This window comes from Meleagris gallopavo, chromosome 1 (assembly GCF_000146605.3).
Source record: "Meleagris gallopavo isolate NT-WF06-2002-E0010 breed Aviagen turkey brand Nicholas breeding stock chromosome 1, Turkey_5.1, whole genome shotgun sequence".
NCBI lineage: Eukaryota > Metazoa > Chordata > Aves > Galliformes > Phasianidae > Meleagris > Meleagris gallopavo.
In genome coordinates, this window is record NC_015011.2 from 108,076,387 (window position 1) to 108,135,016 (window position 58,630).

At 41.2% G+C, this 58,630-nt stretch overlaps 1 protein-coding gene across 1 annotated transcript; it reads left to right on the forward strand.

Moving 5' to 3' along the window:
• Positions 1-9,915: 9,915 nt before the first annotated feature.
• Positions 9,916-39,072, forward strand: AGPAT3 (1-acylglycerol-3-phosphate O-acyltransferase 3). The gene is made up of 9 exons (XM_010724191.3): positions 9,916-10,057; positions 21,542-21,768; positions 26,642-26,811; positions 26,982-27,143; positions 29,548-29,701; positions 30,427-30,529; positions 32,705-32,780; positions 34,693-34,891; positions 35,387-39,072. The coding sequence occupies exons 2-9, from the start codon at positions 21,591-21,593 to the stop codon at positions 35,473-35,475; spliced, it is 1,131 nt and encodes a 376-aa protein (XP_010722493.1). The 5' UTR covers positions 9,916-10,057; positions 21,542-21,590; the 3' UTR covers positions 35,476-39,072.
• The last annotated feature ends 19,558 nt before the right edge of the window (positions 39,073-58,630 follow it).

The following is a 58,630-nucleotide window of genomic DNA, read 5'->3' on the forward strand; positions in this document are numbered from 1 at the left end:
AAAAAAAAAACCAAAACTGTTTCTATTGTAGGTGTGTATGTTAAAAATTATAGTTTTTATTAATTCTCCATGTCTTGACTTAATACTGGAGTGTAGTATGTATCTGTCTGATATCAGTTACGCTTTTGTACCAATAAAAATATAAAATTGTGTGCATAGGATACATAGGCAGAGCGTACACATCTGTCATGTAATATTTTTTTTTTTCCTCTATTGTTAACTCACAAATTCTTGACTTGAATCCAGGTCAGATCTGATTTGCAGAACAGATTACAATTTTGCACAGTGGGAATTAACTGGTATTAGATCAGATCCTCTTCCTCAACAACCTTAAGGTTCAAGAGAAAATTAATGACATCATCTATTTGTTTGTGAAAAAGGTTTGATGATAGCTGCTTTCTCGTTAGTTATGGATGAGACCTTAACAAGAATACTTCAGTGCTTCTCTGGCTTTGTTGAATTAGTTTGTTTAGCTTTTTAATTTGTTGCTGCTTCATATATTGTTTCTTACCATGAACTGACTTGGGTAAACATTTTTTATTAGAAATTTTTAACACGTCTGCTATATAGAAAATACCTAGAAAGAATTTCTGTTTGTTTGTTATTTACTTTGGCTGTGCAATTCTCTTTCAATATCCTCGGACAGAGCAGGAGTGATTAGGATCAGAGATCACCAGTTCAGCGGGGAATCGACTTTGCATATTGAGAGATTAACCCGGTTTTTCTGTAATTCCATCTGTGATCTTTTGCTTCGCCTAGATTGGAGCACCCTTATTAGCTTGCTGGATAGGAGCCATTTTATTCACCTTCTGGGCTGAATGTAGTTCAAACTCTCAAGGAATTCATCTAAGGATGCAGAGGGGATCTGTTCCTTCACCTGGAACTGGCTCCCTTGCTGTCTACCTGTTGCTTGTTCTGATACTGGTGTGAACATCTCACAAAATGTACTGCAGCAATCCATTGTATATACAAGTTGTATAACCTACAGTCCAAAATGAGAGTTTGCAAATATTGTAAGTACACAAGGCATCAGTTTTTCATCTTTGCTCAGTCGTTACTTTCTCAAGGAATTTATTTGGTTAAAGTCTTCCCGCATGAAACCATGAAAGAATTGTCATTCTTTACCAATCAACAAATTGCTTAGCACAAAAATAATGGATTTATCATTCCATATGTGCTTGTGATCACTTAACATATAAAATAAACTCGTAATCATCAACTCTAACTTTTTTATGTTTTTTTTTTTCTTCTTTTTTAATTGAACCATTCCAAGGTGCAAAATGAAGCTCATGCCTTTATTTTATTATGGCAACTGCTGCAAGATATGCCTTCAAACCTCCAGCTTTCAGCCAGCAAAGGAACTGAAATACTAATATGTGTTATAACATCAGACCTCACACCAGATTGAAGCCCATGGAGCACACTGCCAATCTTGGCTGGACTGTCCTGCCACACCGACACTCTGGTCTAGATTTTGCACCTTCTGCCTTCTATCTGTTCAGGCCCATAAAAGATGGACTGCATAGGCAACATTTTCCTAGCAATGACACTGCCAAAGTCACTGTGAAACAGTGGGTCACCTCTGCTGGTGCAGATTTTTACAAGTGCGGCATGAGGGTTCATTGCTGGTGGAAATACATTGTTAGTGGTGGTGGCCATGTTGAAAAACAGTGTTGTGTAGCTGAGAATCTGCTCTTTCAAATAGTGTTATTGTGTTCTTTGTATCTGTTGTAGTTTCCTTGGAAGTAAATAGGAGTCATTACTTTTGGTGAAACCTACATATATTTGAGGTGTTTTAATGAGCTATTTAATTTCATTGGCCATTTGTTTTATTTGCTTTATTGATCATAATTGTGGTTTGCTCTCTTGATCTCAGGTGTTTGAAACAGTAGCTTAGCACACAGTCTTTCATAGTGTCCTCAGTTTCACTCAGGTTTTATTAGTATTTACCATTATTGTATGTTTGGATTGAATATTTACATTGTATACTGATTTTGTTGTTGTTGATGCCATCAGTCTGGTGTCTTAGGAGGAATAATCTGGAGATTTCTACTTTTACTTATTAGAGCAATGATTTACACACTATGGGGAGAGGCAGTTCCTGTGTCAGTGCAGAGTCTGGTGCAACTGGACTTCGGGATGGTGAACACTGGGAATTACTGCAATGTAAATGTTACGCTAATAGAATATGAACTTAAAGTTCTGCTTCTATCAAGTTGGTATTTGATTTATGTTTTTCTGAAGAGAATAGCTCAGTGGAGAACTTCTATAGTGACTGCCTATTAAAATACTGTTTTAAAGAAAGATTAACTTCTGGGGGAATTAAATAGCCAAAATGGAATAGACAGATTTGCTCCTACTGTTTGTGCACCAGTTGGCAAGCTGTTAGGGGAGCAGCACAGCTGATGAGAGAGCCCTACTTCTCTTCTGAGCCCCCATCTTTCCTGCCTGGTTGAAAAGGAGAGAGTGCCATTTTCAGGGTGATGAACTTTTAGGATGGAGATTTTAACAACAGAAGTCTCATCTATGCAAAGTATATTATTCACATATGTAAATACAAGTCTACCTCATCCGCTCTTCTGAGGACTTAAAATTGGATTGGTCCTATGGACATCAAGGACTTCAGCACTTAGGCTTGCATTACCCTGCCAACAAACTGGTAGTGTGGAGTGGGGAGGAATACCTAGTAACCCCCAGATCCCTCTGCCCTTGCTCTGCATGTGGAGATGGAGCAGAGCACCTGGGCCCAAAGCAGTTGCAGCTTGCAGTCTTGTGAAGCTAGTGACATTGCTGAGAACTTGGCATTTTTCTCAAAACAAAATAGTGGGGAGAAGAATTAAGATTTGCTTGGCGAGTTCTCTGTCTTCTAGCTTAAAGTGATGAGAGAAAATAAAATTGTTCAGTTGGAAGGGAATGGGTAGCAGTAGCCTAGCACTTCCCTCTTTCCTTCCATAAGAGGTTGTAGAGAGGAATGAGGTCATCTCTTGGCCTCTTCTTCAATCTGGAAAACTCAAGTGTTTTCAATCTCTCCTTTCAGGACATGGCAGAGGAAGAATGCATCTAAACGTGGTATGGAAGCTCATTTTTTCTGAGTGCATCTGTAGACTTTCATGATACATAAAGTGCAACATTACAGATTTCTATAACTTTTGTTATTTCTGGATAATGTGCCTGTAGGCTGCAGGCTGCTGTGCTTTAAACATCGCCGCATTTGTATAAAACTACTGGATGTTCCGCTGCTTTATTTAGGCAGCTTAAACTATAAAGTACTGAGAAGATAGGTGTCCTCCATTGACTCGGTAATTGTCTATGAGATGAGTGCCTGGAGATTAAGCTGCCAGTGTCTTCCTAACACACACACAGCACCAAAGCACTCTATTTTAAGAATGTAGACTATACAGATAAATCACAAGTTTACGGAGAAGTTTAAGCTTTTTGTGGGATGTGATAAGACTCTGTAGTTCAGGTTGGCAGCTGGACTCGATCATCTGGAAGATCTTTAGCAACCTAGGTGCTTTTATGATTCTATGACAGTTATTCTTAATGTAGATTTCAGGGGGTTGTTTATGGTTGCTGTTCATGGATCTGCAAACGTGGAAATCTTGAATATCTAAAAACTCATTATTTGGAGAATTTTGTGATTCCTCTCATCTGCACCGAAGAGTTCATCCAGTCTAACGTTGCACTGCTGTGCATTTAAATTTAATGACCTGAAGGGATTGAACTTGGCAGATTTTCATCCTGCTTTGCTGTGGAAATAGCACAGCCAAACAGCATAAGTTTTAATACGTTTATCTCTGTCCATCTTTTTTGAAGCCACTGAGAACTCTCTAGACATGCTTGGCTGGAAAGTGGAGGCAGAGCAAGACATCTCCAAAGTATGGATTCCTATGAGATTCATGAAGGTGACCAGGGAGAGGAGGAAGGTGTGAAGAGTCTTGCCCTAGAGAAATGTTATGACATAAATTTGTATGTTCTTTGGTATCCATAGATCTACACATATATGAGATTGTAAAAGTGACAGTCAACATTAAAATACAAATTTGTAGGGAACCATGCTTTTGGAACTACTTGTTAAATTCCCATTAGAAAGCAGGTTGTTTTCTAATGATTAATGTCTGGTTACTCTAGCTCTTCTCTGCAGCAAGAGCAATCATTATGCATGAACAAAATGATGATCCTGACATATCTGTTGGAGCTAAGGAAAAACATGAGATATTAACGGCTGGAGGAAAGAGTGCAAAAGCAGTTGACTACAGAGCACAGCCTGTTCTTACTCTTGAACACAAACCAAGTTGACCTCAGGGACTTTGCTGATTGTGCCCATTGCATTGGCTGCTCTGCAACAGACCTCTATTATGGAGAGGCTGGCACTGTTTCCATTTCACTTGGGATATGCAGCAGTACAGGTCCCCAGGCATTTGGTCCCCAGCAGTAGATTTGGGTGCCCTTTGCAAACAAATCATGTCAAACTGTGACATGCGACTTAATGCTGAAGTTTGGAAGATACAATGAGAGAGACCCATCTTCTTAATGCTTCTGAAAAAATTAAGAGTAACAAAAGAAATGCTCTAAGTAATAATTAATTTACATCTGCCTTGAGAAAGAAAACGGATGAACTTGCTTTAAATCAAATGTTAGATTTCAGAGCTGGTAGAGTTAAAAATGAATCTGTGGCTGATTGGGTATGCATATACTGAAACTGTGAAATGATTAGTTTTAAAGGAAGGGTGAAATGCTTCTAGGAGTAGCCATGGCAACATAAAGCTCACTGCAGGCTGTGAAAACCACCTGGGAAGTGGTGAAAACTCAGGCAGCTTGGACTTAATTATTATTGCTCAAAGTGTGTTGCCTGCCTTCCTGTAGAATGCACTTGATGACATTTCAAGGAGGGAAGGGATCCAAGAATGGTTTCCCGTGGTCAAATATGAGGTCTTAACATCCTTTTTTTTTTTTTCCTATTAAAATGTAACAGAAGGCTCATAATTTTACAAGCATTCATTTATTTATTTTTAATAACATTTTAAACACAGCAATTCTAATACCTTAAGGAGGTAAAATAAATCAGATAGAATACAAGAGGAACATGAAACTCTTAGAGAGCATCCAAAAGAGGGCTGCAAAGATAGTGAAGGCTCTGAGGGCAAGGTGTGTGAGGAGCGGCTGAAGCCCCTCGCTGTGCTCAGCCCAGAGAAGAGAAGCTGAGGGGAGGCCTGATGGCGGCTGCAGCTCCTCACAGGGAGCGGAGGGGCAGCGCTGAGCTCTGCTCTGTGTGACAGCGACAGGGCCCGAGGGAACGGCATGGAGCTGTGTCAGGGGAGGGGCAGCTGGGGCTCAGGGAAAGGGGCTGCACCACAGGGCGGTGGGCATGGAACGGGCTGCCCAGCCCTGTGGGCACGGCCCTGAGTGCTGGAGTTCTGGGGAGCGTCTGGACAGTGCTCTCAGACATTAGGGTTTGGATTTTGAATGGTCCTGTGTGGAGCCAGGAGTTGGACTCTGTGGTCCTTATGGATTGCTTCCAACTCAGGGTATACTCTGTGATCTATGATGTGTAGTGCTGAAGCACTATTTGCGTATTGTTAAAGCTGTTAGTAATAGTATGAATCAGTGTCATCAGTTATGTCTGAAAAATGAGAAGGGAGATCTTGGCAGGGAGTACCCTTGTCTGTTTGCATCTTTCAAATAAAGTCCTTTCAGATAAAGGAACATGAAGGAATGTCAGTGGTGGGAAGTTTTTGATCCCCCGTTTGTGTTTGGGCCTGTATACACCCAGTGTGGCTGAGATGGGGCAGTTTGCTGCTGTCTGTCACTGTTCTGCTACTGCCCAGGTGTGCAGTAAGCCAGAGGGTGATAGGGCACGAGAAGCTGTGTTAGTGGTTGTAAATTGTATTGTTAAATCCCAAGATGACTCCATACTAGGACCAATAACTGTTTCCAAAATTTCATGAACTGATACGCTTTCTTATTAACGTCCAAAAGTGAGCAATAGGAAGGTGGCTTCATCACAGGATAGATATGTTCAAAATGTAAAGCAAACATCTGCAGCTTGGCATTCTTAAAACTGAAGAATATCTGGAAGCAACCCATGGGTTTTTGTTGCTGGCAGCCTTTTTGTCTGGAAAGGAAAGAACCAGGTATTGGGTGGGTGTCCACAGTTTGGCCTTGTCTATATGAAGACCTGCTCTCATCCTGCATTAGGAATCCATCAGGGAAAAGATGCTGTCAGAAGCTGGAGTCTTTCTCCCACTCATCCCATGGTCTGATGTACGCGTTCGTCTGTAACTGTTCTAGAATAATTTCCCTCATGTCACTGTCATGCATATATTCTGCTCATCTTTGTACAGTCCAATTTATGTATAAAGCTAGAAATTGAAAATAATTTTTGAGTTGCGTAGCAGAGATCATCAGGTGCTCACAGGAGCTGTCACACAGGGCAAGATTTAGGAGGCTAATTAGCTGTATATATGGGAATAAGAAAGGGGACAAAAATGCCATTGGTGTACATATCAAGAATGTATTAACACAGAGGAGAGGAAGAATCTTTACAGAGAGAACTAAATAGAAATGGCAGTATGAAAAGAAATGTCAGGAAAAAAATGTTGTTCTCGAAATATAATAACCCATGTTCAGAAATTTTTTAGCTGGAAACACGGCTAAGAAAATGACTTGTAGTGACAGAAAATTGATGGGAACTTGAGTTCTTGGGAACTTATTTTAAAAATAAGACTCACAAAGCATTAAGGTACTATTTTGTATCTTGTGTTCAGGAATAACATCGAATGCACTTCACTAAATTGACTTTTTCCACTTAGTACACGTATCGCTATGATGAGGGGAGAATTAAAAACCTTTGTTTTTCTCTGGAGGCTAGTATTAGAAGCTGCACTCCTGAAAATAAAAGTTTGCGTGGTGAGAAGATGAGAAAAGATAGAGATATTTTAGGTTTACTATCCTCTTGATGTGACTGAGAAATTTTTGGATTGACCAGTGATTGCTTTGCTAGTCCACGGGGAGCGAGTGTAGCTGAAGGAAGCTGATGCATGGACAGAGCTGAAGAGGGCTGCCACAATGTGAAATGTGCACGAGTGTATGCGGCTTCCTTTCCTGTGCCCGCAGTTAGGAAATGACAAATATAGATTTTTTTTTCCCCTGCCAATTATTAAGTAACTCCTGCCTGATTAAATCAAAGTGTTGTGGTGGTGACATTAATGATGTCTCTGTGACATGATAGTAGCAATCAGACTGATGTCAGAATGCCAGATTGTCATTTTACTCCACAGATTCAACAAATAGGGAGAAAAAAATAAAGTGATGAGGATTTCTTCTGACATATAAATAACCAAATGTAGTGAGGGGAGAGAAATAACGTGCTGAATATATTGGCTTGGAGGTGAAAATTGATGGACAGAAGACGTGTTCATACTGCAAATTCAAATCACAGAGGGATGCATGGTCTGATGGATGGGTGTTCTGCTTCTCTGTCCTGCTCTGTGCCTTTATTCCTCTTTAGTCTTCTCTGCTTTCAGCTCTAGGCTTGTCTGCATTTCAAGACTGCTCTTTTCCCATTCTTAATAACCTGAGCTGCACTTGTGGCAGAAGGCTCAACAATAATGCTTGTGCGTCCTCCCTGCCTTGGTTCTGAAGGAATCCAGGGAAGCTGCAGTTTTGAAGGTTTGTTCTCTCCATATGCAGTTCTCAGACTGAACTGACTGCTGACCTCAGCAATAGCACATATCAGGTTTTCGTTTTGCAGTTGTATGGCTCACATTGGAAAACATCTGCCCATGCTGGGAGTGATTCCAAAGGACAGCTGGGAGCCATGTATTTTTGACATGGGGGAGACAGTGCATAGATCTAAAAACAGGCCATTTATCCAAATGATGCATTTTTATACAGTATTTCACTTGTAGTTCCATAAATCCTTGGTCTGTGAGGAGTGCTAACTTACTGGCATTACACTTTTTGTTGTTGTTGTTGTTGTTTTTGTTTGTTTTTTTTTTTTGGTTTTTAAGTCTATGGAAAAAAATATCTAAAACATTTTAAGAAATCACCTACTGTAGCTAATTACTCTGTTGTCAGCTCAACCAACTAGCAGATCATCAGCGCTCCAGCCACATGCTGGCAGTGTAAATCACAGCAGGCACTTTGGGAAAGGGTGCTCTAAGCTAATCTGTCCGATTGAAAATTCCTGCTCTGAAATGGAGAAGAACTAAATGGTTTTATTTTTAACCTGCTTGTCGAAAAACTTGTTTGAACTTCCAATTTTAGGACATAAGGAGAGACTTGATACAAAGTGGAAGTTGAGATTAGCGTAAGTTAGAAAGTATGGCAGAAGTCAAGGGAGGCACAAACGTATTTAAGTGTGTTGTTCTTTGAATATTTGTCAGCATTTTCCCCATAGCATTCATTTAATGCTTAAAAAGGGCTATTACTGGCACACAGACATCAAATTCTGATTTTATTATACCAATTATAATTATTGTACTATTTTTTGCACTCATAACTATGCATTTTTACCTGTAAAGGCAAACTATTTATAACTTCAGAAAGAATGAGAGGCTTTGGAATGGCATTAAATTATGTTGAAAATCCACTCTGGACTTTTTCTACAAAGGAAAAGGATAGCCACAGCTAGAACATGTTCACTTGAAGAGCAGAACTCTACTGAAACAACAAAAACCAAGTCTTAGGTACCATGGAAAGTCTCTCCCCATTTAAAACTGAGGCCTCATTTCTCCCAACCATTTTTTATTTTATTTTTTATTTTATTCAGATTGTGAGAGGCTCTTTGCATTTTCAGCTCCCAGTTGGGTTTTCAACTTTGAATGAACGAGTCAAAATGGAGAAAATAGTCTCTCTACACCTGCTAGCTCTATCAAAATCAGAAATAATTAAGGCAAAAGGTCTTTTACACAAAAGGAATTGAAAGTGATTGCGTTTGAGAGGAAAATGTAAGTATCAGCATTTTTTCCATAGGAAAAGCTGAAAATAATAGAGATGCTAAAAGCAGAATGTGATTTCCTTGTGCTTAAATCTTGACTTGACCTCCAGTTACATGGGGCAAAAGTCCTGAGTTCTTCAAAATAATAGGAATGCTGGTTTTCAGCTGTGCTGAGAAGAGCTTACAGAGGCAACTTGCAGCCTGAGTTTATTTTTGTGGTTAATTAAATGTTTGTAATACGTATACATAGTAAGTTTTGGTCTCAGTCCTCTTTCATCATTTTCAGCAACTGGAGTGTGCTTAATCATTTTGGAAATCAGGCTAAAAGCCCGAGTTTTATTTCTGACTCACAATATGTGAGTGTGTATGTGGTGCTGCTTTTGCCCACCTTCTCATGAAGCAGAGCTGGAGTTTGCAGCAAGGAGGTTGGAGCTGACAAGGGTACAAGTGCTGTGCTTCCGCACCATTGCTGCTGGTCAGCCCAACAGTGCTCTCCAGTATTTGAGGTATTTATGGCACAACAACAAGTGAGTACAGAGAACAAAAATTCATTGCATACGCATTTCTTTTAACATTTGTGAAGTTAAATGTTAAGCAATAGGATTAGTTCCAAGCCACTTAAAAGTTAGAAAGAACTGCTCCTTTTTGTCAGTCCTATTAGAAAAGAGAATATGTAAAATGAATTCTAACTTTCGTATCACTTTGTTTGATCATCTGTGCCTTGACTGTGCAGGAAAAATTCAAATGGAATCAATTACTTTTGTGGAGAGGGAAGAGATTTGATATTCTGTCTGCATTGCTGCTTCTGTCAAAATGCGAGTTTTATCACAGATACCCTGTAGCATTCACATAGGCGTGTAAACTGCACTGTGACAGAATAGATCATGTGCTGACTTCATAAGAACGTTTGTTATGGCCAGCCTTGCCTTGCAACATTACTTGTTAATTGTTGAGTCTGTGCTCTCCTGAGTTCCCTCTCTGTGCCTGATTACAGTGCTAATTACGTATGGACCATTTCCTTCCAAATACAAGCATAACTCCAGGGCTGAGGTGAAATTCTATGAGGCCTACAATTGCGCTCCTGGAAGTTGCTGAAACAAGCTCTGCATGTTAAATGTATGTCATAGCCAAGTGATTTTTAAAACCCTGCTCGTCATATGCCTTGCCCTCAGACCCTTTCCCATCTCTGTAGCCCTCCTTTGGACACTTTCTAGTAGCTTGATGGCCTTTTTGCCCCATGGTACTCCAAACTGCACCCAGTGTTTGAGGTGAGGCCACACCAGTGCCTGAGGAGGAGGTGATAAGGGGCTGTCAGAGCAGGTTTATATGGATAATTGTTGTCCTTCTCTATCCATCTCCCACTTTGGCCGGCTGACACCCTGCAATCTCAAAGCCCCATTGCTGTGGCACTATGCACAAACTGGGAGCCACAGCTTGGGCACCCGGTTCACCTGGCAGCAGCAGGAAATGTGAGCAATGCAAGCAAGTGGGCAATCCAAGGTGCCTCTGGGGACATGCTCTACATCTACAGCATCCTACAAATGTTAATTGGCATAAAGGAAAAGATTTCCTATGGTGTAACTGGAAGCAAATCAGAAACATGCAGATACAGTGGGTTTTAGAGGCTTGCTAACTTGTTTTTCATGGCAAGCATTCAGAACTGCTGGAATGTTTTGTAATGTTGGTGGCTGTTTTGCTTATCACAAGAGCAGTGGTTAGATGTGTGAGCTGCTGCCGAGCTATGCAGTAAGCTCCATCTAGCTATTGGCTCTCACAAGTATCTGCTGCCTCATGTGCAGGGGGTAAAGAGATGAGAAATGTTTGCAGAAGATGCCACAGAAGCCCTTTCTGGGATCTCACTGAGGAATGAAATACTGTTTGGCAGGTATTGCATCATGGTGCTGCAATTTTAACCATCTACAATGTTAACACCCTAGTGCTGCATGTCATGTGCACGTGAAGCTGGGCAGAGCACCTTGCTGCTGCACTGGGAATGAAATTGCAGAGAGCCTTTAGCAGGATGGAAAATATTTGGCCGTCTGTCAGAGACCTGAAGTGGAACCGTGAGACCTGCTGGGGTGTGCTAAGTTGTCCAAGAGCTTCTCCCTGCCTGCTTTTACTCTCAGAGCCAGTGCAACCTGGAAATTTGACAGCATTGTTCAGCATTTGGGGTTGATGTACCAGCTGAATACCAGATGGGCAGGTAGAGCCTGCAGCGCTGGGCACTGTGGTTGAATGGCATAAATCTGCTATGGCACACAGCGGGACTCTTTCACAGACCCAGGAAGCTGCTGGGACGTGTAACAAAAAGGGGAGTACAGCATGAGAGAAGGAAGAGGAAAGCAGGGAGCGAGCAAGGGTTAGCACCTCGCATCTCCCTTAGTGGGAACAGGAATTGTTGGGCTTTTGCTGAAGTGGCAAGGGGGAGGAATAGTTGCTCACAGACAGGGGGAGACCTACAAGTTGCTAAGAGGAGTAAGTCTGGCAGGAGGTGTTTGGCAGCCATTTCTGACAGTGATGTGCGACTGCCTGTCCGGAGCCACGAGGAATATGGAACACTGCTTATAGTTCCTGTTTCTGTCTTACAGTCCACGGAATGCACAGTGCTCTAGCTCAAACATTTCAGCATCAAATGTCTTGCTCTGTGCTTTCTTTCTCTTACATTGCAGCACTGCTTTTCTTCCTCTCCCTGTGCAAGAGCCGGAAACATCCCTTCCTGCTGTGCCCTGCCATGCCAAAGGCTGCTGAGAACATGAGCCCCCCTTACCTTGGGCTGATTTTTACATCTCTTTCTCTGTAGTAGAGCCTGCCTGCTCATTTCTTCTAGAGAGGCACTATTTGAGAGGCCGACTTCTGTAATGCTGCAAAGAAAGACCGACCCCATGTAGCCCACACTAATAGTTGTCAGCATGGAGGGGAGGTGTGGGACCTCTTGCACCCTTTAATGGGGAAGCTGGTGCCTTAAAACATGCATGTGTATGTGCAGTTTAGCTTCGTGCTGCTGCAGTAAGGCTTACTCAAATACAATTCCTTTTTGGTTCGGGCAACTGGAATTGAATAGCTTTTATTTTTTATCCCTAACTGTTGATTTTTCCCCTTCCGTTAAAGATAAAACTAGGAGGTCTTGTATGGTTTTCAAAATCAGACTGGTTGTAGGACGCAGTTATGGCTTTAGGTTTTTTGGTGTGTTTTGTTTTTCTCTTGATAGAAAGCATGTCACAGAAAGAACTTGAGCTCAAAGCTTGCAGTCCGGTAGCCCTACAAGGGTTTTTGCAGGTATGTCTAAATGAGAATATACTCACGAAAACCACATGTATCTGTGAGAAATGAAGCAAACTAGCAGAATTTGCAAATTATTATCTAACTAAATTTAGTATGCAGTTAAGACTTTTGTAATAGCATAGTTTTAGGGAAAAGTGATTGATGACGAACAACACTGTGGCACTGAGGGACCCAGAGAGAATGGCCTCAAGTTGCGCCAGGGGAGATTCAGGTTGGACGTTAGGAATTACTTCTCTTAAAGAGTGGTCAGGTGCTGGAATGGGCTGCCCAAGGAGGTGGTGGAGCACCAACCCTGGAGGTGTTCAAGAAACGTTTAGATGTTGTCTTGAGGGACATAGTTTAGTGAGAACTATTGGTGATAGGCAGATAGTTGGACTGGATGATCTTGGAAGTCTTTCCCAACCTTGGTGATTTTATGATTCTATGGTTAGTGTGCATGGTCGTGATAGGTCAGTGATTGGACTAGATGAGCTTAGTTTTCTTTTCCAGTTTTAATGGTTCTATAATTCTGTGAACAAAACTTTCAGTACTGTTTATATGGAAGTCAAAGCACCAAACTGCAGACTGAAAGGTGACAAATGGTGTTGCACGTACAGAGGAGAGTACTAAGAGATAAACACCTGCTTTGAACGACATGTTGTAGTTGAAACCATCCTAAGTTGGCTAAACTTACAAATGTTGGTCTTCCTGAAATAAAGCTAAGGTTCATAGATGCGCATCCAGCCTTTGAACTGGTGGAAACAAGAATCCTGTAGAATCAAATCCATGCTATGGAAATAATGATGTCACCACCAGTGATATTCAGTCCAAATAGAGAAGTTGCCTGGGCTTTTTCCACCCACTGAACTTAAAACACCATTGTTCCCATTTTCATGTCATGAGCAGAAACTGCTTATGAAAATATCCATTTTCTTTGTAGGTAGAGATGCCTGCAAGAAGAGATTCCTAGAGCAGTTCTTCCTTGTGGTGACTGTTCTGCAGTTTGTGCATTTCTAAGCAAACCAGGACTCATTTCAGTTATCTGATCCATTTGTTTAAATAGAGACTAAGCTAACTGAGTACAATGTTAGTAGAAATTAAATTTGGACATACTTGCTCTCTTTATTTTTTTGTATGTGAAGAGAATGAAAGGAAGTGGTTGAAATTAAATTTGGAAAATAGCCGTTTTAATCCTTCTCATCTTTTCAGCTGCAACAAGTTAGAAAAATACAATTGCACCTCCAGCAGAGGCAGAAGCAACACTCTCTGCAGCTAGGGAGGAGGTTTAATCGTGTCAGTTCCATTTCATTTAGGGCAGGAAAGGCAGGGCAGTCTGCCCCTCCACTGCAGAGATAAGTATTATCAAGAGCTGTTTTATTCCCTCCTGATTCCATCAAGTCATTGGAATGCTTTTCTTTGCTTTGTTCACATATTCTGTGGTCTTCTATCTCATAAATACGAGTTAAACAACTGGTAATCTTGGTGGGTTATTTATTTGTTATTCCTGAGCAACTTGATACAAAGCTGCTCCACTTTCAAAAGCAGGCAGAAGTGCTGGGGCTGACATCCCAGCATGGTATGGACCCTTCTGGACATTTCTTCTAGGACAGTTTGGGTAGCACAGTGCTCCACAGGTGGTATCCAGACTGCCCCTCACTGTGGCCATCTCCTGGTGTGGGGTTTGTGGGATGGAAAGATGGCCTTCTGTGGAAGTAAACACTGCTACATGATAGTTTGTACCCTACTCTCTCCTAAATCTTATCAGTAAACTCAGTTTGGTAGTAACATTAAAGAGTGGTGGAGAATGGAGGAGTCAGGAGCAGGGACTGGTTCTTCTGCTGAGGGTGTGTGCTTCTCACATGGCTTGCTTTCTATTTCTTATGTTTACAGACAGCTTTGATGCGGTGATTGTCATTGTTCTGACTGACCATTGCATTAGCTGCTACACTTTACTTTGTGTTCTTCTGCTGTGCGTAATTTCTCCAGGTAATTTGTTCAGTCAGTGCACTTATTAAGTGATCATGAATGTCAGAGCAATATGCACAGCTTATTATTATTTTGACCTTGAAGTACCATCATCTCATTAGGATGGTGAGTCAAGCAAAATCTTCCTATTCAGGGGAAATAGACTCATCAAAAATCTCTAAACATACTGAGCCAAACCTATGGACAATAGTGGAAGTTTCTATGGTTTAATGGGCTGGAGAACCAGACCAATGTAGCAAACATATTTATCACCAGATCATGGTGATGATCTTTTGCTCCTGACCTTTTCTAGAAACTGGTGCTGTCAAGATTGAAAATAATTCAAGGAATAAATTCTAATGATGGTAACTCTGCATTTTTTTTTCCCTTATTTGAGATTGTGTTTTTAATTCTAACAACTAGGAAACAAATTTTCATCTTTGTGTGTTGAATTTGGCTTAATGTTCTCTTCCATACACCTTAATTTTGGAAATTCATGACATGCAGGATTTTTTTTAATGAACTCTGAATCAGTTTTGCATTTGGCTGAAGAATGTGCAGAGAAATTAGATCTCTATTGTATTAGAAACTAAGATAATTTTCCTGTCATGCTCAGGTTTAAAAGGCTCGGTCTGTAGTAGACAATCTGTAATGCTGTGTGGGATGTGATTGAGTAGTTGACTATTATTTTACAGCGTATCTGGAGAATCCTTGGTACAGACTGTTCAAATGGATACCAGAACTCTTTTTTACACCTTATTTCCTTTCATATGCATTTCTCTGACTCACTGCTGTTGATCTAAGCTGTGTTTTCTAGCTACTTACACAGCTCTTGTTGCCAGTGGTATACCTGTGCTTCTGAAATAAATGAGTCCTGGGGGGTCACTGCTTTTCCTCACAACTCTGCCTGGACTGATGGATAGATGGTTAGTGCTCTTGGGCTTTCTAATACTATAAAGGGAGATGAGGGCAAAGATGCTTACAGTACTGATTTTCATAGCTGGTTTTAAAAGCGAAGTGCATCAGTTCATTAGAGGAAACACCAATACAAGAAAGACAGGGAGCTGTTGGAGGAGTTCCAGAGAAGGATCACTGAGATGATCAGGGGACTGGAGCACCTCCCCTATGAAGACAGGCTGAGGGAGCTGGGCTTGTTCAGCCTGGAGAAAAGAAGGCTGTGGGGTGACCTCATTGCAGCCTTTCAGTGCCTAAAGAGAGCCTACAAACAGGAGGGGAATCAACTCTTTGAAAGGGTAGATAACAGCAGGACAAGGGGAAATGGTTTGAAGTTGAGGGAGGGGAGATTTAGGCTGGATGTCAGAGGGAAGTTCTTTACTATGAGAGTGAGGTACTGGATCAGGCTGCCCAGAGAGGCTGTGGATGCCCCGTCCTTGGAGGTGTTCAAGGCCAGATTGGATGAGGCGCTGGGCAGCCTGGTCTAGTATTAAATGGGGAGGTTGGTGGCCCTGCCTGTGGTGAAGGAGCTGGAACTTGGTGATCCTTGAGGTCCCTTCCAACCCAGGCCATTCTGCAATTCTTGATTCTGTGAAACTGGAAGGCGGAAAGTGTACTGAGAGAAGTTTTCATCAGCTCCAGGTGCTGCTGTTCATGCTAGTCCCACTCACACTCACAGAGCAGGTCACGGAACAAATAGTCCTCTCTTTGAAAATAAAAGAGTTTTGGTTTATCCTTTATGTGTTTCTGATAAACAGAGTTTATAGAGCTCTGAAGAACGGTGGGGAAACTCTTGATGAGACGTGACCACCAAAGTGGTTTTTTGTACTGCTTTTGACTTGCAGCGTTACTGGCTTTTTTTCATAGGATTGCCAAGTTTTTACAGACAGCAGTGAGGCTCACAAAGCTCAGTTTGAAAAGTACAGTATTTTAAAATACAAGAGCAAATGGCAGAATTCAGTCTCATAAGGGTTTTGCTTAATTTTTCAACCAGCAAAAATATGGGGGTAGGCAAAATACTTGAAATCAGAGTGGGGGCAACAGGTTCGGAGCAAAAGATATTAATAATTAGCTTCATAAATAGAGATTAACATTGTCTGGTGGAGCAGAAGCAACTGGAAAACTGAAACAGGGCATGCTCAAAAACCTGAAGACAAAAGGTTAACAATGTCAGTACTGCTGCAGCAGCTTTGGTTGTTGTAAGCATGTTAATTCTCACTGGGTTGGACTATTAGAACCAGAAGACCAATTTCTAATTCTGTGCTCTTACTCATACATACCTTACGAACATCAAAGGATTGTATGTATGTAGCAGCAGTAAGTGAATTAAAACCTGCAGTTAAAACTGGAAATACTGTGCGCATAGAATGATTAGTGGCTTCATTTTTAGTTCAGAGCTCACAAATAAATATAAATTTCACAAAATGACAGTAATGTGCTCAGGGCTTGTGCTGCATCTGTTTCATTTTTAAGCTGATTTCTTAATGAAATGAAAGAGTTGCAGTATTGCTCTCTGCCATTCTGCTTTTTAATGGCTTTTGAGCTTGGTAGCAGATTTGAGCCACATTTAAAAGAGATGTAGATGTCTCAAAGCAGGTTAATCTTTATGACTGTGATGAATGCAGAAAGATGGCTAATAGAGAATGATGGTGTAACTGAGAACCACGTATCTCTGGTTGTGAATCTGTGTGAATGTGGAGCCTTAGCGTTCAGCTCTTGCCCTTTAGTTGAGAATGAGGTAAACATGGTGGGAGCTCAGAAGGGTATAAAGTATTTAAGAATCATAGAGTCACTCAGGTTGGAAAAAACCTTAAAGATCATTGAGTCCAACCACAACCTAACCATACTACCCTAACTCTAACAATCCTCCACTAAATCACGTGCCTGAGCACCACATCCAAATGGTTTTTAAACACATCCAGGGATGGTGACTCAACCATCCCCTTGGGGAGCCTATTCCACTACTTTTCTGTAAGTGCATTTCTGTAAAGAAGTTCTTCCTGATATCCAACCTAAGCTTACCCTGGCACAATTTGAGGCCATTTCCCCTCATCCTGTCACCAGTGAGAAGAGGCCAAGCCTGCTATTGGTGCTGTAAGCACCTTCCAGGTATTGGAAGAGAGCAATAAGGTCTTTCCCAGACAAAACAGCCCCAGTTCCTTCAGTCTCTCCTCATAGGGCATATTCTCCAAGCCCTTTACAAGCCTTGCTGCCCTTCTTTGGACCTGCTTCAGCACCTCAATGTCCTTTCTGTAGTGAGGTGCCCAAAACTGAACACAGTACTCGAGGTGAGGCCTCACCAATGCCGAGTACAGGGGCAGGATGTCTTCCCTAGTCCTGCTCACCACACTATTCCTGATACAAGTCAGGATGCCATTGGCCTTCGTGGCCACTGGGTACACTGCTGGCTCACATTCAGCCATCTGTCCATCAGTACATCAGTACACTCCCTTTCCATCAGGCAGCTTTCCAGCCACTCCTCCCAAAGCCTGTAGGGTTGCCTGGGGGTGTTGTGACCAAAATGCAGGACCCAACACTTGTCCCTATTGAAACTCATACAGTTAACCTTGGCCCATAGATCGATCCAGTCTATCCAGGTCCCTCTGTAGTGCCTTTCTCCCCTCTGGCAGATCAACTTGCTGTCATCTGCAAAGTTACTGAGGGTACACTCAATCCCCTCATCAAGATCGTTAATAAAGATGTTAAATAGAACCAGTACCAAGCCCTGGGGGACACCACTTATGACCAGTCGCTAACTGGATTTATCTCCACTGACCACAGCTCTTTGGGCCCGGCCATCCAGCCAGTGTTTCACTCAGAGGAGCACTCACCCATACGAACCATAGGCAGCCAGCTTCTCCATGAGGATGTTGTGGGGGACAATGTCAAAGGCTTTACTGAAGTCCAAGTAGACCATATCAACAGCCTTACGTTCATCCCCTAAGCGGGGCACCTTGTCATAAAATGAAATCAGGTTTGTCAGACATGATCTACCATTTGTAAACCCATGCTGACTGAGCCTAATGCCCTGGTTGACCTTTAATTGGTCCATGATGGCTCCTGAGATTATCCATTCCATAACCTTTCCGGGCACTGAGGTGAGACTGATAGGTCTGTAGCTGCCAGGATCATCCTTCTGGCCCTTTTTGAAGATGGGCATCACATCTGCCAGTTTCCAGTCTGCTGGGAGATCCCTGGTTAGTCAGGACTGCTGAAGAATTTTCTTGTTGGAGAAGATTAATATTATGGGGAGTGGTCTCTGTTAGTCAATTGATCCTGTGAGATAAGGCACTTAAAGGCATTGGAAGTATGCCACTTGCTTTGAGCTGGGTTTTACATTAGTGCTGCCCTGTGGCATGAGTGTGAGAAGTAAGACCTTTTTGAGGCTGTGAAAAGTTATCTGTGGTTCTCTTTGCGGCTGAACAGTTAGAAATAGAGGTTTTGTGGTTATGGGTCAGTGTTGTGGAGATACAAGTTGCTTTGGGAAAGGAGGGAGTAAAATTGAGAGATTTTACTAGCATGTCAGTGAACATGCTTACGTATTCGAAAGAAGTGAACCGTGCTGAGACTTGCTGTCTAAGCTGAAGCAGATGCTCAGTTCCTAAGCACTTCACTTAGCTGGTCTTCATATATGTCAATGAGATGTAGAAGTTCTGCTTTTCCTCTTTCCATCAAAATTTCTCTGTCTTCTTCCCAGCCTGTCTCTGTGATTCAGTAGCTGCTGACCATCCTTTGCCTGTCGGTATGTCCTGAATTGCATGACTGTCTTACGTGGGCAGGAGAATAAAGAAATCCTATGTTAAGGTGAACTTAATAAATACCTTAAAAAATCAAGAGCAATTAAGTGAGGGACTGGCAAAATGGACACCAGCTCTTCTTTACTTGCTCTTTACCTTTCTCGTGATCCACAAAGAGATGATGCCAGAGTGCAAGGTAGGGCACTGGAGCAAGGGTGATAGATGCTATTTCCACACACAACAAAGCTGGAGAGGGAACTTGCCATGTTGTCTCCAGCTTTCCACTGAACACATGACATGTTCTTTGGTGCCTAATATGGTAATGTCCTTAGTTTATAGGGCAAATACCAAGTGCTCCAGAGTCTGTTTGAAGCAAAGAGACTATGGAAGTGCAGCCCAATCATTTTATTTGAGGATAATACTTGAAATTTCATTTTTCTTCATGCTTTTTGTATGTGCTTTATTAATAATCCTTTTCTGCAGTGGGCTAAACTGTGACTTGGGAGGTAGTAAGCACTAGTCTGATGACTGTGAGGGATACAGTCATCAGGAAAGCTGCCTGCATGTGTCTGTGCAGAAGGCAAGTCACAATCTGAGAAATAATTACTGGGAATCAGAGGAGGTTTAGTATGGATGTTAGGAAGAATATCTTCACATCAACCATTGGAGCAGGGATCCCCATCCCTGGAAGTATTTAAAAGATGAGTGGACCTGGAACGATGGGACTTGGTAGGTCAGGTTGCTGATTGGACCTGGTGATCTTGAAGGTCATTTCCAACCCAAATGATTCTGTGAGAAGAAGGACGTGTTAGCTGAAAAGATAAATGAACCCATTGCTGATTTAGGGCACTAGACATTGAGTACTATGGTGATACTCCTGAATGGAATGGTACCTGTCAACAATGATGCAGGGTTTGGGTTTCTGGGAGATAACTACATCCTGCAGCTCTTCAATGAGGGAGGAGAGAGGAAGGAGGGCATCACTTGCTTCTTTTTAAACATGAGTTTCTGCTTCCGAGCAGCTGTTCCTGAAATAATTTATTATTGGAAGAAATATTTCTTTCATTCTTACTGGGAAAATTTAGATTATTCATCAGGAGCTTCAATATCAGCTTATTCAACTCGCTCTGCTTTCTGTGGTAGGCACAATAGTGCCTTTCCCCTCTGTAATGTACTTCAGAAGTAACTAGATTATTAATCATGCAAAGAGATTTTAATTGTGAAAAAGCTGGACACTGTGTAGCTTCAAAGGCAGTAACTCAGATGTAGAAAAGACATTAAGAGAATAAGCTTTGCCAAGTAAAACTACTGTTGAGTTTTATAAATAGCACCATAATGTAAGCAGGTGGCATTTGATTCCTCACAGCTGGAAGGTGCTTTGTTTTCAGGCATTAGGAACTTCAGCATCACCTTTGGATGCTCATCTTGTCAAATGTACTTGTTACCATCTACTGGTGGCTCCAGTCATTTGCAACACTTGCAGAGAGAAAACATAAATACTTGCAGCAAACTTTGGCAGAAATTTAGGAGTGTGCTTTTATTTTTGGGGTGAAGCACTGAATCTGTGGTTTGATAACCTGGTTGGCTTCATTGAAGATCTTCTAGTACACAGCCGATCAGAAAGGCCAGTTTTGGAATAAACTCAATCAGGTTTCTTGTTTGAAATGTTTTGTTCAGTTATGTTCACACTGGCAGGATTTGTGTTGGATTAGACTTGTCAAAGCTTCTATGACTTTATGCTGGTTCACACATTACCCAGCTTCCTGCACGAGGGATAAACGTGGCCCATGCCCAGGTTAAGTATTCTGGCTAATTCAGAAGTGGACATGTTCTGTGCCAAGACCTTTCCCAGATCAAGTTTGTACTGCTACATAGCCTAAGGATTTTTTATTATTTTACTTTTTTCCCCCTACTAACTGGTTTATGGCTTGACAAAGTGAGAAGTTATTACACTTGCTCCGGCATGGTCTTTGCATGTTTAGGAAATACCTAATTTTCCTTTCCATGCCTTAGTTTGTCAGGCTGATGCTCTTGATGACCAGCTGTGCTCTTTCTATCATGAAATCTGCTGCAGGGTGAACAACTTGCCCTGCAGATGGACTGCTGTACTGTTGTGGTAGTAGCAAACATGTAGCAAAGCCTGTGTAACACCTGCCTGCCCTCGGTCTGTGCTTGTTCAGAAGAGCTGTGTGCTGAGCTTTGAGGGCAGGCTAGGAAGGCATCAGTTCATTTGCACAGTCTTGGAGGCTCAGCATGCTGTTTTTGGGGGCAGGGAAGATGAGACTCCTGTTGCAGTTTAGGGACAGCAACCCCAGAAGGCACAGCAATTGCAGCCCAGCTTATTTACTAGTGAGGGCTTGACTGGTTTGCGTGGGTCTGCGTTCCTCCCAGTGTTGTCTGATTATATGATCTTTGTCTGAAGAGAGAACTGTGAGGTTCATCTTCAGATCTTCTTGGTGAGCTGTAAATTGCAAATGAATGTTCCTTTCTGTTTTTGGAAGTGATTTGTACCATCGATGATTTATTCTATGAAAACCTGAATGAGGCAAACTGGGAGAGCAAAGAGTTTATATGGTTGGATTACAGTTGCTGAAGTTGCATGAACTGTTTCAGCGCTCCTGCTTTGCCCTTTCTCAGGACTTGTGAATCCAAACTCAATTAGATGCTTTTCTTTCTCTTGCAGGACAGTTATTCTGAGTGACGGCCCTTGCACACGCTTCTGAGTGGTTATCATGGGCTTCATTGCCTTTCTGAAGACCCAGTTCATTGTTCACCTCCTTATTGGGTTCGTCTTTGTTGTGAGTGGACTGATCATTAACTTCATTCAACTATGCACACTAATCCTCTGGCCCATAAACAAGCAGTTTTATCGCCGAGTAAACTGTCGCCTTGCCTATTCACTTTGGAGCCGTGAGTATGCTTGAAGGAGACATGAGGTCTGGGGGTGGGGAGGGGAGTGTTTTTTGTTTCTTTTTGTTAATTGAAGAAAAAAAATATCTACAAATATACGCACACACTAAAGAGAGCTGCTACGTTGGAAGTAGACTCTTTCTGAGTAGTTCAGAGCCACTGTATTTTCTGAAATACTGGGCAAATGTATAGAAGTCAAGTCACTGAGACATACTGTCCCTCTGTTCTGTAAAAGAAGTGGGAAGTAAAGCTCCTTTACAACCCTATATACCCCTCCTTGCTGGGTAGGAAACTGCTGATCAGTAACATCTTCACCCTGCATTGGAGCCTCTGCTAAGCAGTGTGAGCAAGTGGAATTCACAGAGACTGCTTCAGGTGTTTAGAACAGGCACCATGTTGACCTCTTATTTAGGAGCTCAAGTTTTCTGTGTAGTCTGCAAAGACAGATGTCTGTCTGAAAGTATCTAGAATAGATGCCTTTATAGCTGGACTATGTGACAGCTTCAGAATTCTCTCACACCCCACGGTATCTGTCGATGACGCCCGTGTCTCTTGTGAACAGTTTCCTTCTTCTGCATCTGGGAGAGCTTTACACAGTGAGTTCAGCTGCTTCGCTTTCCTCTTTTGAGACTTTGCAAAACTTCCCCATCTTGAATGGTTTCATTTGCCATCATACAGTTTAACAGGAAATTAGATTTCTAAAATGAACATTCTGAAGGCTCCTTAGTTCAAATGTCACCTCCTATTTCAGTAGTGAATCATCTATTTTATTTCTGTTCTCCGTCTTCACCCAGTATGTGCAACCACTTACCTTAGTGCTCAGCATCCCGCTTTGGGTAAATGAATCACCTGAACAAGTACTAAATTACCACTGAACAGTCCACTGACAGGCACCCACATTTCTTAAGTCATCGGTGTGAAGTACTACCAACAAAAATTCTCCGAAGTTTGGTTGTGTTTTAAGATTATTGTCCTTTTCCTGTGCTTTTTGTCCCACCTACTCAGACTACTGTCTCAGAGGCACAGGAGAAAGGAAATTATTGTCCAAAATGATTCAGAGAAGACAGATAAATGTATTGTACCTGTTATAAATTTAATGAGTGAGAAATTAAGCTGTGAAAATGAATGTAAATGTTACATGGGATTCACAGTGCTGATGGCCTGTAGTGGAAAAGCCAGAGAATATGCACTATGGTTGTGATTTATAATAATTAAGCTGTGGAAATGTAGCAGTTCAAATGCTGTCCTTCATAACAAAATGTGTTCTATTATGAGGAAACCTTTGGCAGTGAACCTACAGTTTGGTATTATATTCTAGATGCTTCATTTTGGTCATTTTCTTGAAACTGTTTCATTTGAGACTGAGAATTTTGCAGGTAGGATCTCTCCGTAGCAGTAATGACCTTCAATAAAAGGTTCTCTGCCAGTCTGGCAGAAGAATGGTGTGTAAGGGTAGATATGCAGTGGTTGGTGTGTATGCCTATATTATAGTCCACTGAAAATGAGGCTGTATTACTATAGCTCTTCTTAAGTATATAAAGCATGGCTTCAAAAGGGAAAGGAGACAGACTCTATCTAGTGTCCACGGCAAACATTTTTGGACAAGGAAAAAGTAAAGGTAGAATAGAGAGGTGGGTTAAGCATGAAAGCTTTCTTATGGTAAGTACTAGTGAATTCAAATAATCTGGCGGAACTGTGAATCAGATATTTAAGGACAAGTCAGACCAGTGGGCTCAATCTTCTTTGTCTTCTCCTCACTGTGATAGCTGAGCTCTCTCTCTATGCCACGCACAAAGCACTTTATCCCCACTCAGTGCTACTCCAGCAGTAGGGCTAAGCCATACCCCACAGACCCCACTGGAGTGCAGCCCTGCAGATCCTATCCCCTCCTGCAAAGAGTCTTCATACCACAAACTCCAGTAAGCCTGGCCTTGCCTTTTTTTCAGCACCTCTCCATCATCTCCCCTTCCAGCTTTAACCTGGACATGGTGCAGAGATGAGGAGCAGCAAGAGTCAGCTGTCCTAAAGCACTGCTTTTCCTCATCTGTATGTAACTGTATGCTGGGGTGGATTGCCAGTGTTCAGAGAGCTACTGTTTGTAATCAGGGATGGCTCAGAAATGCATTCATCTATGGTATGGTTCAGATTACCCCTTCATTAGTGAGGATGGCATCTCCTCCTCCCTGTCCTTCCTGCCAGCACCTTCCTGGAGTAACTTGCTGCTGGAGATGTCTGTCTGACTGGGCTGAAAGTAAACACGTCACTGCATATTTAATTCATGAGGGGTAGTCTGTATTCCAAGTTTCACTGTGTCAACTCTTTTCTGATGATTTATGCTCTTGGATAGCAGTGTGTTTAGTTTAGTCCAGTTCCAAAACCAGACTCGAGTTTTAGTACTTTATGCTGCCTCTTGTTTATTTTCTTTTCTGAATTGTTTGGGAGGTCAGAAAACCACTTGCTTTGGTGTTTTGGATTCCACACCATAAGAAGGATTTTTGTTGTAGTAAAATAGTATTAGTTTTCAGTGGCAGCTGCATGGAGTATCCCAGACATTGCAAGTTGTACATTCTTTTGGTTTAGAAATACGAGCTTGCTGGAGCACTGACAGGATCGGTACACACAAAATAGCTGTAACCCACACACCAAAAGAAAAAGGAAATGAACCCACTCCTTGTTATAATTGCTTCATTTATCAGTACTCTTGTAAAGGACAATCTGTTTCCTCATACGAATTCTCTGGCTCATCAGCCCTCCTCTTTCAGTGTGAAATCTGGCAAATCTAAGCAAAGCTTCCTCCACTATTTTGGAATCCACAGTACAAGGAATGCTTTGCAGAAAATCATCCACACCTGCCTCTGCAGACTTTTACCAGATGTTGAGAAAGAAATAGTCCATTTTATTTTTGTTAAGAAAATGCAGTGAATATAGCAGTTACTAGAGTTGTTCAAAAGGGAATATTGCTTGGAGCATTACACTGTGTTTGGTACCACAACTCCATTCTCCCAAACACCAACGTGGGAGAACATGGCTCTAAGCTGAGGACATTCTGGTTGCATGTAGCAGGCAGGGAAATGGTTTTAAACTGGAAGAGGGTAGAATTAGACTACATATTAAGAAGAAATTCTTGTGGTGAGAGGAACAGGTTGCTCAGTGAGGTTGTGGATGCCCCCTCCTTGGAGGCACTCAAGGCCAGGCTGGATGGGGCTTTGAGCAGCCTGATCTCAAGGGAGGTTTGCCTGCCTATAGCAGGGGGTTGGAACCAGATGATCTTAAAGGTCCCTTCCAACCCAAACATTCTATGATTCTTGCACTGAGCCAGTGTAATCAGAACAAGAAAGCAAAAAAACATCTTTCCCAAAGGAGATAAAGCTGTAAAGAAATGATGAAAATCTCTAGTTGGTATAAAGTTTTCTTTTCACTGTTGCAATTCCAATCAGCCAGGGTTGCATTCTCTCAGTCAGCAAATTGCATACATTTGTCAGGCCTCCAAATAAGTGAGTCTTGAAAATCATACAGGAGAACAACCTGGCAGATAAGCTACAGAAGCTATGTGTCTTCAGCAGATTAGGATCATTTTCCCTTACTATTCACCTGAGTACTATGTTTGACTTCTCTCTCATGCAAAATTAAACTTACTCTTATTTGGCAGCAAAGACAGAATAGTGTGAATTGTGATCCCACTAATCAGAAGCCCTTATGCAGGAAGGCATTTTGTTCCATTTTGCAAAACCAAGGCTTCCTGGCCGAAGGTTGAAATGTGATGTGTCAGAATCTGATACAGAGAACTGAAAGGACTAGTTTTAATTCTGCATATTTGTAATAGTAGCATCAGAAGAGCTGGAATTTTTAACGGCCATAGTTGTGCAAACAAATTTTGATTGCATCTATAACTTATTGAAATGAGAGAATACCAATGACTACAGTTTGCATGAAAGCAAATCTTCCTACTGGGAAAATGAACTATTCTCATACTTTTTATAGTTGTCCCATGATACCAGCAATGCTTTCCATCTGCTTCGTTGTACTGAAAGGAGATAAATAGGCAAACCATAGCAACTATGCTAAATGTGTGCTGAATTTAAATGGGAGGTCTTTCTAAGATGAAAAGGATGGAAGCTGAAAATAAGAGGAGTGGATAATGAAGGAAAGGTACAGAGTGGAGGAAGAGATACATTGGTATACTGAAAATTGGAGAAGATGAAGGGGAGAGGGCTCGTTCATTCTTTAGCTGTACACAAAAGAAGCAGTTTACCATTCCTGGCTTTGTGCAAGTATTTTGATAAACTAGCTTGAATCTCTGTTGCTTCTGACTCTGTAGGTGACCATAATATAGAATGTTAAGAATCCTGTGTTCTAATATTAAAATATCTTGCAAAAGATCTGTGCACCACATCCCTTTAAAAGCCTTTCATGGGTCTGTTTACCTCCATAAAACTTGTTTCATGTTAAGTAAAAGCATTAGGCTGCATCTATGCATAATTTGTGTTCCACCTGGGAGAATATGTACTCATTTAGTGGAGCAATCAACAGCTCAGCTGTCTGTTTTCAGGCATGAATTTTTTGATATTCTTTCTGGTTATCACAAAATTTCACATTCGTAGTACAACGTCTAAACTTGCCACTGTTAAAAACTTATTAAAGTATCCCTAATCCATATATGTAATTACCTAAATTCTGCTTAAGGATAGCATTGTAATTTGATCTATAGATTTACAAGCTCTCATTTAATCTTGGCTGGGTTGAATTGAGAAGATGACAAGTCTTGTCAGGAGTCAGAAGAGACCAGGCACTGCACGGGGCTGCTGTTGAAACACTGAATGTTTTTTGTAAGTAAGCATCACCCCTAACTCATCTCTCTCTTCATGTTTCTCAGAGTTAGTAATGCTGCTGGAATGGTGGTCGGGCACAGAGTGCACCTTGTTCTCTGACGAGGCCACGGTGAATACCTTTGGGAAAGAGCATGTCATCATCATCTTGAATCACAACTTTGAAATTGACTTCTTGTGTGGCTGGACTATGACGGAGCGCTTTGGAGTGCTGGGGGTATGTGCCATAAGCTTTCCCTTCATCTGGAGGACTAGAGGTCTGACTTAAACCCATGCAGACTCTCAGATAAAACCCCACCAGCTTTTTATCACCTTAACCTTAATGCTTTTGTTACGTACACATCAGCCGATGACATTTTTGGATTGTTGCTTTTGTCTTTCTCCAAGAGTTCCAAAGTTCTTGCTAAGAAAGAGCTACTGTACGTGCCCCTAATTGGCTGGACATGGTACTTCCTTGAGATTGTTTTCTGCAAAAGGAAATGGGAAGAAGACAGAGATACAGTTATTGAGGGATTAAAACGTTTGGCTGACTATCCTGAATACATGTGGGTAAGTGTCAGCTTCCTCCTCTAGTACTGACTGCTGGAAGTGAAACAGTGAGGTTGTGCTCTTGTAGTGAGATATCTTATATATCAGGAGAAGGTTTGCTCCCTACTTTCTTTGCATGCTATCATGGAAAACATGCTCTGTTTCAGGGTATCTTTCAGTATGTGCATGTAAAGTGTTGCTCTGTTTGCCCGTTCTTAATGATAGGTATTTGGAAAGCACTTCAGAAGCTTGTGTAGATGATTTACAGGCTTAAATTTCATTTATAAAATCAAACTTGTGCAATGCTTAAAATAAGTTCATTTATACTTTCTTATCCTTCTAATTAACGGCCAATATTTGACAACTAAATCTGTATACTATTAAGTTACATTTTCTGTGGTAGAATAAAAGAACATAAACAAAAGTCTCTTCTGGAAAAGGAGGTGGGATGGAGGGATGCATACACCATGGATTTTAATAGGAAGTTCATGTGTTGATATGTTCTTTGGTCTGTAAAATTATATGCTCCCTTAAAGTCTATATGAGAAAATACACAATTTCAAAAGCAATTGTAAGCTTACCGTATTTCCTTTTTATTTTGATATTAATATTAATATCAAAATATTGACATTAAGCCAAGGGTAAACATGTATGTTTCATTACATGCGATGTTGTTAGACTTTGCTATGGAATAGTCAACCTAGTAAACTTCTTTTAGCTTTGAATGAAAATATTGAGATAAATTTACTGTTTTGATTTTCTAGCAGTACATTAAATGTATGGTTATTTGGCTCATAAAACATTTTAAGAAGTTTTTATGCACAGTTTAACTGAATTTTGATGCCATTCAACACAGCTTGTTAAAATGAATAGTGAAATAGTAGGCTTACCTTGTTCACACTGAGTGCATCATTCAGGATTATCTATCATTGCAAAACTACAAGATTTAGAAAAAGAGGATTCTGGCCAATGTATTTTCAAGTATTGAATAACTAGAATATGTGAGTATGAACAAAATTTGATATATCCTTCTGATTAGTGTTTAAAAATAAAAGAAGAAAAAACATATCCATTAATATTCATCAAGACTGCATGATAGTTGTAAATCCATATATTGTAATGATTCTGTATTGAGATCCAAGGACTGGTCTCTGGAGAAAACAACTTAAAAAATATAAATGCAAAATATAGATAGCATTGATTACTTAAATCAAGACTTCCTGCGTGGTAATTTAAATCATGATTAAAATTGACTTGAACAAATCAATTCCCTATTTTTTTGCATTCCAAGTGTTGTAATTAGCACTGCCTGTACAACCTTTCTTCATTAGGTCTTTTTCACAGTGCAGTCTGTGCCTTGCTCATGTACTTGATTCAAAAGGGCTGCTTCTCCACTGAGTTACAAGAAGATGAGAGTTTGGTTTAGGGGAAAGAGAACTTGAATTCAAGACCAGAAGCTCAGTGTGCAGTATCAGCCTCTATACCTCCAACTGTCCTCAGCACCTGCCTGTGGTTGGTCTTGTTTTCATAAGGGGTATTCTCTCAAAGGCCAAATAAAGATTGCAGGGCCAGCTCCATGCTCTCACACACTCAGGCACTTCCAACAACTGTGTGCATGGCTTTGTAGTTTTAACACTCGTTTAACTTACCTTTTGTGATGGACATTATTTATATACAGTACCAAGGAAAAGTTGAGCATCTGCAGCCCTAACAAATTGCAGGTATATAGTGACTCATTCAACAGGTCCTCTGTTTGAATTGCAATGTTACAGCACTGCATGGTACTGCTGTGAGAAAGAGGAGTAGCAATCTTTGCTTTTCCCCTGTGCCTGTTGCACCTGTGGTGCAGAGATTTGTGTGTTTCAGTCCTGCAGTGTTTCCAAGGTAAAATCAAAGCGTGATGGGAATGATGTCCACCTTTCAAAATGACCAGGGCTAAACAGATCTTCACCCCAAAGTGCTCAGATGGGCTTTGTTTGTTGGTTCTTGGCATGGCTTTGCTTTGCTTCTGGTCTCTCTCTCAAGTAGAGCAGTGGTAACATAGAGGCTGGAAAAGGACAGATAGATAGTTTTGTGCTGCCTGAAGTCTGTATGGGAGGTTTTTCCTGTCAGATTGATGCTTTACATGATGAACAAGGTAAAGGTTTTGGGAAAACACATCACTGCTTATGAACACAACTGATACAAATAATAATAAAAAACAATTGGAAAAGCTTTCAGAAAACAGGTCTGTCCTCAGATGAGTAATTCTGCTTGTACAGTACAAATTGTAAATGAGCAAGGTAATGATTAATACTCTTTTTCCTGAAGTGTTTATGTACACATGCACAGATATATGCTTACGTTACAAAAAATGTTGGCGTTCTGCTTGGTTTCTTGTGATCACAAGATATCCTTGTTCTTGCCTTTTGTCTTGCTGTGCTAGTTTCTCCTGTATTGTGAAGGAACTCGTTTTACAGAGACCAAGCATCGTATCAGTATGGAGGTAGCGGAATCCAAGGGGCTGCCCAAATTGAAGTACCACCTGTTACCCAGAACTAAAGGTTTTACCACTGCTGTCCAGTGTCTCAGGGGAACAGGTACTGGCAAGCTGTTTTTAATTCATGTTAACTGTAATGTGTAGCACAGTGTAGTATGCTCTGTTCATTACGTTAATTACAATTAGTGAGTTGGCAGTAATAAACATTCACTGTGTGGAGTGTTATTTCACAGAATCACAGAGTGGCCAGGGTTGGAAGGGACCTCAGGGATCATGAATCTCCAACCCCCTGCCACATGCTGGGCCACCAACCTCCCCATTTAATACTAGACCAGGCTGCCCAGGGCCCCATCCAACCTGGCCTTGAACACCTCCAGGGATGGGGCATTCACAACCTTTCTGGGCAGCCTGTGCCAGCACCTCACCACCCTCTGAGTAAAGACCTTTCCCCTGACATCCAACCTAAATCTTCCCTCCCTCAACTTCAAACCATTTCCCCTTGTCCTGCTGTTATCTACCTTTTCAAAGAGTTGAATTTTATTTGTGCCATGTAACTCTATTACCACTTCAAAAAAATAGTCTTCTCATCTATGCCATTGTTGCCTAGTTCACCAAGTCACCTTGTGTTTTGGTAACGTAGTTGGGAACGTCAGGTGGCTGAAATAGATAAATACAGCATGTAAGCACAAAGAGATGAAGGACTGCCACCTCACATCATTAATGTAAGGCTTGCACAGGGCCCTGGTGCTGTTTTATGCAAGGATGCTGGCAACATGGTTGCTAGAATCACTGATGTAACAGCCATTTTTTTCTTCTTTACAACAGTTTCAGCAGTGTATGATGTAACACTAAATTTCAGAGGAAACAAGAACCCGTCTTTATTAGGAATTCTTTATGGAAAGAAATACGAAGCAGATATGTGTGTAAGGTGAGCATCTCATGATGGAGGTCAGCCTTAAGATGCATGCTTTGTCATGTTGAAGTGTATGCAGATGTTGGAGGGAAATGTCTTTTGCTGTAGTTTTTTTTCTCTGCAGGCCATTGAACCCTCCTTGTTTCTCCCCTGCTTCAGTTTGCTTTCATGTTTGAAAATCATGCCCTGATTTTGCCTAGCAAGTCACAGCACATTGGATAGGCTTTTTAAGGCTGGATTTGACAGCACCATCAGTCCATCTGGGATTTCCCCAAGCTTTGTGCAGTGAGGGCACTTACATACCACCTTCTTTTCTCTGCTGGGAACAGGAAGCCAACTAACTCTTCTGTCCCCTTTCCAGTCTCTTGTATAGCACACACATAGTATGAATAGCCTGTCCAAAACTAGTAGTTTCTTATAGTGAGTGGTGTAAAGCTCTTTGTTGTGCCAGTTTCTCTCCTTCTGTCACATGGTTTGCCTAGCAGATTAGAAGTTGAACAATGCCGAATTTCAAACATCATATGAATGAGGTGATGTATTCCTCACATTCTTCATTACTTTTTTGCCTGAAGGAGTGACTGTTAACACTTAACACTATAGCGTGTACTTCACCCCTGCACTCACACACATGCTTTCTCTTTCTTGCTTTCTTCTGGTCTCCTTCTTCTAAGGCCTCCTTGTGATCATAGAAGCTAATGGCACTTTCCTGTTGATTTTCTTCCTTTCCCTTTTATGTTTGGGCATGACACACCATCTGATTGTTCTTTCCACTGTTCTTCTGACAGCTCACTTCAGCTATTTGAGGTAGCAGGTAGTCTTGCTACTTCTCTCACTCCTTTCACCTCTGCCCTTGGGTTTGTGCATGGCAGATGCATGCCAGCAGCTTCCAAGGGTGAAAGGCTCTGTAGGAATCACAGTGGTCATCCATTGTGTCGAGGTACAGCAGGGGTTTTGTGGAAGAAATACTATCTCGGGGAAGGCTGCCAGGTGAAATTACTAATGGCACTCTGCTATAGAAACTAGTAATTATCTTGTTCAGTAATTTTGATCTATAATATGATCGAGGAGTGAATCAACATTGTCTCCATGCTTTTCTATTGTTGAACCTATTATTCCGTATCGGGGAGGAGATCATTTTTAAAATCTTCAGCTGTCCTTGATGTGCCAGCAGACATGGCTTAGATAGAGAAAGGAAGTATGTAAGCTCTTGTTCTTCATATATGCATATGCAGATACCTGTGCAGAGCTGCAGATGATCCAATCTTTGTCCTGATGGACCCCAGAGCTAAACTGGTAAATGTTATTGCTGTGAGTACCCTCTAGTGGCGGTATCAACACAGCAACAATTGTAGCAAAGAGCTTTCAGCAAATGACTTTTTACTGAGCTTTTATTGAGCATTACTTATATTAATTGAGCATCTCCTCCTGTTAGAGCTATTAAAAAGAAACCCGTAAACCCTAGTTTTCCATTTGTTTATGGGATGCAGAAATTATTAGAAATGTGTTAGAGTGTCTTCCCTCTGCTGCTGCAGGCTCAAGAGCTTCACTTTGAGCTGTGGAAACACATTCCCTGGTTGAACAACAGCAAATAAATTTTATGTGCTATCACTGAATCTGGAGCTCTCCCAGAAATAACACTTCTGTTCTTAATGCCCTGCTGTAAGAGGAACCTCATACTGTTGGAGCGTTGCCGAAATATGCTTGAGCTGAGGTTAGGAGATGTGTGTCCCTCACCTCTACAAATCATGCATCTTCTTTCTGAATTGATCAATGACATCAAGATGTGTGCCACTGGGAAAGGAGACAATGCATTTGTGAATGTGCTAACAGCGTATCTCAGAAAACAGAAGAATGCAGGAAATGGGTTGGCTCTTCACTGCTAGGAAGAGGAGTGTAAAAGGCAGCTGTTCTCAGTGAGGTGAAGTAAGTGCCCAGAGCTGGGCATAACTTGCATATGCACCAGAGCTGCGTGTTTTTATTTGTATGGCCAGAGAGGCAGAGAGCAAGAAGGCAGTCTGTAGGAGCTGTTTTCCATGGAGTGGGTACAAAGTGAATTTTTGCATCTTTATTGCATCTAGTCTGTGTCTTTTATTCAATGGGAGATCTTCTCTAATAGAGGTCTAAAGTCAAACACCTGTATTTTTCTCTTAATTCTTTTTTGTTTATTCCTTCATCTCTCTACTAAACCAGGAGATTTCCTTTGGAAGATATCCCTCAAGATGAAAAGGAAGCTGCAAACTGGCTTCATAAGCTTTACCAAGAAAAGGTAAATAGATTTTCTTTCTTTTCTTTCTTTCAGAATTTTCAGAGGTAGTACACTAAAGAATTGAGAAATGCACATCATTCCACTAGAGGGAGAGAAGAGATGGAAATATATATAATTTGGTAGCTATTCCTCAAACTATTGAATGGAGCAGTATAGGTGTGCTGTTAAGGGAGCCCTTTAGCCACCCCTCTGCAGCCATTGAGTACGTCTCAAATTGTTGGGAAGCACAGTGGGCTTCAAGGCTTCAGAAACTGTTGCAGAAGACTAATAGCAGTCAACCATCTTTTTATGTTCTTCAGCTCTTGGGTCTGTCACACATTTCTAAAAGCCCCGTGTTCCCCGTGGATGCTTTTATGAACTCAAGAAGAATGATAACTGTGCCGGGGGCAGCCAGTCCAGGCTCTTAGCAACACTGGTCCTTTGCTTTTATATTTCTTCCACACTCACTTTTCTTCTCTGTCTTCTTGTAATACCTCTTGAAACAGTATGTGGCATGGTACAGATAGTCCCTGGGATCTGCTGCCAGGGACAGATGTTGCAAATGGCTAGAGTGTCTTCAGAGGTCTCGAAGCTTTTTCTCATTTCTTATCTTTTTTCCCATTAGATAGTTTATTTCATGACCACAGATTGAACGGGAGAGAGGAAAGAACTGTAATTTACATTGCCCAGCCCTAATTGGTGGATTGTTGAACTTGAAATGTGTATTTTGATTGTTGTACTCCTCCTCTCTGGGGGGTGTGTGGGGAACAGGGAGCACAGAAATATTGTCTTTGCTTTTCTTCTGCTATGTTAGCCTACACAGCAACATTTCCAAGCTTACACCTAGACTGTAGGTCTGTAGGACGGCAGCAAATTTTAAGGGTCTGGAATACTCATAGGTATGAAAATTCCTGCTGAAATTGCCTGGTTTGAGGAGCAAACTTCATGAGGTATTTTACAGGGCCTTTCTTTGTATCTTTGTAAAACAACCAATGGCAGGGCTAAGCAGATGCAGCACAGAATTTCATTCTGCTTGGCTCCGTTCTTTGTACAGAATGCTCTGCTTTGCTTGCAAATTGAGGGCTTGGTGTTCCTTGCTGATGTTTGCTGTTCCTCCATTAAACTTGAGAGATGTGAGAGATGTTGTCAGGGGAGGTATTATTTATATATGTGGGTATTTCATATATTGATCTTATGATTGTAGCAATATGTTGTAACTGGAATGCTTAAAATGCTCTTCCTGTACAATGGATATGGCCTCAAAAGGCTTTGTTATTGGCAAAGAACAACTTGAACATCTCAGCCCTTCATAAGGGAAGCTAAAAGAAAAACAACTTAAGCAGGGGAAAAAAAAAAAGAAATAGCCTAACTTGAACCATCCTTGGTAGTGGCTCGGATGTCTTATAGAGCATTCTTACACACCAAGAGAAGAATAAGTCTTGCATTTATGGTTAGTACAGTGCTGTCTCTACTGGTCAGTTTGTGATTTGTCTTCCTCTTTTTTGCTGTATATATAGCATTTTTGTGCTGTGATTTACTCAAATCACTCTGACCTTTCTGGAAGTAAAAATGGGAAGAAAAAGCATCCAGCAAAGAGGCAAGTACTGTCTGAACTGTGGCTTATACTACCCTAAATTCCTAAGAGATTAAGAAAGCAGACAAAGTTATTTGGTGGTGGGAAGGCCAATACTGTTTCAGTTTCTGATCATAACCAACACAGCCTTCAAAGGGCTCAGCTGGTAATAGCTCTGGCAGTCAACTGAACTGCCCAAACAGCAAAAAAGCTGCAACAGCAGATGGAGATGGATGCCACCTACTCTTGACAAGTATTTACTGCAGAGGATGTCCTCGATGTTGTCCTAGAGTTAACTAGTTTTGGATTGCTTAGTGAAAACATATGATTATGTTTTCATCCATCTTCTCTTTCTTCCAGGATGCTTTGCAAGAGATGTATAATCAAGAAGGCACATTTCCTGGCCAGCAGTTTAAACCACCTAGGAGACCATGGACTCTCCTAAACTTTCTTTTCTGGGCCACAGTTCTTCTCTCCCCTCTCTTCACATTTGGCTTTGGAGTTTTTGCAAGTGGATCACCTCTCCTTATCCTTGCATTCCTGGGATTTGTCGGAGCAGGTAATAAAAGCAGAGAAGATGCTAAGCCCAGTGACATGTAATAGGATCCATTAGCTCAAATAAGTTCTGTGCATTATGGATATGAATGGGACTTGCAGAAGAGCTCATTATGTAGTCTTTTACCTTGTATAGTATTTTTATTATCTGAAAAGCTTTTAATCCAGGCAGATTTGCCTTCATATCTTAAGCAGTATCTATAGCAATCAATAGCAAGTGAGTCTTGTAGTCCATGTCTGAAGGAGAAAATACTCAGACTGCACATCTTGTCTATGATCTTGGAGAGAAAAAAAAAAAAAAGAAAACACACAAAAACAGGTGGTCTACATGCAACTTCATACAGTGTGCAGTTGGAAAGCAGCATTCTGTAGTATCTACTGACATTAGGCTTGGAATAACTCATATTTGTATGTTTGTTCTGCTTCTGTGTTTAATGTAATCTCCTGAATCCTTGAACTGGCTTTAATATACATCCCATTTCTTTGTTATGTTTTAAAGCTTCCTTTGGAGTTCGTAGACTGATAGGAGTAACTGAAATAGAAAAAGGCTCCAGCTATGGCAACCAAGAATTCAAGAAAAAGGAATAACTGACAGCTACAGTTCAGCACATATAACCAGACTATGGTATCCAATTAACTTCAGTTAAAAAAAACAAAAACAATAAACATTTAGAAACTATCTTTTTCTTAATAACTGATGACTAATATTAATGAATAAAACTTGAGCCAAGAATGAAGAATTTGGAGGAATCACCTGAAGAGAATGCATCGACTTTCTGCCTGTTTAAGGATTACTGTAGTTAAACTATGGGAGAAAATCAGGGTGGAGGGAGGATGAATCTAAATTTTCTTGCTTTGTTGGGGATTTGGGGGTAGGGGGAGAAAAGATGTCATTGAATATAGGCTGTGTGCATCTTCAGATGACTGAGTACACTGGTTTCTGTCAAGAGCACTACATTCACTTTTACAAGAGGAGCCGCAGAACGTTTCCTCTTGCTAAAGCCAACAGCATTTGTTGATTTTCAACTTTTTTAATTAATGATCCAGGAAAAAAATCAACCATTTTTGAGTTAATTGACATGTTCACTGGGTTAGTCATTTTGGAAAGATTGTGTTGTCATGGCTACAGATTAAATCCTATTTGTATGTTACACTGATACTTTTTATTTTCAGGCAACTTCTTAAAACTTCTGTAACTTTAGAGAATGGATAGCAGAATTTGGGAAGCATTGTGTTACTGATTGGTACATACCATAGAACACATCCACTAGTATTTATCCTGTATAGATTTCTCACCATATCTCCTGCCAACTGCTCAAGGCTGTTTAATCACAAAATAGTACTTCAGTCTTGAGTGTTATTTGCCCTGTTTCACAACATACACATATGTAATTTTGAATTTGCTCGACTTTGGTTTGTTTTCTGAATTTTGATCATGGGATTTGGAGTTGTGCAAAGAAGGAAATTTGTTCAGTTGTCCTGATGTTTTCTCCTATTTCTGTTGATGTCTGTCATCGCCTACGTCCAGTTCAATCAATGTCTCTTAGTAAAAAGGGAGATAATAGCAGAAATGAGCACAATAGTTTTCATAATGTTGTCCTTTACAAGAATTCTGAAAGGAAAGGTCTGTAGCAATCAGATTCCAAATGCTGGCATCTCTTGAACTTCTAATGGAGTTTTGGTGTCGATACAGATGAAAGCAGGATCATACCCTGTGTAACAGTAGAGTGTGCTGCACTTTCTACTTGGTTGTGCTGTAGATATTAATGTGAAGAATATTACAAGGTGACTCGTTGCTGTTAAGCATTAGAATGAGTATGGGGTCTCTTCAGGGATATTAAATACCTTTAATTTTACTTGTAGACCTTTAGATTTTTCCACTGAAAATAGAGATCAGAATCATGGCTGTACCTGTCTGTTTTGTTTTTTTTTTCCCCCTCTAAATGCACACTCTAAGATTTTTGCAGATTGCTGCTGTATGCACAACTACAGAACGATACAGATAGATGGGAGTTACCTACGTGTTTAATTCTGATGGTCAAAATCTGCATTTAGCTACAATTGGAAATGGGTTGCAGATCCATAGCTGAGGGCAGAAGCTGACCCTCCAGGTCTGTCAGTTTAACCCAGCTGCCACTAGAATATTTATCTCACTTCTGTAAACAGCGGATCTTATCAGTGCACTGATAGTTATTTTTCATCTTTGCCCTAGTAACAAAGATAAAAAAGTAATAATTTACCTTCTTTTCATATTTGTTTTGTTGGATTGTAACCTCTTCTACATGTTTTTTCTGTTTTCAAAGACTGGAAGAGGAATTTTGTAATTTGGAAGAATATTTTACTGAGGGTCATCAATCGCTGTTGTCATGCACTCGATTTTTACTAGTGATTTTTCCAACGAAAGGATTTGAAGGATGACCTATGTTGTCTTTCTTTGCTTAGACTTATCCTCACCGAATCACTGTACCCATAGCCTCAGCGTTACTACATTATCTTTCTACCCCAAAAAATCTTCCCTAAGATAGAGGATAAGCAACTGTTAGTGAAATTTGAAATACTCTTTAGGAATTGAGAACAGATCCTAGCCATAACTCTGTTTTCCTTACTGAATGCTTTTGTACTTAAAGATGGTTAGGATTCCAAGTGCTGATAAAGCTAACTCTGATTTTTCACTTTTTTAACCAGAAGGCTAAAACCAGTGGGCTTTTCTTTCTTTTCTTTCCCCTTCCCTTTTCTTTTCCCATAAGTAATTCATTAATGGACATATTGGGTATAATTCTTGTTTCTTAGAAAGGTGTTATAAATGCTGTATACTTGCTTCCTGAAGATGATATTGAGTATAAGTAAACTGTACTGGCAAAGTGAGGCTTGCAAAGCAGGCTGATCACTATGTTTTATACTTACATTTTGAGCAGTATATTAATGGGGCATGACAAGATTTTCACAAAATAAATCCCTTCTTAATGTTGAGAAGAGGGGAAGTATTTAAAGGAGAAAGGAATTAATAGCCTTTCTCTTTATGGGATACTCTTCTCCTCTCAGTGCATGCAACTTCCTACTAGGAATCATGGGACTAATGCATGTACATCAAGGGGAGAATAACCCACGTTTCTTATTTTCTTATAACTTATTGGTCATGCTTTCTTTTTGAAAATATGATACATGCATCATCATTTAATTAATTTGCTCTTCTAAGCAAACATATCAGTAACCATTTGGGAAACTGAAATATACAGCAGTGCACAAAACAGTACAAAACCAACACAAAGCTCTTTATTTTGAATTTTGCCTCTTAAAATAGGGGTTTTTATGTACACACGCACGCACACATACACAGTATGTATAAATTAAAATAACTTGAAATAGCTAAAGTTAATGTCACTGACGAAGATTAGCAGGTGGCTTGGGTTGGAAAAGTGAGCGTAGATTTTATATCTTACACAATTTTCTTCTGGTTTAATAGAACGTAGCTTGTATATTTGACTACCAAGCCCTTTGAGAGCAATAATAAATAAAAATATATCATGTTTTTTGTCTTTTGCTTTTCAACATGCTGTATAAGTTTAATAAACATAAAGCTAGAGGAGCATTTTCTCTCTCCACCTTTCAAAACATTCATTTATTGCTTGATTAGATTAAATACCATGTCTTTCAGTATGGACTTGCAAGCTGACTTGTGGAGTTCAGCACTGGCTCTGAAGATGACTGAAATGGGCCATGGCAGCACTGAGCATTGTAATGAAGAACGATGATATTGCTCTCAAAGTTGGATTTGCAATTCCAAGGTGGCATCGTGTTGACCTACATCCGAGAAGCTAAGGGAGAGCTCTGAGACTGCTGGTGTGGTGGTGTCTTTCAGTGAGGAAGGCACAAAAAGCTGATGCTGAAGAAGGACCGGTTGTGATATGTTTGGATAACCGGTATCCAGATGTCTTGGCTCAACAGGGATTACAGTTCTCTGTTGCTCATTGTGGGCTGAATGTGCTCTTGCAATTGACTTAGTGTTACTGAGCAAAATATTTGTCTCTGGCACAAACAGCACTGGCAACGTTCCTTTGTTCTGCTTTAACATATCTCGAAGGGCTCTGTACTTAATTGCTGACCAATGAATATGATACTACCTTTGTCCTAATTGCCTAGTATTCACATAAAAAAAAGTGAACATCTCTGCTCAATTCCACGTGATACCTACCACTTGTCACCACCTACTGATGTCTGTATATTTGCTTGTCTGTATTTTCCACAGATGGTTCATTTACAACCTGGCTGGAACTTGGAGTTTTCCAGTTTGAACAGTCCTCTTGTAATCACCTCGCATAGCTGGGGCTTTGTCTTCCTGCATTTTGTCACTGGTTGATGTGCCCAGTAGGTCTGAAGGTTGTGTTTAAGTCTACTGAAAATGCAACTTTGCTGGTTCTGAGCAAAACGTTGTTAGGGAGTGTAAGTCCTTCCCAGGCCTGCCACAAACAGGCACTCATTACCTCAACAGATCTCTTCTGGCATTGATGAAACCAGTAAAAGGGAAGCTGGCACAAGCTCTTCAATAATGGAACAATAAGCGAGTGGGGGTCAATGTACAGCTGATAATTGCTAAAAGTAATACTTCTTCCTAGGGCTACCCCCAAAATCTGTATTTGCTTCGTGTGCATTTTGATCACAGAAATGTGAGGATGGAAGCTTTTTGTAATGCTGAATTCACACTGTGTGGAGTGTTTCAGATTGAAGATGGACAATAATTTATTTTGACATCTTGGCGAAGTGTATGTAGGTGAGCGTAAGGCCAACATTGGACAGACTTTGCCCAATTGTGTTTCATTGGGATGCCACAGATAAACACAGATGCAAGTGAAAACTCCATTTCCAGTTTCCTTTTTGAACACTGGATGCATGGGAGTAGCTCATATCGTCTCCTGGATGTCCACGCACTTATGTCACTTGGTATGAAGTTTGTTGTGCACAGCAGTCCCAGCTGCACAATCTTGATTTAAATCTGTGAAGAGAAATCCATCCATCCCTGGTAAGGCTGGATTTGTACTTTAGCACAGTTCATCACAGCTGCTCAGTTCCCTATTTCTGAACGTTCTCATCCATAATGGGCTGCTCCAGAGCTGCCAGTTCTGAATGAGTGTGACGCAGGGATGTGTAGCAGCTAACAGTAGAGCTGAGCCGCAGCAGCTGAACAGAGAAGCATGCACAGATACAGCTAAATTCCTGCCCCCAAGAAACAGAGATGAGCATATATATGTGGGCAGCAAATTCTGATCCCTAACACAAAAGTGAAACCTCTCTCTGACGACTTACACGGCAACCCTCACTTATTCCCATGTGACTGAAGTCAGAATTGGTCTTTAAGGGACTATCTCCTCATTACAGATGGCAACTTCTGTTTTGCCACCCCATTTATTTTGGAGAATAGTTTATCTGTTCATCTCAGCAATTTCTGCACCAAGATACTTGCAGATTTTTTTTAACTGCTATGATTTTGAGGGAAAGCTCTGGAAACTAGCTTTACCAGTTCTGCCTCAAATTGCTCCCACCAGAAAATGGCATGGAAATACTTCACGCTTTGGAGTTGGGAAGACATTGGGTTGGCATCCATACGCCAAACGTGTCATGTTTCCTTTCATCCTTGACCTCTCCAGGTTTTCGGAGAACTACCTGGATTTCTTCAAATGTACCCCCGAGGTTAGAAGATACTCTGCAGTTTCTGAAACTCAGAAAAAGGTTAATTTTTTCATTTTCACTTTTGAGAGTACTTGAGTGTAGCTGATTATCTATTTCTTCAACACTTTACGAACTCCATTAGCAAGAGAAGCATTCTATCTTTTTTAACAGGAAATGTATTTTAAAAATAGAAACTTTAACAGAAACTGGAACATAATGGTAGTTTTCAAATCTAAATTGAAAGTATTCTTTAGTGTGGGGACTGCTAGCACCAATTTTCAGTCTTATATGAGGTTTTGGGTTATATTTTTGTTTTTAGTCAAGGTATATTTTCAAGGAGAACATATTTAGCTTCATCACCATCTAATTTGGAAAGAGTGGCAGAGTGGGCAGCACAAGCTAATCAGGAATGCAAATTTTTCCCAAGGCATCAGATAGATCTCCTTTATTATGTGCATTTGCATCTGTGCACAGAGACAAGCTGTACCTATTTGCATTATGTTGCTTCAGCTTTGTCAGAAATGTACGCTGTGACAATGGAATGCTGCTTGCCTGAAAGCCAGCAAGCTGTGTAAATTGACATGTTACTCACTTCTCAAGATCACCAGCAAGTACTTGAGCTTTAATGAAAATCTCTTTGAGGAAACTAACCCTCCTGAGCCTCGATTGATTGTTACAAACTCATAGTTGGGAGGGAAGTGTAAGTACCGGATGATCATTATCAACCAAATCTAACGAGTAATAAAACCGTATACAGGGTACACATTTACTGTGCATGTGTATATATTTTTGTACATTTCTACAGTTATTTCCTACACTTGATTTTTTTTTTTTTTGGTTGTTCAGAAGCGTCAGAATCTGCTTGAAAAATAAACAAACAAACAGCCCTCACTCTGTCACCCGCTGTAGGTTTGAAAAAGAACTGTGCCCAAACAAATACACAGATTTACAGTGCTATGCAAATTTCATTTTGTAAGTTGTCTCTTAAATCTTGTTTAAGGGGTTCATTTTACTGTTTTTACTGAGCTTTCAGGAAAAAAAAGAAAAAGGATTAATGCAAAAGATTCATCTTGTAAAATAAAATAGCTTTGGCTGTGTGAAAGTACTGTATAGTAGAATGTCATTCATGCTTTCAGTTGCTCAACTCCTTGTAAGTGACTTTGTACATAATATGCTGGCATCCTTTTTTTTTTTAATTGTATTCAAGTGAAAAAGGTTGGCTGCCCAACATGTGCTTTTCTTCAATGTTACTGAATAAGTAGCCAATATATAAACTGAAGATCTGCATTCCTTCCCTATTTGCCACACTGATTTTCATAACTAAATATGCACTAAGGGCTATTTTCCTTCTGTTTTGTTTGGGTTTATTTCCATTTTATGCTTTGGGGTTTTTTTGTTTGGTTGGTTGGTTTTGTTTTGTTTATTTGTTTTTAATCTCTGTCCTGCAAACCTATCCATGTGAGGGCCACGTGTCTGCAGCAATAATCTGGGTGGATCATTTTGGTCAGGGCTGGGACCCTGGGAGTAAGTAACAAGCTTAACACAACTTCCATTGCTGCGCTAAGCCTGTCGTTAAGAACTGTGGAGGGACTGTGCATTACTGCGGCGTTATGTAAGTGGTATACTGGAGTTTCACACGGTTCCTTCACTTTACCAGGATGGGAAAGGATGGGATGCGTCTTCCCAAGTAAGCACAAAGCTGTATGATGTTAGGAGTGAATCCAGCAGGTAAAGCTGGCTGTACAGACAGATGCTGTAGATTAAACTAATTTTTCAAATCTGCGATCTTTCAAGTTTCTATTTTTCACCGGAAGATAAAGGCCATCCCCATCCCAAACATGTAAATCACATCCTACGCTTCTGCCTGAAGACAATTGAAGATCCACTGGAAGATGACTTAGCTTCCCTCTTCTTATTTCTCTCAGAGGGCTGCCCAGCAGAAGCAGATCTCTGCAGTTTCTACTTCAGACGTATTCCTGACCTGCTTCTGTACCTGCAAGGTGTTAATATTGTCACCTAAGGCATTAGTTCTTCTTTATGATATCTGTGCCTGTAACAGATCATCATGCAATAATATCCCTTCCCTCTTGTCATCTTTTAGCTGAACTGCCATCTCTGAGTTCTTGGCTTCTATTGTAAGTTTTCCCTTCCCTGATCCCTTGCTCTTTGCAAATACCAGGTTACGCTGAGCTGCCTTAAGATGTCAGCTCAGTTGCATCGTGTTTCACTGTACAGAGGCAGACTTCTAAGGCAGAGGATGGGTTCTGATTTTACAAGTATGCAAGCAGAAACTTGTTTTTGTTGCTTCACTAGCTTGCACAAAAACAGCTTTTCATAGTTCCTTGCCAACACTGAATCTCCTCAGATCCATAATTCATTTTTAAAAGCCAGTTATTTTGATGTGGAATCTTGAATGCTCTTTTAAGACTATTTTTTTCAGCTTAAAAATGAAAAATCTGGGTTGAGATTTCTCTCAGTGCAGTGTAATGAAGAATTCATTTGACTAAGATGGCATTATCTTTAATACATGCAAAAGCCAAGCCATGAAATCAAAGCTTCGGTTGAAGGCAGAGCTTGGTTCCTCCATGTGTGCTGTCTTATTGTGAGTTGCAGAAGAGACACGGCTCTTTGCTAATTCTTGTCCTTAGTGGTGCCTGCCTTACCTCATTGCCTCTTAACCTGCTCTTCTGCAAATTCTTTTTACTGAGCTGCTTGCTTTCTTTTCAGCCAGCATCAGGAACACAACTGCATGGACTACAGAAGCAGAAACAAGGAATAATGAGGTGTGTGGACAAGGGTAGGCCAACACCACTGTGATTGTAGTGCTCTCTGTAGGATAGCTGCAGAAATAGAAGAAATTATTTGCTGCATGGATGAACATGGGGGATGTTAGGTGGCTTCTTTCTCTATGAAGCAGCCCAGTTACATCACAGCTGTGGGAGCTTCTTATACGTCCTGAAGCTTGTTGGTGGTGGCCCTTTTTGGGCTTGGCTCTATCTAGGTTAACATAATTCTCATTTATTCCAGTATTTCTTTTCCAATACCACATTAACACATTTGGGAAAATAACCTGGAATTCCATAAAATCAGTGCAGTATCCTCAACACCAAATGCGAACAGCTGCTGCACTATTTATGTTTCAGATATGCCATGCTCCTGGCTGCAGGTAAGTTCATCAAAGGTCTTTTTGTAGGGAGAAGAGAAATGGGTTCAAAGGTGAATTTTTATGTTTTTCTGAAACTTGAATCTGTTCCCAAGAGGCTGACAGCCTGTGAATCAAAGCCTTATGCAAGTATAGCAGACATCTGTAGGTAGATGTAGCTTAACTACTCTGGTATGGGTTAATGAAATGATTCTCTCGATTTTGCCACCTTACAGATTCACACTCATAAACCTTTAATGTTTCTCTATATATCTTATAACGCCAACATCATGCTCCTGCTGAAGTGAAGTTAAATGCCAGGGGGCAGCATTATGGTGGGCTGTTTGGTGAACCTGCTGGGAGTGGAACTACTGCTGTCCTACTGCTGTTTGGGATACGCTGGAAGCTTGTTCACTGGTGGTGAGTTCCTCTCACCTGAAAGGTGATGAGCAAGGAGGTTATCGATGTTGTTTGTCCAGCTTCATGGCTCAGGTGTTCTCTGATACCCAATGAATGCTTAAGTCTTGGCAGGGTGCTCATGATGACATCCTCTCTGCCACGGTGTGCTGGGAACACGAGCTTCCTAGCCACAGTGTAGGACCTGGCATCTCTTCCGGAGGGCAGCAATTGCCCGGACAGGGAAAGCAGCATAGAAAAGAGATCTAACAAACAGGCTGAGCAAGCTGTGTTGGGATCCTTTTCAGCCAGCAATATAACGCTACTCAGGTACATGAGGCTGTGGGGTACTGTGCTCAGCTGAAGAGCTTCAACACGTTATCCCATGTTGTAGGTCAGATTTTAATGGTATGGTTCCAATACATAACACTGTACATGGCTGCACCTTCGTGCAAGGCAGTAATGGTAAACTGAGTACGTGCAGTATGTCTGGGTATCTCCATTCTCACCACTGAGAGAAAAATTGGTATCTCGGTTGTTAGTTGGCAACAAGGGCAGCTGAATTCCTATTATAAAATAAACTAATTTTAAATGTCTTTAATTCTAATGTCTTTAAACAGAGAGGACATCAGTAATGTCCTGAAGCAGTTCACAGCTGGTGGCTGACTGATGGTATGTGCACATAGCTCTTGTTCCAGGTGTCAGAGTATCCACAAGGGTCATCCACATCTCCTCCTGCAACCCCAGGTTAATATCATGGCTGTTGCAGGAGGGTCAGACACATATAGACTGTGAGCTCTGGGACCAGCTGGCCAGAGTGGCCATAGAGCTGTCTTTTCATAAAGAACTGATTTCTGTAAATTAACCCTTCTGGGAAACTGCAGAATGCATACTGCTGGGTGCCTGCATGGATAGTGGTCTTCCACCCCAAGCTGTCCGACTGACACCTTGAAAGACAGATCAAAGGGCCACAGAGGAGACAGGTTTTTGGACTATTGATACATTCTTTCAGGATTCTTTCAGTATCCTGCATTGGATCTAGTCCAGGTACGATTTGCCCCAACCTGCCTTTTGCATACAGACACTCTCATGCGTGGATGTGAGGCTGAAGCAGCAGGCACCTCCACTCATCACTGGAAAAACAAAGCATGTGGTTTCCCAAGGTATTTGGTAGAAAGCAGACCATCAAAAGCACACCTCTGCTTTTCACTGTCACCATCTGTGTTAAATGTCTTGCATAGATGCAAGCCTGTAATGAATAGGATGTAAGAGCAAGGCTTCCAGAGGACTGAGAGCAAAGAGCACAGCAAAGAGCACAGTTCACTCTGAATACAGGTTGCTTTGCTTTTCCTCACTGTGGCTTGTGATGTGAACTGCCTTTGGTTCTCATCTTGCTGATATAGAGCAACATTTGCATAAGCAGGTTTCAGTTGTAGCCTACTTGTCTTGTGACACCTTTTATTTACTTGTCCAATGAGGTTACAAACACCTATGTGTTAGGATCTGATCCATTTTTATAAGGAAAGTCAGTAGGAGAGAGAAACTAGGCAGGATTTAAGAAAATGTGTAAATCACCTCCTTGACCTTGGCAATAAAGTAGAAGCTCTACAAATATTTTCAGGAAAATGCTATTTCTTGTATGCTTCCCATCCTGCTTGGACCACTGCAGTGACTGGAGTGTGTAATCATCCCATAGGAATCAGCAGCCGGAAAAGAGCCCCACACAGCTGGCAGGGCTGTGGTTACTCCAGTGCATAAGAAAGAGAGGACTGCAGACCAAGGGCTGCAAGCCTGGCAGCTGCTCAGTTTGCAGATTGCAGAAGTGGGGTCCTGTGGGCCGTGTGTGCTGCAGAGCTCAGCTGGCTCTCCGGGAGCTTCTCAGGAGAAAATCTCTCCATTGTGGTGACTCCTCTCTTCACACAAGCTCTCCAAGTGTAATGTCTGAGCAAACAACACCAAGTCATTTTATGCACATGCGGGTAAGGCTGCAAGGCATTACTTGAAGCAATTGCAGAAAAATGAGGCATGGGGAAAACGCAATCAGTGCTAAAGAGGTGGACTAAAGTCTCGCTTTGTTAGGTCCTGCTTTGCTACTTTGTTCTCGTGCTATGACTACCATGTAATCATGTAACTTCCCTTGCTTACAAAGCTTTATTCCAAATGTCCAATATTGTAAAGGTCTATATTCTTTTCCCTTTCCCCTTCCTTTTTTTAAATACAATGAAGATTTTCAGTATACTCATTGGAATCATAATGGCATGACCTGTTTGTTATGCAGTACAGAAGGTGGGGAAGCACTTCTGTCTCTGCCAGCTGTTAGGTTTGGAGCCAGGCACAATGGCCACAGTAAATGACTTTGCTTAGCAAATCCCATATTTCTAATCTGATGAATTTAGTATTAACGGCTCACTCAGACCACTAGGAGATGCCAACATGAAAGGGCTTTTGAATACCCTGAAGCTGTGAGGTGTGGACAAAATAGCATTTATACGCTAGAGAGTGTAACCCTGTCATTTGAGGAAAGAAATTTGCTCAGACAGGGTAGGTCCATGTCCAACTAGAATAATCACACTGCCACCACCCTGAGCCCAGCAAGATGAGAAACCTGCAAACTGATAATTTCCTGAGGCTGTGCACTCTCCTGCTGGCAACTGTACAAGAAGGCAGTTGGCCTATCTAAATTAAGTACGGCACGTAATGGAACATAAATTATTCTTGTTAACTTCAAGGCGATAACATAGTTAGGGAGAACAAATTGCACTGAAGCAATGGATTTTTTTTCTTACTCTCTAAGGGATCCCTCAATGAAGCAACCTCTGGAGCTAATATTTGATCTGGGAATTTTACAGGCACTAATAGGATTAGGCACATGACTTCCTCCTCATTCTGATGGGAGTCAAGTGCTTAAATCTCTTGGGCTTCTCAGAGATTGATTCAGCTTGGATTCATAAGCTGCACCCGCATGTCCGTATGCCCAGATTTTCCTTTCTGGCTGCCCCCCAAACAAGAAGAGATAAAATCCCCATCAGAAGGGTACGTGGCCTTTCCTAGGGAGAGCACCTTGTGTAGCCTGTGATAAAAGAGTACTCGCTCCCACTCAGGATTTAAAACAAAACAAAATACCATACCTTCAAATAGTATCTTTGCAAAAATTAAATAATAGGATTGTACTCTTTCACTCACGAGAGGAAACCTGTTTTCACTGACCAGCAACTGAGTTGGCAGGGGGTTTCAATCTTGCTCAGCTTACATTTGGTGCTTGGTATAAAGTTCACAGTGTCCATCCATCTTTAATTTGTTGTTCAGCACGGTTGAAAAAATACTCTGCAACACAGAATGGTAATAGTAGTGAACACTCCTTTGTGGTGCTGTTAGTAGATTCTGGATGTAAAAATCAGCCCTTGGAAATATATACAGCCCTATTCCTGGGGGGCTGTGGAGTTCAGAGCAAGAATCAATGACAGATCTTCTTGTCCTTTCTCACCCGTCAATGTTACCATTTGTTTTACAGTCATCTTAGTATCTTTATTAGCAAGAGCACCAATGTTTAAAAGGATCAGCTCATAAAACAGAAGCCTGTGGCAGAAAAGCCCTGTGTTGCCTGGATGTATTTGCAATCTCAACTTGCAGTACCATTGTGCACTTAGATGCTTAATCCACCTTCTTTGCAAAATCACATATGTTCTAAAATCAAAAGTAGCAACTGCTAGTCTAACTGCCAAGAGGTGCTGCTATCATGGCATTTAAAGCATCAGACCTTTTCTTCAAAAGCAAATGCTAGTTATAATAGAGCATCTTACCATTTGATGGTGCTGTAAGGAAGAGTTTCTTCCTGATGTAACTGATGCCTATGAATACCTGTAGTGGAAATACTAAGTTGTGGCCTGAACCAGTTATGAAGCACCAGGTGGGAAGGTAGGGCCAACCCAGAGGAGCTCAGGTGCATATAATGTACCTGAGTGACCAGAAGGAGTGGAGTGAGGATCCATCCCTTCCCAGATCTCATTTAAAGGTTGCTAGTAGGGTAAGAGGACCTTGCTAGAGATCCCTGCATAGCACTGAAGTTCTTCACTAGGTGGGAAATGTATGGAACCAGGAAGAGGGGTCACAATTGAGGTAATGGGATTTAAAAATAAAAAGTCAAGTCTGTTTATACTTGTAAAATCAGAGCAACGATCTCATTTAAGTACTTCCACAAATTAAGTCCAAGAATGTGACCATCTCTCTCTGTTTGGTTTTAGTTTGTTACCGGCCTGGGGCCGTACTTTTCTTGGTGAATGTTCCCAAAAGAAGCACCTTTGCCATCTTTACAATTATGCTTTGGTGTACACACAAAAGCTATCCTTCCTCTACCCAAGTACGCTACTTGATCGTCTCCCTCGTGGAACTCCAAAAAAATTAGGACTCTGAGGTGGGAGACTCCCACTTGTATCCATTCCTAGCCTTATTCTGATGGCCTTCTGAGCCTCTTCTTCAGACTTTACTACTGTGGTAACGCTTCCATTTTTGCCACCCAGGGAGGACCTGCCTAAGGTAAGCTTGCAAGGGAATCCGATTGCTAATTAATACTGCATTTTAATTTAATAACTAATAGCTTTTGACGTGCTAATTATGAAATGAGCTATCCCTTGATGGATTCAGAGTATTTAAATAACGTTGCAACTCACTTTATGGTTTCTTCCCTCCCTTTTCTCATCATTTTTTAATTGTAGCTTGGATGTGTGAGCACTTCACCAGGCTGGTGTGATGGGCAAACAGAAATATTTATTGCCTAGAAAATCAAATTAGAAATTTTACAGTCTAACTCATTACAACTTCACCTGTACTCTTTAGAAGCCCATCCTAAGCAGGAGGATAAATGGAGTATAAACCCAGAATCACTGTTACATTCATGCAAAGATGTAATTTGTCAGTAAAGGTTTGTGTTATTAGTGTTTCAGTACCTTTTCTGAAGTGACTGCTAGATGTGACCATTCACCTACTTTAACAACAGTTTTTTTTAGGTGAAAAAGTGCTGTCATACAGGCACACTGGAGAAAAGGGCTGTCTTTCGTCCTCCTTATGCAGGCTGGGAAGTTTAGGTGCATGGACCACAGTGTACAGCTGCTAACACAGCTACAGTAACAGTGATTTACCTTGAGTTACAAATGGGGAATGGTCTGGCTACGAAACAGGTTAAGCCAAGTTGCGGGTCTCTTGAAGCCTTCACTGCAGGTTGCAATGCAGTTGTCTTGCTAATCCCAAAGCTCCTGTACTCCAGTTGTACGTGGAAACACCTCCTAATGCTGCCTTCAATTTTTCTGTACAGCCATGTTCAAGTTCTTATCCTCCTCTGCTTCTAACACCTTCCTAGTTTAATTTTCCAGATAGACAAGAAAAAAAACCTGTTTTCTTCTCAGACCTACAGTCTGAGAGCAAGCCTAAAATCCCGCTTTGGGATCTGACTGTTCTGAGACTGCCTAGAACTCTCTCCCACCCATACTTTTAGTATAATTGAGAAGAAAATACCGTCTTTTCTCTCTTGGCCTAGGATAGCTGCTTTCAATTTTAAGGAAACACTGGTTAGCTTGCAGTAGGTGCTGAGACTTCACGCTCAGCAGGGCTGCATAATATGAAAAAGGAAACTACTAAGGGAACAGATTCAGAGGCAAGTGATGCAGAGAAACTTCACAAAATGCTGGTGAGAGTACAGGTGCAAATGGTTTGGATCTCCATGTTCAAGACCAGCTAATCAGCCCTAGTACTTTCCTAGTGACAATTAGAAATGTTTCTGTTTTGCAGCCTGAGCCCAAGAATGACATTCTGAAATCAGTCCACAGCAGTAGAAACTGGTGAGGTTTGAGGGCCATTGTGAAGTCAGCTGACTTGATTTCTGCCTGTGGAGGAAGATTGCTGACTGAAATGCTGTTTGGACTTCAACAGAGCTGCAAAAGGCTGTAAGATCATTGCAGCACTGCTAGTTAGTATCTAAACTGTGTGAAATAGACAAATGACCTAGTGAGGTGAAGAAAAGGAGGCATGATGGCTCAACTGCAGAAGTGATTGGGCCAAATTCCTCTGACCTTTAGAATTAGCTTGGAGCAAAAGGTGTCCTGTCTCCTCTTTTCTTTCATTTTATTCATGGGATACAGAGAGAGGTTTGGAACTTTGGATGCCCATCACTACCATCCTGAACACACTTTGAGTTTGTTCTTCTTTACTAAGATGGGTAATTGAACTTACAACATTCTCAGCATTTGGTCTGTGAATTCAAATGGTGTTCTCTTCATGCCCACAAGGGGAAACTGCCTCTGAAAACTCAGATATGCTGCTTTATTGTAGTATCTTCTGATGACTAATTGAGGGCTATTCAATACAAACTGCTTAGGAGAGGGGGAAGGTTTGTCACAGAATCATAGAATAGCTGAGGTTGGAAAAGACCTTAAAGATCATCGAGTCCAACCACAACCTAACCATACTACCCTAACTCTAACAACCCTCCACTAAATCATGTCCCTGAGCACCACATCCAAATGGTTTTTAAACACATCCAGGGATGGTGACTCAACCACCTCCCTGGGGAGCCTATTCCACTGCTTAACAACCCTTTCTGTAAAGAAGTTTTTCCTGATATCCGACCTAAACTTACCCTGGAGCAACTTGAGGCCATTTTCCCTCGTCCTGTCACCAGTGAGAAGAGACCAACCCCGCTCTCGCTGTAAGCACCTTCCAGGTATTGGAAGAGAGCAATAAGGTCTCCCCTCAGCCTCCTTTTCCACAGACTAAACAGCCCCAGTTCCTTCAGTCTCTCCTCATAGGGCATATTCTCTAAGCCCTTCACAAGCCTTGTTGCCCTTCTTTGGACCTGCTCCAGCACCTCAATTCCTTTCTGTAGTGAGGTGGGGGCAGGATGACTTCCCTAGTCCTGCTCACCACACCAATCCTGATACAAGCCAGAATGCCATTGGCCTTCTTGACCACCTGGGCACATGGCTGGCTCATATTCAGCTGACTCTCCATCAGTACGTTGAAGTCCCTTTCCATCAAGCAGACTTCCAGTCATACAGAGTGCTAGAAAGAGATATTGCCAGGAAAGATCCACCTCCTTTTTTTCTTCTTAATCCCACAAGGTAATACTGATATTGACAAGTTATAATGATTACAGCAGAGAAATAGCATGCTACTGATCCTCCTTTCCAAGTCAGGCAGTGTTTCTCTTTCCTTGCTCTGGGTGTTCTGCCCCGGCTTGCTGGCCATCCTATAGACCAGCAACTTTCTCTTTCCTTTTCTCTTGACTTCTTCATAACTTTTCCTGAACCTTCTTGGAAGTCTGTCATCTCACACTTCAGTCCCACTTTATCCCCCTGGCTTGTCTCGGAGGCCATTTAGGAGCTCCACAACAAGGACACATGCAGTCTTTGCTAGTTGTTACTGCATCACCATGCATTCATTACTCTCCGGTGATGTATAGTTTGCACAATACATCATTTTCTGCCACTGAAACTCAGACATCCAAATAATGAAATGAAAATGCTCTCAAATTAAGCTGGTACAGAAATGAAGACCTCATACTGTTTCGTTGCTAGTAAATTTCAGTCAACAACTCCTTCCCCATAACATGAAATAAAAAGCCAAAGTTCTGATTATTATGTATAGCTACTGTTCTGTGGCTGACACGCCAATGGAAAACAACGAGGTGCTTTTGAAACTGCTCATTTTAAAAATAATTCACTTGATGATATTATAAAAGGATTTTCCCAAATGCCAACATCTTTTCTGCTCCTGCGGGTGGCAGTGAATTGGCGATATTAGTTAATTCGAAACAGAATTTTCTATTGAAAATTAATTCAGTTAAAAATAACCTACTGACTGCATGCAGGAGTGTTTTATTGGTTATGGTCCAGAGGTGACAAAATGTTAAGAATGCTTCAGTATTAATTCTTAATTGTCTTTATATTGAAAGAAAAAGCATTAATATAGAGTGAACCCAGCATATTTTTTCTCTTGTGGTACAGTAATAGAAAAAAAGCTGTTGCTAAGCTAATATCAAATGGATATATCAGCAACTTCTGCTTTCAATAAAATCCCAAAGTCTAGGCAAAGAAATGGAAGTAGACCAAGTGTAGAAGAATGACATCTATTCTATGGGGCAAATGCATTTTGTCTCATTTTTACACTAGTAACAGTAGGAATTATATAAAACTACATCTAAATATTATGTCTGTTGACAGAGTTTGTATCTGTTTGCAAGAGAGCTGTTCACAGATGGCCCACAAGCAGGTGGCACCAGACTAGGTGCTATATTGCCAGTGCTTGACTGCTGCCCACAAGCTGAAGTGACAGCATAAAACTAGACATTTGTTTTTATGTCTAACTCTTGACTAGCTCTTTGAGATACGGCTTCCTTTAGTAGTCATTTAAAACTTATTTATATTTAATAAGTAGGTCTTTTAATCCCAAATATTGTACAGAATGAATTAGAAGAGCAAGTGCAGTGCATCTCACTGGAAGTTCTCACCTGATCACTGGAAAAAATTCTTCAAACTTTTCAAATATTTAGAAGCGGGAGCTCAACTTGAAGGAAGCTTTCTATCAAAATACCTTGTTTTTTTCTTCCTAAAAATTATTATTGTTCCAGATAATGACAAATTTAGATTTGGGGATATTCTGCCTATGGAGTGTTTCTTCTGTAACCGGTTTCAGGCCAGACAGCTTTTGTAATTTTGGTGCATACCAGATGGATAAGTATCTCCTCCTACTACTTCATGGAAATCCCAGCACTGTGCAATGCCTACAAGCTTCTGTTTTAAACAGCGGTGATAGGTAAAAGCCAAAGTATTGCTATTATGAATCTCTCTGGTATAATCCTACACTAAGTATCAGAGAATCAACAGAATCACAGCATGGCCCGAGTTGGAAAGGACCTCCAGGATCATGAATCTCCGACCTCCCATGCAGGGCCACTAACCTCCCCATTTAATACTAGACCAGGTTTCCAGTAGTCCCAGGAAAACCAGTACAATCTGTTAAATGACTAGCTGCAGTAAAATCAAGAGAACGTGGACACAGTTTAACTATTCTCTTGCCTACAGCGAAAAGCTCTGAGCAGACACTTTCAAGACCTTCCATGTGATTCAAAGTGGGCATAACAGTAATCTGAACCACTCAGATACCACACTGGGTCTTGCTGGGATGGAGTTGACTTCATAGCAGCTGTAGGGTTACCACGTTTTGAATTTGTGGCTAAAATGGTGTTGCTAACACGCTAATGTTTTGATTACTTCTGTTTTTGTACAGCATCAAGACTTCTGTTTCTTGCTCATCTCCTGCAGGGAGTAAGCTGAGGGTGAGCAAGAGACTGGGGAGAAGGACATAGGTGGGACAGCTTACTCAAACTGAACTAAGGGACTATTCCATACCATACAACATCGTGGTCAGAAGTGAAAACTTGGATAGAGAAAGGAGATAGGGATGGAGGAAGGTGGCTGTCAAGGCGGTTGCTGTTCTGAGACAGGCTCAGCATTGCTTTGCCAGTAGGAGATGGTGAGTTATTCCCTTTGTTTCTTGTCTCTTTCTTTCATCTACTAAGTCTTTTTTTTTTTTTTAAATCCATGATTTTTCTCAGCTTTATTAATCTTATTTTCTTCTCCCATCTTGCTGTGGATGGAGCTGTGAGATAGCAGATGAATGGCTGCTTTGCTGCTGGCCAGGCTCAACCACCCACAAGAAATGGAAAGAAATGTTAGGTTCTGATAGATGTAGAGAATAAAGATATGCTTTTCTAGGAAAATCTTTCTTGGAAGTGATCAAATAAGAGCAGTTAGATATGTGCATTAGCAGGAACAGAGAATTTCACACCTATAGCTCAGTGCTAGCAAATTCTGGTATCTTCTATGATACTCCTGGACCTTCATGACCTTAAAGGCAATCAGACAAAAGAAGAGAACAGGAATCCAATTACACTGCTGTTTTGTCTCCATCCTGGACAAATCCTGGCAAAGAAATTTCACTTCCTCCTATCACCCCCTTGTCAGCTGTGGATCATTTCCCTTCCTCAACACTGTTCTGTTTCTATTTGGCTCCTCTCCTTTCTCTGTTCTTCCCAGATAGGACAGTTGATATAATCTCCCCACTCAGTAGGAAGATTATCAAATGTGGGTTTCCTCCTGTAATGGATTTTTGCACTTGTTTCAGGTGAGACAAAGTTGATCTCTTCTCTTCATAGTGTCTGGTATAATGCTACATTTTGACTTCAGGAGAAAAAGCAATGTTGATAACACACTCACGTTTTAATTGTTGCTCAGCATTTCTGTATGGAGCCAAAGACGTTTCAGTTTTCCAGTTTCTTGAACTATTCTGCCAGCAAGGAGGGCTGAGGGAACATAAGGAACCAGGAGGGGGCAGAACCAAAACAGCTGACCTAACCTGGCCAAATAGGTATTCTATACCATATGAACATCGTGTGGGGGAAAAAGAAAAAAACACACACATAAAAAAAACCTTTGAAAAACAGTGGGCAGTTGGCTACATGACCTGCTGCTGCTTGGGGACTAGCTGGGCATTGGTCAACAGGTGGTGTATAGCTGCTTACACATCACTTGTTTTCTATATATCGTTACCATTACTATTATTTTTCATCTTCTTTTTCTCTTAGTAAGTCATTTTGATCTTCACATGTGAGTGCTAAGGTTTTTTTTGTTTGCTTTGCTTTTTTTTTTTTTTTTCCTGATTCCTTTTCCCATCCTACTGAGGGAGTGGGGTTTGAGCGAACAACTGTGTGGTGCTTAGCTACCTGCTGGGTTAAACCACAACTGCACATTAAAACACAAGGTAATTAGGAATACAAATTAACTGCTTTCCTTCCTCCCTTTTTTTTCCCCCCCCTCTCCTGTGTCTTAAGTATTTGAAAGACTTTCAACAAGAATTGTCTCAGTAGAGACCCAAAGACTGACATCATGTGTTAGGATTTAGTGTTATAACAGTGAGCAAGGGCTTAATTAACCTTCTAGCCCTTTGGGAGACCTGAGACAGAGGATCCAGTTCCTCACAAAACTACTGCTGCTTTTCTTGCAGTTATTGAGCTCATTAATCTCTCTGGTACTGTACTTAGGCCTAAAGCTATATCTTATTTTGGTAACTTAAAAGTGCTAAACATTTTACAGAGATAATGAAATTTCTTTGTCCTGCCTTGCGGAGAACATCACTTAAACAAACCAGTAAGAGAAAAAGAGCTGGGGGGAGAAAAAGGAAATGGAAATTCAGGAGCAGAAAGGGGGGTCAGATATGCAGACTTCCTGTGTTTATTTGACACCTGTGTCATGTGGGTATGCACTTCAAAACATATAGGACAGGACAGAAGGGGACAAAGAAATGTAACTCTTTAATTGCTTACGTTAACCACTGTACAACATATACATACAAAAAATACTAAGCTAGCTTCTTTCTCTGATACAGTCCTCACCTTTCAAGTCAGACTTCTCCTGGAGGATGTGTTCCCAAAAGCCATTAGAAATGACCCAAAACACACCTAAATAGAAATTAGCCACATAGCATGACTCATCTTATACTGGTGGGACTGCCTGATGGCTGTGAGTACTGGGTGCATAAGTCTTTGAGTCATCAATAAGAGCAAATATTAACAGGACTAACAGTAGCAATTACAGCCATATACAATTTTTATGAAGACAACTTTAAATTCTGTTTGATGCTACTGCAGAGAGAAGTGAAATCAGTGGAAAGTGAGCTGGCTTGAAAGCCCAGTGTAGATAAACAATGTGAAATTAGGAAGAATAAACTTCAGCTATTGCTCCTGATAATAGCTAATGCTTGAAGCATAATTAGAAAGTTAGCAGCAAGAACATAGCTTGCATTTTCAAGTGAAAAGTCAGTTTGTGTCCCTTGTTTTCAGAGAGAGTTCATTTTTTCCAATGTTGTTTTCTTACTGCTAGTAGGTTATGCACCCAGAGCCCTGTTCCTGTAAACATCCGTCTAAGAGAGTCAATGGAGCATGCTGCGGCCCCTGTTCACAACACAGCTGCCTATGTGGAGAAACCAGACTGCTCAGTAAGGAGGAAAGGAGGAAAGGAAAGGCTTGCGCACGTTTCTGTTTCAGCAATCTAAACTTCAGAAGCTGAGATGAACACAGGCTCAGAAACCAGAAGTTTCTTCTTGGTCAGGTAGCACATACGGCTTTTCATTCACTCATACAGATGTCTCCTAGGTTAATCTGTTCCATTACAATGCACCTCACAGTCAATATCCATCACAGTGGTGACCTACTTGGGTACTGAGCTCGCTGCTGTAATAAAATGATAATGCTGATGCTAAGGAGAAGTGCTTGCACAAGCAGCAGCTGGCTACAAACTGCCCCAAGTTCAGCTCCAAGTACAATTCTGCTATGCTAGCATGATTAGGAAAAAGTTCTAGGCCCAAAAAACTGGCTAGGGCTGTTGTTTTAGTTTAATGGAAACACCTACACTGCGACTACTAAATCCAAAGAGACTGAAATTCTCTGGTGACTAAAACCTTAATCCCACTGAACTACTGACCTTAGCTCTAATCTCTGAGAAAAGGGGACGAGCACTGTACATTAACAGGAGATTTGCTGGAAGAGATTCACACGTATTTAACCCACATTTGCCTGCTTTCATACCTGTGTTGGTTAGGTCTGTGCAGGATGGCCAATTTAATGAATATATGGGATAAATTATGTTGGAGCTGACTGGAACAAATTCATGATTTTTCCAGATGTTTGTAACTGTGTTTTTGTTTCAGGAAATCATGTATTTGCCATACGCTTATTAGTGATACTGTAAGCAGATGTATAAATGCTGTCATTTTTAAAATTGCTGAGTGGCAGTGACATGATATACTTTGACATTCACAGTCCACACACACACACACACACACACACACACACAAAAAAGTAATGAAGTGTTTACATTCAGCTGCTCATCTAGACATATAGATCAGACATTTTATTGTGCTATATAAATTTTTTTAAAGTTTTGGCCTTGTAAAGTATTATGTATTTGACTGGGCCAAGGAAACAAAAATAAAGTGAAAGAAACAAGGAAATAAAGTTTGTGCTAAAAGAAAAATCTAAACAATATGACTTCTGTAAATATTTATGACACTCAAAGTACCTTAGCACAACGTTACTGCAATAAACAGTGATGAGTAATACACAGATATTTTTAGCCCTACCTACCTTAGGTTTATTTAGCTTTACACATGTATGGAGTGTTTTTCATTTTTTTACCCTTTATGGTAAACAACTTTATAGTATGTTTTATATCTTAATTACTTCTGTTGAAGATAGTCAAGTTAACATTCTCCAAGTTTAGAAAAGTACAGGGAAGCTGAAGAAATTGTACACTTCTGGGGTGAACAGTGGCTGCAGTAAAACAAGAATCATAGAATCACAAGATTGGAAAGGACCTATAAGATCATCTAGTCCAACCACTCTCCCATTACCATTGCTACCACAAGCCACTAAACCATATCTCATAGCTCTTCATCCAGACGCCTCCTGAACACTGCCAGGGACAGCGACTGCACCACCTCCCTCGGCAGCCATTCCAGTGCCTGACTACTCTCTGAGAGAAAAAGTTCTTCCTTATGTCTAACCTAAATCTCCTCTGGTACAACTTGCAGCCATTTCCTCAGGTCTTGTTTGTTGCCTGGGAGAAGAGGCCAAACCCCTCCTCATCACAACCTCCCTTCAACCTCGATGTTGAAGAGTGGCAATTTTATGAGTACTTTAGTCTAATACAAAACAATCAGATACAAAATAAGTGCAATACCTTATGATATCTGTGTACCAAAAGACTTACGTTATAAATCGTTAAGCTTTGTGGACCATATTTGCTGGTATGTTCTAGCTGCTCTTTGTGGCTTTGAAACCAATATGTATCTGTGGGTAGGTTGGCTTTGCCCCAGCACCTTGCTCACCACCCTATGCTCACCAGCCCATGCCACACGCTCTGCTCCCTGCAATCCTCCTGCTGGCCTCACACTCTGCACAAGCTACCTTTCTTCAGGCCGAATGATAAACCAGCCATCTGTCACCTTACTTACTGCAACGTGTATAAAGCCCATCTTCCAGATGGTCTGCAATAGAACTGACTGGCCTGCCTGAAGTCCCAGAAAAGACAGCGCAGCTGCACATGCTCCCACCCAAGCACCTCTGACCACTGTGGAAATGGTTTAGGCTCTTCAGCGTTATTAAGTATGTGCTTCAGAACCCTGTGGTTATTACAGAACCAAGGATGGTTTGAGCTCGAAGGGCCCTTAAGAATAATCTCGTCCCAACCCTGCCATGGGCAGTGCTGTCCCCCCCCAGCTCAGGCTGCCCAGGACCCCATCCAACCTGGCCTTGAGCACTTCTAGGGATGGGGCACCACAGCTTCTCTAGGCAGCCGTGCCAGCGCGTCACCGCCTTCTGGGGAAAGAATTTCTCCTGACGCCTCTTCCTACATTAGGCCACCGCTCTTTCAGACCCTAAGCTCTCGCACCAGCGCCGCGCAGCACCCAGCCCCGACCTGACTCCCCTCAGCGCCC

Coding starts and splice junctions, on each gene's coding strand:
- AGPAT3 (XM_010724191.3), top strand. CDS start 21,591: ATGGGCTTCATTGCCTTTCTGAAGACCCAGTTCATTGTTCACCTCCTT. Junction 21,769..26,641: donor TGCCTATTCACTTTGGAGCC/GTGAGTATGCTT, acceptor CATGTTTCTCAG/AGTTAGTAATGCTGCTGGAA. Junction 30,530..32,704: donor GAAGCAGATATGTGTGTAAG/GTGAGCATCTCA, acceptor CTACTAAACCAG/GAGATTTCCTTTGGAAGATA.